Genomic DNA, 72,089 nt, shown 5'->3' with positions numbered 1-72,089 from the left:
ATAATAATGTCTAATCTTGAGGATTAAAAAAAGATAAAACTAAAACCATGGGGAAAACCACATGTAAATGGGGAGAGGGGTTTGTGATTAGCATTACAGTGTTCTAAGCTCTGTATTCAGGAGGATGGAAGGAATACTGCTTAACTTTAGACTTTTTAAAAGCTATACTGTGCATGTTGAAATTTCTAGGGTAACCAACAAAAGAATAAAAATTGTAATGATTTCAAATTAGATGAATAAAAATATTTTATTATTTACAATAAATATCAATGGACTAAATTTTCCAGTGAAAAGTCAAAGGTTAGGTTTCAGGAAATAAAAACAAAAGCAAAATCCAGTTATATACTGTTTACAATAGATACATCAAAATTTAAGGACACAGCAAAGTTAAAAACAAGACAGTAAAGAAAGATACAACAGGTAAATACCAAAAAAGGAAAGAGGGGATAAGTAAAATAATATAGATTTAAAGGATAAAACATTGCTCAAGGTAAAGATATTGTCATAATTTATAAATGGTTCAGTTTACCAGGGAGGTAAAACAATACTAGATTAGTATACATATAATAACTATACATAACTATATAACTGTCTCTCTGTCATCTATCTTTGTCATCTGTCTATCATCTGTCTAATTACTATCATAATGGGGGATTTTAATACATATTTTTTCAGTAATTGATAGTCAAACCAACAAAAATTAGTAAGGATATGAAATATTTGCATAACAATTAACAGTATACCTAAGAACTGCCGAGTGTTTATTTTAAACACACATGAAACATTTGAAAGTTTGATCACATAAAGCAAGTCTTAAAAATGTTAAAAGGATCAGCATCCTAGAGAATACAATCTGAGTACAAAATTAGAAATCAGTAACAAATATTATTTGTTTGGGGAAAAAAGACCCATGGATCAAAGATAAAGAGGAAATTAAAAGTTACTTAGAACTGAATAATATTGAAATAATACACATTAAAATGTGTGGATGGAGGGGATTTGTGGGAAGTAATGGCTGCATAGTTTTAGTATCTTTCTTAATACCTACATAAAAGAGCAGAGAGAGAAACTGGACAGTAAAACCAAGAGCCCAGGGATAACATTTGCAACCAAACTAAACAATATTTCCTCTAATCCTGAAGTACAGTTACAAGTACCACCACTCCAGCCACAAGATAAGCATGGTATCAGTGGCTGTCTGAAAAGAAGAAATGAGCTCAAGAAGTCCCTGCTAAGGTCTGAAGGAGCTGGAGCAGAACTTTCAAAACAGACCTGCCAAGACTTCCTTCTAAGGCAGGCCCCACACTCAGGAGGAACTGCTGGGAGTAGAATCAAAATTGAGCAGGAGAAAGGCAATGGAGACAAAGGAAGGAGAAGGCTCAGATAAGGGTAGAGGAGACAAGTGGATCCAGGAAATCTCTTAGAGCAATTAACCATATTTTTTTTTTAACACAACATGGAAAATAGTAGAAGACGAAGCTCTGTGAAATTAGAAAATCTACCCTGAACCACATCTTCTTCTGAAACTGAACAACAGAAATGCATTGAGGTTTAATTCCATACCATAAAAGTGAGCAACAAGAAAGTAACAAGGTCAAAACTCACAGGACGTTATTGTATGAAAAAATAGAATATAGAACAGAATAACAAACCTGTAGGCACTGAATGCACACTAGAGTGTGAAATAAAACCAAAACTACAATCTACTATTTCAAAATGAGCTAATGTATAAATGTTAATTTTCTGATTTTGATGGTTGTACTGTGGTTATATAGAAGAATGTTATTTTTAAAAGGAAATACAGATTAATGAATTTAGGCATGCTGGGAGCATCAGGCTGGCAACTTATTTCCAAATTGCTCAGGAAAAAAAAAATCTTTGCATAGTACACACAACTTTTTATAAGTTTGAAATTGTCTAAAAATTAAAATCTTCAAAAATAGAAAGAGGAAAAGAATTTCAGATGAAGTGACAAATATTGAAACTAGACAAAGAAGATAAAACATATGAATAATAGCAGTCCCTTAAGAAGAAACCCAAAGCAAGGACACAAACAAATACTATTATAAAAACTGTAAATCAAGAAAACTTTTCTGAAAAAAATTGTAGATATGAGAAGAGTAAACTGTGTAATTGAGAATATTGACCCAGAATAACCAACACTGAGACATGTACAAATACAATTATTGGACTTTAAAGAAAAATATTTTAGGCATCTGGACAAAAAAGGCTATGATTTATAAAGAAAATTAGAGGTATCATCAGACTTTTTGACAGCAAAGCTTTATGCTGAAAGAATAACATTTTAGATACCATTTAATTTTATATTAAAGAAAATATGAAGGAAGCGTTTTATATCCAGGAAAACTGTCTTTCTAGTAAAAATATCAAAAACTGTTATAAACACATACAAGAACTCAGAGAATATTGTCCTCCTGAATGCTTCCTGAAGAGTCTTTTAGAGAAAAATCTAAATGATTAGAGAGACATTATCAGAAGTGCTGCCACCTGGCCTCTATTACATCAGGGTCCTATCATCTCCATTGCCATCAGCAAGCTAAGTTGTATAACAACTTCTTTTGCTGTCAGCCCTGGCCTACAGAGGAGAACCTCCAATGAACTTTATGGCTATGCTGGTGCCTATTTCACCAGTGTGTCCCCTATGGCCTTTGTCAATAGTGTGTAAATTATGTTCCAATGGAACATAATCATCTAGCAGGTCTTCTCATTGTACACAGTATACCCATGCCACCATGCCTGATTTCTTGAGATTTTTAATTTCTTCATCCGCCATCTGTCATGGCAAGTCTAGCATTTCAACTCTGCTTCATGTGAGCTATTGCTTTTTCAATGCTTCTAGAAGCCCTTCTAGTAAGGAGTGTGGACCATTTCCTTAGGTCCTTGTCAGTATATTAAGTCCTGTGTCTCAGTAGAATGCTTGCAAGTCAATGAATCTTTTCCTATACAATTTTATATTCTAGACTTATTCTAGACTATATTCTAGACTTATTCTAGACTATATTCAGTCACACTTAGAAGCCAGTCCCAAGCAAGCTTCTTCTGGAATACGCTGGCTAGGTCTTGAAGCTCCACTTCTTCCCTTACTAGGCCTAGCACACACCCTGCTGGGTTTTGCTGCAGCTTGACCCTAGTTCTAGGAATAGTGAATGGCTAGAAGAGGAGATGGGGTGGCTACTGAGAGAGACACATGTTACTTTGCACAGATAAGAGCTCTGTACCCTCTTCCAACAAGAGGGGGCGGAGGAAGGTAAGGGGACCATGCTGACTCTTAATAAGAAGGAGTGGGCTACATCTGCAAGCTCAGAAGCTTCAGAGGAGTCTTAATAGTCAAAATCTTTAGGCCCAGTGACTCAGATGTCCCTATCCCATGTTTCAAGTCCCAGATTTTCCTAAACAAGGCCCTAATTTTGTAATAACAGGCCTACCTGGCTGTGCATTTAACTATCTTTGAAATTCAGCAGCTCTGACTATTAAGTGATAAGAAGAGATGAGAGCTTCTATGTAAGCATCCAAAGAGGCCCTCTGGCTTTTACAACTGACTCTCAAGTGTTTGTTACCCTGTTCCTTATCTTCTATAGATAAATTCATGCTGCTTAGCAACAGCTATCTAATCCTGTAATCTTATAGCTACTATTTTCTCCATACATCTCAAACAACTGATACATTATTAGCCTGCTAGCACATTCCCTTTCCTCAGTACATTTTCCCAATTCATCACAACTGAAAATTTTAACAAATGGATTATCAGCTGTGCCAGGGACTGTTGGTATAAAACCTACCATCAGTGATGGGATCTTCATTGCCAGACAAGCAGTGAGTGATTCAGCTTCAAGATACCATCTTATTGTCTGTTTTCTCTGATCATTTCTGATACTAACTGTTGTAGGTTGGGTTCTTCAGAAGCATAAGTAGACATTGAGATAGAGATCGGGGTACAAGGTGTTTGTTAGGAATCAACACCTGTGAAAGGAAGGGGGAGAAAGCAGAATTGGGCAGAGGAAGAAGTCTATCATGCAAGCCCAACAGAGCCTTGCTCAACTTGGTAGGAAACTCTAGAGCTAGTATTGACCTTCAGAGTGTCTGCCATTAGGCTAAAGAGACCAGGCCTTTGTACCCTACCTCACTTAATCACGTGGTCAAGCCTGCATTAGGAAGGGCATAATTTCAGGAAGGCAGCTCTCTGCAGCTGAGGTAGATCCAGCTGTAGGCTGTCTACAATCCAACTCCCTGCAGCTGGGCAGCAAGTCCTTCCTTGAAGGGGGATCTGGGTGGTACATCATACATAATGGCTATAGCCTTTGACAGTCGATACTTAGGATGACCATAAAAAATTCAGTTTGAATGATGATAGCATATGCAAATATATTTTAAAATCATAATTGGTGGTAGTAGTAGTATTATCCTGAGGCAAGTATGTATAAAGTATGTATATAAGTATGTATGTATAAAGCAAATGAGTAGTAATGGGATGTTGTAATTCTATTACCCTTTGTATCCTTGAGGGGAAAAACAATTTATATATATTTGTGTATATATATATATATATATATATATATATATAGTATATATATATATGTATAGATATACATATATTTATATATATATACACAATTTTATATTTGTGTATATATATATATATATATACACACACACACACACATATATAGTGAAGATTGGAACTGAAATTAATGCAGTTGGAAACTAAGATAGTAAACCAATAAAGCCTAAGCTTAGTCACTGGAAAGAATTATAAAATTTAAAAATCTCTGACAAGATTGATCAAGAGAAAAGGAGAGATGATGTATGTAAATAATAACATAAAAGGTAAGAGAATATAATGAAAGACTTTATGCTAATAAAATTTTTTTTAACATCCTTATTGGAGTATAATTGCTTTACAATGGTGTGTTAGTTTCTGCTTTATAACAAAGTGCATCAGCTATACATATACATATATCCCCATATCTCCTCCCTCTTGGGTCTCCCTCCCACCCTCCCTATCCCACCCCTTTAGGTGGTCACAAAGCACCGAGCTGCTCTTCCTGTGCTATGCAGCTGCTTCCCACTAGCTATCTATTTTACATTTGGTAGTATATATATGTCCATGTCACTCTCTCACTTGGTCTCAGCTTACCCTTCCCCCTCCCTGTGTCCTTAAGTCCATTCTCTGCATCTGCGTATTTGTTCCTGACCTGCCTCTAGGTTCTTCAGAACTTTTGTTTTTTTACATTCCATATATATGCGTCAGCATACGGTATTTGTTTTTCTCTTTCTGACTTACTTCACTCTGTATGACAGACTCTAGGTCCATCCACCTCACTACAAATAACTCAATTTTGTTTCTTTTGATGGCTGAGTAATATTCCATTGTATATATGTGCCACATCTTCTTTATCCATTCATCTGTTGATGGACACTTAGGTTGCTTCCATGTCCTGGCTATTGTAAATAGAGCTGCAATGAACATTGCGGTACTTGACTCTTTTTGAATTATGTTTTTTTCAGGGTATATGCCAAGTAGTGGGATTGCTGGGTTGTGTGGTAGTTCTATTTTTAGTTTGTTAAGGAACCTCCTTACTGTTCTCCATAGTGGCTGTATCAATTTACATTCCCACCAACAGTGCAAGAGGGTTCCCTTTTCTCCACACCCTCTCCAGCATTTACTGTTTGTAGATCTTTTGATTATGGCCATTCTGACTGGTGTGAGGTAAAACCTCACTGTAGTTTTGATTTGCATTTTTCTAATGATTAGTGATGTTGAGCACTCTTTCATGTGTTTGTTGGCAATCTGTATATCTTCTTTGGAGAAATGTCTCGGTCTTCTGCCCATTTTTGGATTGGGTTGGTTTTTTGTTTGTTTGTTTGTTTGTTTTTTTGTGGTACGCGGGCCTCTCACTGCTGTGGCCTCTCCTGTTGTGGAGCACAGGCTCTGGACGCACAGGCTCAGCGGCCATGGCTCATGGGCCAAGCCACTCCGCAGAATGTGGGATCTTCCCGGACCGGGGCATGAACCCGTGTCCCCTGCATCGGCAGGCGGACTCGCAACCACTGCGCCACCAGAGAAGCCCCAGGTTGTTTGTTTTTGATATTGAGCTGCATGAGCTGTTTGTAAATTTTGGAGATTCATCCTTTGTCAGTTGCTTCATTTGCAAATATTTTCTCCCATTCTGAAGGTTGTCTTTTCGTCTTGTTTATGGTTTCCTTTGCTGTGCAAAAGCTTTGAAGTTTCATTAGGTCCCATTTGTTTATTTTTGGTTTTATGTCCACTCCTCTAGGAGGTGGGTCAAAAAGGATCTTGCTGTGATTTAAAAGGATTTAAAAGGATTTGCTGTCATAGAGTGTTCTGCCTCTGTTTTCCTCTAAGAGTTTTATAGTGTCTGGCCTTATATTTAGGTCTTTAATCAATTTTGAGTTTATTTTTGTGTATGGTGTTAGGGAGTGTTCTAATTTCATTCTTTTACATGTAGCTGTCCAGTTTTCCTAGCACCACTAATTGAAGAGGCTGTCTTTTCTCCATTTTATATTCTTGACTCCTTTATCCAAAATAAGGTGACCATATGTGCATGGATTTACCTCTGGGCTTTCTATCCTGTTCCATTGATCTATATTTCTGTTTTTGTGCCGGTACCATATTGTCTTGATTACTATAGCTTTGTAGTAGAGTCTATGCTAAAAAAATTTGAAAACTTATGTGAGTGGGAAAAAGTCCTGGATTCAACGTTGTGAAAATTTACCAAAACTGATCCTAGAAAATATGAATGTTCATAGAAATGATCTAAGGAATTAAGTTTTAATGGATTTTCCTAAAAAGAAAACACTACATTCAGACAATTTTATAGGTAGGTCCTCTAAAGTTTCCTGTGTCATCACTTCTATTCAATATTTTACCAGAGGGCCTAGCCAGTAAATAAGACAAGAATTATAAAGAAACTTATGGAAAGGAATATGTGAAACTATTTTCAGGTGATAATGTTTCAATATAGAAAAGTAAAATATATAATCTGAAGGAAAATTAATAAAAATTTATGAAGTTTGCCAAATATGTAAATGTCTGTTGTGTCTATACAATGGCAATGTCCAGTTAGAAAATGCATTCATATTGAAGTTTAAGGGAGACCAATTAATAGCACCTTTCTTTGCAACCTGAGTTCTGAACCAGGCAAAAAGTGTAGGCACATAAATTCTGAAACACTATTGTCAAAAACGTTGATTGTGGAAAATATGGCTTATATCTGTGTATATGGAGAGATTCATAATCCTGAATTCCAGAATTAGACAGCCTTATCCAATGAGTCACTTATAGCATAGGAACTCCAAAGGCCTCTTCTCTAGGGGACAAGTTATTTCTGTTAAGCTTTATGCATGCCTTAGGTTAATCAAGACCACATGTTCTCATAGGTAGAGCAGCTCACAAGAGGAAGAGAAGAAGAGGCTGGGCAAAAAAAGCTAAGTTTATCCTTCCAAACCATTAATCAGATTATGTTGCTTCTCTCTCAGGGCCAGCATGAGTGAGGGGTGGAGACAGGCTAGGATTATTTCACAGGTGAAGTTCCCTCCTCATGGAAGGAAATCCTCAGAACAGGAAAGGAGTTTCTCCTTCTTCCCCACAAAAAAGAATTTGTAATATTACCCTTCCCACATACACCAAAAAATGTTCAGCCCCTAGGAAGAGATTTAATAAAAGATATACAAGATCTTTATGTAGAGATGTATAAAAATTTATTGGAATACATTGAGAAAGACCTAAATAAATGTCCATATTTATTTGACATGAGACATATCATGGTCACAGACAAGAAGACTCAACGTTATAAAGTTGTTAATTTTCCTAAAAATCAGTCCACAGATTCAATGTAGTTGTAATAAAATTATAAACAGGGGTTTCGAGGAATTTGAATAACTATTTCTAAAATTAATGCAGATGAACTAAAGGTCATAAATAGCAAATACATTCCTGAAGAAAAATGGCAAGGTAGGAGGACTTGTTCTACCAGACCAAGTCTTATTTCAAGCTATGAGACAAGCTATTAAGACAGAGCAGTTTGGGTAAAGGGATAGGAAAATAGCCTGAATGGAACAGAATAGAGAGACCAGAGGCAAACTCATATGTTTCTGATTAAAAAACAAAAAATTATATGAAAAGCTGGCATTGAAGATCAATTGGGAAAAGATGAACCATTTAAGAGATATCACTGAGACAACTGTTATCTATGTGGAAAAATAATTGGATCTTATATACACAAATGCAGGACTTCAGGGAGAAACTGTACAATTTTTAGGGAAAATATAGAAAAATGTCTTTTGACTTTGGGAGTAACAAAGGATTTCTTAAAAGAGATTCAAAGGGGCAAACCTTATAAAAATTAGATTGATCAATTTGACTGCATTATAACTAAGAACTTTTTCTTTCAAAAGAAAGTAAAAAAATAAGCCATAAATTGTTAGAAAATAGTTGCAACTTATCAACCAATAAAGAATTAGTATCTAGTTTATATCACAAATACCTATGAATTAATAAAAAAGGTAAACAAAATATTAGAAAAAATGGACAAAGGACACAAACAAGCATTTCACATTAAAGAAACAACACTAGTTAACGGATGTGCAAAGATGCTCAACTTCATAAGGAATATCACAATTAGGCAGTAATTCATATTGCCCAGATTTATAAAATTAACAAATCTTACAATACTAAGTGTTGTTGAGGATGTGGAACAATGATAACACTCAGACACTGCTAGTAGGAGTATAAATTGATGCAACTTTCTTGGAAAACTCTTTGGCATTCCTTGGTATAAAGATGTGAATATCCTGTGATGTAGGAATTTCACACCAATATATAATATTTCCTAGAGAACTTGCACAGGTGCCCCAGGGACCATGAATGAGATTATGATTGTAACCTTATTTGCCACAGCAAAAACTGGAAACAATGCAAAGTTCATCAACACTAGAATGGATGAATACATTGTAGTACATTCATGTAATGAAATACTATACCAAAGTAAAAATGAATGAACCACAACTATATGCACTAAATAAATTTCATGTTGAGTTAAAAAGTCATGAAAGAGTACAAATGTTATGATTCAGTTTGCATAAAGATAAAAAGGCCCAAGGCTCAGGGCTTCACTGGCAGTCCAGTGGTTAAGACTCCACACCTACCACTGCACGGGGCGCAGGTTTGATTCCTGGTCCGGGGACTAAGATCCCACATGCCACGTGGTGTAGCCAAAAAAAGAAAGAAAAAAAAAAAAGGCCCAAGGTTCCAGGTTGCCTTTAGCCCTGGCAAAAGAATCACATGGTCCAACCTGATGCCCTGGGGTTCTACACTGGGGTTTGAGGTCAAAGCCTCGGAGAAGAAATGAGCATTCATTCATTCATTCATTATTAAGTTCCTACTCTGGGCCAGGCACTGGCAGGAAAAGTGACAAAGTAGACTAGGTATTTGTCCTTATGGATTAATAGGGAAGACAAAATTAAATAATTATACAAATACATATATAATTACAAAATGTGGTAAGTGCTGTGAAAGGAAAAGCAAAGAAAGCAGTGAGAGTGTAATGAGAGTCCTTCACTGAGGTTTCATGTAAAGTACTTAAGTTGAATGTCACTAACACAGTGCCTGCCACATGGAAAGCACCTAATATATGTTTTTTGAGCGATTGCTACTTCTGCCTATTCTATTCATTCAACAAATATGTATCGGGAATATTCTCTGTGCTAGGTATTATTACGGGTGCTGGAGATACAACAGTATCTCTTTGTAGAGACCTGGCCATAAAACCAAGCAAGTAAGTAAATTATATACTACATTTGAAGGCATTGAGATCTACTGAGAAAGGTAATGCAGGAAAGGGGGAGTAGAGAGTATTGGGAGGGTGTTGGAATTTAAAATAAGGTGGTCAGCAAAGGCTTTGTTTCCTTAAGAATGTGGCATTTGAGTAAGGCTCGAAGGTGGGATAGGAGCAAGAAAAAATGATCAATCTACAAAGGTAAGTATAGATACAGTTAACGGGAAATTGAGACCCAATTTAGGTAAGAAGAAGTAGTTACTTTCAGTTCAAATTTCCAAGCCCCGAGAACATTCATCCTAGAATGCATATAGAATCACACTAAAACAGAGACATATAAATATCTTTTAAAAAATAGAAAAAGATAGATTCTGGCACTGACCAACTGGTTAGATTTCTCCGTGTCCTTGGCAGAATTCTAGAATGCATTAACAAACAGGTGATGTATGAGCATTTAGACAAGGAAACAGTTATTGGTGCCCAAATATACCCTATTATATAATATGCCCCAATATCCTTTTTTGTTCTTTGTGTGTGCAGCACAGATTCCATGGGCAACCAATCTGAAATTCTACATAGAATATCACTCTAACTAGAGTTTCACAATGTGCATTAGCGTATTAAGAGCTCCACAGTAAATGAATTAGTTTAATTTTTTTTAAACTCAAGAACCACTCAAAAACAAAAACCAAAAAACTATTATCTGGCAGAAGGAGTATTCCATTCAACACACCTGAAGATACACTAAGTTAGAAGAAAGGATGAAAGATGGGATTAGACTAGACAGTGGAGGGGTTTTGGAGCAAGACTGGACTGGACTAGACTAGAAGAGCCTTCTGTGAGAACCAGGAATAGCTGGGGGTAAGTGGTGTTGGGGGAGCCAGACTGGCTTAAAGGTCCAGAGGGAGAGCAGGCAAGCACAAGAGCAGACATAAATTCTTTAAGAACAAGTCATCCCAAACTAAATCATTTTTGATGGGTTTATAGAACTTGCAGATCAAGAGAATTCTGTAGACGCAGTGCATTTTGATTTCAGAAAGCATTTGACAAAGTTCCTTATAATATTTGTATGAAAAGAAAGGGTGGGAAGAGGTTAAATGAGAGCACAAATGTCTGAGTATGAGTTGTTAACCCAGTTATTTCCAAAGCACATTGATTGTTGGACTAATGATGCCAAAGTGGAGGGAAGTCTCTTAATGTCTTCTAGCCAGGGCAATACAGAGCAGTGGATAAGACGACAGGCTCTGAAGCCACAGTACCTGGCCTCAAACCCTGCCTCTGGCATTTATTAGCTGAGTGACCTTGGGCAAGTTACTTAACCTCTCTGTGCCTCAGTTTGTCATCAGTAAAGTGGGGATACTAATCATACTTATTAGATTGATATGAAGATGATATGTGTTAACTCATGAGAAGTGTTTAGAACAGAGCCTGGCACATGGTAAACACTCAATAAATGTGGATAACTTTTGTATATTCTGTCCTGGGCTCTACATACTTTTTTTTTTTTTTTTTTAAATCTGGGCTCTGATTAACATACAAAAGTCAGTTTCCTCCTATAGCTGGGAGAAACAGATGATATGTTAGATGACAAAGTCAAGATTCAAGAAGATTTCAAGAGGCTAAATGAAGTCTTTAAACCGTGAAGATAAAAACTTCAGAGGTAAAGGTCAAGATTAGGTCTATACTTCAAAAAAATCAATGATGAGGTGAAAGTGATGAGGTGAAAGTGACTTAAAAGCCAGTTAATGCAAACACACACACACACACACACACACACACACACACACACACACACACATAGATTAAACCATAGAATGCTACGATTGTCTCATTTTTTTTAAAGAACAAAGGATAAGAGAGGTAATGGTTCCAGTGCCATCCATACTCCACAGACCACAGCCAGAGGATTTTATTCCTATCTGAGAGCTCCCTGCCTGACTGCAAGACATCTTCAAGCAGGAACATGTCCAGTGGGGCTGCTTGAATGGGGAAGAGCTCCCCAATCCCATCGGGCACAGGCCAGTTTCAGGAAATCGGGACTATTTAGCCCAAAGAAAGGAAGACTAAGAGGAGGCCTGACAACCGTCTTAACATATTTGAATGTCTGCCATGGAAAAGAGGGATTTGATGTATCCTTTAAGCCTTCACAGGTCTGATGGTTTGAGTTACAGGGAAGCAGTTTGGGGTGGGATATGGTGGAGAATTCATAAATAAGAGGCCTGGACTGCCCCTTGAGTTGGCAAGCGCCTGTCATTGGAAGACTCCCCCCGCCACAGAGGGGAGACGGCTCCCTCACCCCGACCCCCTGACCTAGAGGGCCTAGTGAGGGAGGAAATTCCCGCACAGGGAGGAATGTCCTGCTAGGTGGCCTCTAAGGTCCCTGCCGACTCTGAGGTTGGCCATTCTGAGAACAGGGTCTGGTGGGTTGGGGAGAATTTTCTATGAAGGAAAACATTTTATGAGTTTCTGTCTGGAGGGAAATGCATGGGGACACGTGGGAGCTGGCCTGTGGGTTCCTGCAAAGACGGCCATGAGAGAGGCCACTGCCCACCTTCACATCCCCAGCCCGCTTGCTGGGAGCCCGTCTCTTTTCACAGCAGGGAGTATGCCTTGGAGATAAAACCATTTTTGAGAAAAATAAAATAGAAGTGAGGCAAGTGTGCATTTTGTAGAAAGGGAGTACTTGTTTGGAGAGTGTTTTATTCTTCTCCTTCGGTTGTTTTCTGAGTAGCCTGTCAGCAGACCTCTTGGAGAGGCTTCTATGCTCTGGAGTGTGTTTCCAAGTGTTATAGGCACACATGTTTTGGAAATCTAAACAGGCTGTCTGAAGCTGCTTTTTAAATTGAAGAACCGTTTTTTAAGCAATCCATCTGAATTGAATATTTTAAAACAGTCCATGTTTGTATAAAGAACAGTTGTATCTCCATGTCCTGAACATAACTTCTTCTTGAAGATGATCAGAACTTCTGTGATATTAAAATTTGGGGCCACAGAGGACCGATTCTACAGCAAAGAAGGAATGGCCCCCAGAAACCCTTTGTATCCACCATGGAGGATTTTCTCCTGCCTTCTCTCATTTCTGGGTGGATTTACTAAGGCTTCTGTGTCCCTGGTCCTGAGTGATAATGTAGCTAAACCGAAAAACGGGGCCCAGGTCTTCAGGAAGCTTAAAATCCAAATTGGGAAATAGTTTTACCCACCTCTTGGTGGTAAATTGTAATGGTTGGTGGTAATTGTAAAGCAGTTAACATGAGCAGTTCTGGCCATGGCCAGGATGGAGGTAAGACATGCTCACTAGCGCACACGCCAGTGCAATGCAATTTTTTTTTTTTTTTTGGTAGAACGACTCACATTATGGTATCTTCTTAGGAAACACAGTTACAGAGGGTTGGTTCCAAAGTCTGTTACATAAATCTCAAAGTGCCATAGCTAACGCAACTGCTCTACTTGGCCTCTGTTCTTCAGGAGGCAAATTAGAAGGGAGTATCATGGAGGAACTGGTATGAACTTGTGGGCAGCAGAACGTGTGTATCTTCCACTTGGCGTTGAGCAGGAATGGAAAGTAAGAATAGTTAAGACAACTGCATTTGGTAACCCTGGTTAATTTATACTCGTCAGATGGGTGGTTATATATTGTCATTCGAGATTCGTTTTTGTTTTTTTTTTTGCGGTACACGGGCCTCTCACTGTTGTGGCCTCTCCCGTTGCGGAGCACAGGCTCCGGACACGCAGGCTCAGTGGCCATGGCTCACGGGCCCAGCCGCTCTGCGGCATGTGGGATCTTCCCGGACTGGGGCACGAACCCGTGTCCCCTGCATCGGCAGGCGGACTCTCAACCACTGCGCCACCAGGGAAGCCCCAAGATTCATTTCTGAATCTCTATCTTCTTTGACCTAACATCTGCTAAGTGTGTACTACCTGATTACAAGAGCGCTCTTATTACTGTTGAGGAGACAGATTTGTGAACACAAATTCCAATATGCTAGATGTAAAGAATTAACCAAGGCACCCCGTTTTCCAGCCACAGGACAAAAGGAATTCTCCAGGACTGCTTTGCTTGTCAGGTGTTCCAAAGGGAACCTAAAAAGTGTCTTTACTTTTTCAACTTCTGGTACAAGGACCAAAAAGAGGGGGAAAAATGATAGGAAGTGATAAACAGTGTTTATGAAGAATGTGTCTCTTCTTTTTCCAGTAATAATTACCCATGTGAAGGGATTATGCCATTATTTGCCCAATTCTCATGAACCTCACTAATGACAATGCTTTCGACATAGGGAAAATTATGTAAAGGGGGGCAAATTGGACATAAGGCTCACCCTTTTATCCCTGAAGTCTTCCCTGCTGTGTCCCTTGCTTAAAGGACGGGGGTTGCAGAAAGGAGGTTGGGTTTGGATGGATAACCATTACATTTTGTTAAAGATTGCAACATTATGCAGCCATTGTCCCTCCTCTGTCAGGATTTTTCCCCTCATGACTTTCATTTCTTCAGAAAGTGTTGGGACCATAGTCCCTGGTTTCAGGCTGGACACACGTCGTTCTCTTAGAGCCTGCTGATCTGTATTCTGGAGGACACTGTCCCCCTGACTGCTGAGTATGCACAAGCATCTCATCTAGTCTTTAACAGGGAGCCCAAATTATCTGCTTCCTTCCCCCATGACTTTTTCCTTTAAGTTAATGAACTATATACCTGCTACCTTAATTTATTTGCTCCCAGCCATCTGTCTGCACAATGAGAATTGATTATCAAAGTGAAAAGAGGACTTTGGGGTGAATAATCCTTATCTGAGACCCTTTGAGTCTTAGTTGTCTCATTTATAAAGTAGATTGAAGGAATTTAATGGATGCAATTTAGAAATGGTAAAGGCTGTAAAAATACCAGATGCTGCTTACTACTTACTGATCCCAGCAATCCCACCTCTTCTTTCTGGCCTCCACTGCCTACTGTCAACATTTCTTAGAGCCCTTCTCACTACCTCCCTTCTCCTGATTCATTAACATGCATTCCTTGTTCTTAAAAAGAAAATATATTTGCCACTACAGGAATCTGACTTCAACTGTCTGATTTTGTATTCCTTTAACCCTTTCAGTAAACACTGATTTCTGTGCCAGGCATTGTGCTGATGAGGTCTATAAAGGTGTATAAGAGGTAGTCCTTAGTCTCAAGGCAATACTATAGAGTATGAAAGATCTGGATTTGAATCTTGGCTCTGACATTTACCCAGCCGGGTGATCTTGGAGAAGATGCATAATATTTGAACCTCAGGTTTCTCATCTGGTGTTATAAGGAGTAAAGGCAATAACGGGCCTGACTGATCCATTTTGTTAGTCTTCTGTAAATGTTGGATGTTGTTGTTGTTGTTATTATTACTATTATTATGCCAGGTCAGCCAACCCCTGGAATTCATTCACTGTAAACAGCTAATGCAGGAAAGGAGCTGTGGCCCTGCCTGAGGTAGACTGTGTTTGAGAGAACAGGTAAACTCCCCTTTGGTGATGTCATGAAATAACTGAGAAGAATTTGGTGGGAAATACCAGTTCATTCTTGCACTGGGCCTGGTGTGGCTGGGGAAGCACAGATGCACTGCAGGGTGTGGCCATTCTCCTAATCACCTGAGGACATCAGGCCACCTGTCTCCCTTTCTTCCCTTGCCACCTCCACCTACATTTACAGTGTGTTTCCCATCTTTACACTTTGTCTTTCTGTTTCTGCTATGAAACCACAGATTCTGCCTGTATTACAGGGTAACTTTTATTTCCTAAGGTTTTGTCAGCTCCTAGAAGACAGGAAATATTTTACTAGTATTTATGCCTCCTGCAATATTACAGTAGTAGGTGCTCCAAAAGTATGCCATGTATAATTAAACTGAAATTCAGTGATTCCCCGTTGATTATCTTATCAAAATTAGTTCCAAACTCAGCCCACAGTCAAAATCCTCCATGAACTCCATCTTCCACTATTCTCTAGGGCTGCTTTAGACAATTTTTCTTCCCTTCCCAATTTTCTCTGCTGTTCTCACCTCTTCTGGAGGTGCTGTTTTCCTCTCTTTACCTCATACTTACTTACTTCTTCGCTTTTAACGCTGTGTTCATGTCCTACTTCTGCCACAGAATCTTCCCTTATTATCCAACTGACATGGCTTTCTCATTCATTCATTCATTAATCTTTCATCTAGCACTATCTTCATTTAGTCTTGATTACATACTGTTTTATATTGTTGTCCAGTTGTTGCATGCTTTTGTGATATGATAGACATTAGTCCCGCTCGTCAGTATTTCTGGTTCTCCTCCTCGTGGGCCCAGTAGGATTGTACCTAACCTACCTCTTGTTAGTCACACCATGTGATGTGCTTTAGCCAATCCAAAGCAGAATTGACAAGTGTCACAAGCAGGCAGAAGCTGAAGAGTCAGTGCATGACTCTCTTCTTCTCCTACTGTTACAGTGACCTGTGACAGTCCACAGAGTCAACCCTCTGTCAGCCTGGATCCCTGAAGATGATGTGGAGCAGAGTCCCACCTCCATGACTTATGAAAGACATGTACCATATATGAGAATTTAAGCACTGATTGATTTAAGTTTCTAGAATTAATGTAACTAGGTGATCCTAACTGACACAGGTGTCTTGTTTCCTGAGTAAGGCCAAGCACAAGGACTGAGTCTTCACTGGTTCCTACATGTCTCTTGGGACCTCAAGGAGCATAGCACACATACCAGGCTCTTACTGTTTGTTAAATGAACACGTTTTAATCCAATCACAGCACCTTTGGATTGAAAGGGATGACTAAGGTCACCTAATGTTAACATTCATTTGTTTGAATCTCTTCTATGACTTTTCTGCCTGGTGTTTAGTCTGTTTAAACAATTCCAGTGACAGTAGACTCACACCATTCAAGGCAGTTTTTCTTTTGTTGTTTTTTTAAATTATGCTAGAAAGTTCAGCCTTATATTGATCCAAAATTGATCTCAGTGTAGCATCCTGTCCTTGGTCTGAACCACCTCTCAAGCTGTAAGGGAAACATTGGCCTATCAGTCCTGCCCCTCACTGTGCTGGTGCAGAGGAGAGAGGGACGGCTCTTACTTGGGAGAATTTACGTCAATGAATTCCATGACCCAGGCTGAATTTTCCTCCTTGTTCAAGAAAAGCCTCAAAAGCCTCCAGGTCACTCGCAGAACAGCTTTAAACATGTTACTAGGGCAGAGCCACCACATGAAGGAAGATCTTTTCTTTGGCCACTCTCAAGTTGCACAACACATTAGAGGGGTTGGAGGAAAGTTAGGAGTGCTCTGTGATCATGAATTGTGAGGACAGATAGTCACTATGTGGGATTCCACTGATGTTTCCCTCAGATGAGATAAAGCAACCCCAACTGTTGGCCACAAAACCATCCAGAGACACTCCCCTCACCAGCCCTGATGACCTCAGCTGCGCTGTGTCTGGCCACAGACCCTACGCTTTCTCCAGGGAAAGTTCCATGATCAAAAAGCCATGGAAGGGTCCACTTTCAAGGATGCTGTTGAATGGATCTGAATGGAAACCTGGAGGATAGTGATTTATTTCTCTGAGCTGCATCTCCAGGCTCTGCAGCCAGTGGTGGGCTCTGCAAAGGAGGGATTCGTTCCCCATCCTCCGTTCCCCCACCCCCGCCTCAAGAGCACTCACAGCCCTGGAGCTGTTCCAGCCTCAGAGGGATTTAGAAAGTTGAAAGCTCAGCAGAGGAAATAATATCACAAATGAAATGGTTTTGAACCATAACAAAATGAGTTTTCCTTGGAAACTGTTTTGTTTCTTTAAATAAAAAACAAAACCTCTCAGACTGCAGAAAAACATGACCCAGAGACTGAGGCAATTTGGTGAGCTTACACACGCCTTCCCACCCGGCCCCAAGCCCTTCTCTCCATTTGTCAGGTCAGATTGAACATTTGTGAGAAGCGGCTTCTTTGACAACTAGACACTCCCCAGAAAAGCCTGTGACTTTCTAAGGCCAAGAGATTGAGTTTTCTTCAGGAAGATAGAAGATAATAGAAAAATGTGATAAATTCATTCAGTTCATCCCGCAAACAGTTATTCAACCAGTCTGCTCTCCAGGCACTGGAGATGTGAAGAGGAAAAAGACCCAGTCCCTATCTTCAAGGTGGGAGAAATAGCCATTCAATCAATAATTGTAAAATTTGAGAGTATATATCGCACACACATAAAAACATATAAACAGCCTGGTATGTGTAAAGTGTCTTTCTTTGGAGTAATGAACATTTGTTGAGTGCTACCATGTGTCAAGAATTCAATAGTTCTCACTAAAACCCAATGGAGGCAGAGGTACCATTACTATCCTCTCTTTCTAGATGGAGGAGTTGAGGCATAAAATGTCTAAGTAACATGCTCAAGGTCACACAGCAAGTAAGAGGTGACACCATGACTAGTACCAGATATGTTTCTATCACCAGTGGATTCATCCTTGGAGTTATATACACACACTTTATTTGCCCCTCCCCACAGACCTGGTAGGTAGGAATAAATGTTCTTGCTTTACTAAATGATGACATGGAGACAGAGAGATTGAGTAATGACTCACCCACAGTCTCACTCTGTGTAATCACGGGCACTCTAGTAAATGGCAGAGCCAGGGCTTGACCCCAGGTTTGCTCCCAGCAGTGAGCTCTGGACGATGGTCCTAGACAGTGGGTCAGGACAGACCCAGACCCAGATGTAGAAAAGGCTTTCCATATCAACTAGCACCCAGCACGGTGCCTGGCACTTGCTCTCTGTAAGGGTTTGTTGAGTAAAATTTAACTTAAGCTCTACTTCAACACTCATAAATTAAGAAACTGAGACTCAGAGAGGTAGGTGAGTTGTTTGAGTTTGCATAGCTAGTAAATACAGTGAACAAAACTGGAATATAAGAAGGCTTTTGCAAGAAGACCAGAGCCTGGTTATTGTAACTGAGGCATGGCAGTATATTCGTATTTATCAAGACAAGCTAAATTGTGTGTGTGTGTGTGTGTGAGTGTGAGTGTATGTGTGTGTGTTGAGTGTATGTGTGTGTTTCTATAGTATTACCAAATCTTAGCGGCTGAAAGGTTCATAAAACAAAGGTTTATTTCTTGTTCATGCTTCAACCCTGTAGGTTGATGGGGGACTCAGCTCAACCTGGGCACTCAGGACCTAGGCTGACAAGGGCTCTGCCATCGTATGATTTCACCATCTCGACAGAAAGCTTTGGAGTTTTCACTGCAGCACGGGAGAAGAGTACGGATAATTGCATACTGGTGCTTAAATGCTTCCACCAGAACAAGACCCCCATCAGTTCCCTTCACTTCTCACTGACTAAAACAGGTAAGGTGACCACTCTTAACTTTTAAGGGGGTGAGCAGTGTAATCCTCCCTTGTGCCTGGAGGGAGCAGAGAACTGGGAACGCTCGTGAGTGCTAACGATGTCTTCTTCAGTGGCCAAGGGTTAGGTGCTTAGGGTCTGGAGTTGGACAGTTAGATCTTTGAATTCCATCTAAGACACTTCTTGACTGTGTGATCTTGATTTAGTCTCTCTCAACTGTGGATGCCTCTTCTGTTAAATGGGGACAATAATAGTAACATGTAAAGCACATAGCCCAGGGTCTGGCACCATGAAAGCCCTCAATAAGTGTTACTTACATCTATGAGGTCACAACCACTTGGGAAGTATTACAGTAACATTTGTGTTTTAAATAGTATAGGCCTGGGGGGCAGGTATGAGGGCAACAAGACCAGACACAGATACATCAGTGAGGAAGCTACTGCAATATTTCAGGCAAGAGATGTTGAGGGTCTACAGCGGGGCAGTGGTTACAGGGAGAGAGAGAACAGATCTGAGGAAATCAAAAGGTAAAACTGGCAGGATGAACAGCGATTCTGAGCTGTATCTTAAGGTTGCTTGTATTCTTTCCATAGTTGGTGGTCATGAGGAGGAGTGAGCACTGTGGCAAAGCCCTAAATGGGGAGAGACTGTTACAGGAGATGGAAGCAGCGATGGGAGCCCGATGCTACTCCCTCTGCACTCCCACTTAACCTAGGTTACACGGGGAGTGGCAGAATGAGAAGCCCTGGAGAGGGTGGTAGGGAGGATGGTGCCTCAGGAAGTGTCAGACTTTAGCTTAGACCACAAGGAAAGAGTACAAGGAATGAGGTTTCCAAGGATGCAAAGGGATGAGAGGAGGATACCTGTGCTGGTAGGAACCCAAGATGAATAAGACAGTGGCATGAATATGTGTTGATGGATTGGTTTGGAGCCAGTACCCATTGGGCTCTAGACCCCTCCTAGGAGAGCCAGAGCCTGAGGTCTAAGGTCTGAGTGCTGGCAGTGCCATGGCCACAGGATCTTGTATAATTTCTCCCAGTGGTCCCAGAATCTTACATAATTGCTGTCTGATTAGTGTTTGTTAAGTTGGAAGGGAGACTACCGTTAGGGAAGAGAGAGAGCCTGAAAAGCCCTCTTCCCAGCCAGACCTGAGATTGTCCTATCACCAGTGTTAGACTGAGGACATCAGGCAATAAGTGTCACCAACATCTGATGCTGGACTATTTTGCAAGTCTATTCTTGTGAATTCCTCTTCAGACATTAAGTGCTGTCACTTTTGTCACTGCCTTTGAGCAGGACAGGGAGTGTCCCTGAGCTGAGGGTTCCTTGGACAGCCTCCATGATATGGAACTAATAGAATTTCTGTGGATAAAACCTTGGGTGTGAGCATATGGAAGGCTCTGCCTGTCACCGTGTTCCAGAACAGCTCTGACCAGACCCTGCCCACACATGTAGGTCAGGGGAGGAGAATGAATGGGTCAGCTCAGCTGAGCATCAGTTAGCCTCGTGGGCAGCGTGGAGATAGCCCAGCCTTTCCACTCAGTGGTGGCCCAGTTCCTGTCCATTAGCTCTGCAGATTGCATGTGGCCAGTTGTGGCCCGTGGTCCTCTTTTCAGAGTACTCAGTGCCCTGCAGCACTCTCTTCTCTTGTGTTGGATGGTGTTGATGGATAAGGTGAACATACCTAGCAACGTTATCAGTCACACACGGGCTCCTAAATTGCAATCCAAAACCAAGTAAAAATGTTTCTGGATCAACTGTGCCACTGCTCCCCTCCCTCTGTGCAGGTTATAAAGAATCAACTTGCTTTCATCCTTCCTCCCCCAACCTTTATTCTATTTGCTCATTAAAAAAAAGCTATTATGGTAAAATATAACATAAAAATTACCATTTAACCATTTTAAGTGTACAGTTAAATGGCATTAAGCACATTCACATTGTTGTGCAACCGAATCAACTTGGTTTTAACTTGACTGCCAAGGACCCTGGTTTCTATCTTTTTCACATTCCTGCAAATACAAAACTGCATGTAGCAGCTCCGTTGGTCCTCCCTGTGTATGCAAACCATGGGAAGGATGGCACCATGGAAAGTACTCTGAAATGCCATCCTCTGCTTGGTAGGAGTTGGGTACTGTTAGATTTCCTAGGCTCTGGCATTTTGCCTGTTAATTAAATGCCTCTTCTTGAAATGGATCCCCCACCATGTGGACCCATATGCCATTCAAGGCGTTAAGACCCCTCCCCTCCCTTCATGTGAGAGGATAATCATGCCAAAACTCTTTCATGGTTATAGAAACTGGGAAAACAAAAATAACTCAAAATAACACAACATAACGTGTCTATAGTTTAAATTTGTCTAACAAAATTGCAGATTGATAAGCCTTAGTTAATACTATCATTAAAAATTTAAGTTCTCTTGTTGGGAAGCCATCCTATGGGCCTGTGTTTCCTTCTCACTCAGCTTCCTCGTGTTGATAGTTCAGCCCAGTGTTGGGATGAAGTAGGAAAAGGGAGAGGAGAGGGTAACGTGTCAGTTTTGATGTTCCACTAGGGTGGCTTTGCCACCTGGTATTATTTCCCTGTTGAGATTGGAAGTTGACATCTCAACGAGCATAAGGTCTTCACACCTTTCCATTGGGCTGTAACAAGGAGAATCACTCTACAAAGACATTCCGTATCCAGGTAGAACTTCCTTTGGGACCTAGAGGTCAGGAAGGTTGGCAATGTGAGGGAAGCTTAATTTAGAGAATCTATTCAGCCATTTGTTCAGAAAATCTTAACTGAGCGCCTACCGTTGTGCCAAGTTGTGTGTGGGATGCTGGAGTAACTAAGAAGGATCAGATGATTCCTACCCAGTAACTTCTAGTCCAGGGGGAGGACCCAGTTTATCTGTGTATGGATGACCTTGCCTACCCAGATGCTGTGCTTCAGTGCAGGGTGACTCCCATGCTCTGGCGCTGCACAGCCAGGTCTCATAAGAAGATGCTCTGAGCTACCCATCTCTGTACATGGAGAAAGGCCCAGAGCTTTCTGTTTCATTCGCATCTTGATTCCAACTTCCTACTCCATCTCTGCATTTACTTGGGACCTGATCTCCTACTTGATCTTCTTTTCAGGCCCAGGCTTGATGTCAAACTCGGGTTCTTTATCTTGATACTCAAGCATTCTCCTGTGGTCATTATTGTTGTATACTCATGTCCTGGATCTCTGCTCTTCTCTGCCCCTGGCCACTTCTTTTTATGACTTAGCCTGGCTCCTTGAACCTCCTCCTTACCTTGATCAGCCTGGTACCACCTACCTCACCTGGCCCCTTTTCCAGGGGTTAGAAAGCTGTACAGCCAATTCTTGAATTACAAATTAGTTTCTCCCTGCTGCCTGGCTGAAGCTGAAACTGCTTTCTTCCTACTCTTAGTAGCTGTGTGCTCAGAGAGTACCATTTTCAGCCCATTTTAGCACAAGTCCAAGGAAAGCATCACAAAAAGAAAAGCAAGTGGTTACATCTGTGTCTGTAGTTACCTATACCTATATATCTTCTTTGATGTCTTCTTGAAGAAACACAGAAGCACTTTCTTTGCTTTATCTCATTTGGTTTACCTTTAAGGCTACTCTACTCCCTATGGGTAATAACCTAGATATAATTGGCAGACATTTTCCCCACTACTTAACACCTGCTAACACCCCATAGGACTAGTGTCCTGTGAAACACACTTTGGGAAAAACGGAGGCAACTCCAGCTGTCTTTCCAGAGATCCTGTGATTGTCATTAAGGTTTAGATTTTCTGTCAAACAAATCAAGGTAGCACCATATGTAAATCACCAAATGTATATGGACCAACCAGTCATTGGTGTCAGATGCGTTAAAATTCTCTTTGACTCTTCATGATTACAAATTATCCTCCACGTGACTATCCGAGTGATCTTTCTAAAGTAAAAATCGGAGCTTTACAGGCTTACCATTGCCTATGGGACAACATCTAAATTCTGGAGAACAAGGTTCAAAACTCATCATGAGTGATTCCTACCTACTTTTCCAGCTTCATCTCTCTCCTGACTCCTATGGACAACTTGGACTCTGTCCAAACCACTTTCCTATGGTTACCCACTATTCCACTCTTTCCTTTGCCTCCCTGCCTTTGCAAATGCCATTTTCTCTGCCTGGGACTTCCTTTTGTCCTTGTGTGCTCCAAGCCTCAGCTCAAATGTCTTTCCTGTAAAAGTCCCCCTTTGCCTTGGTAGGCAGAGCTAAGAGCTTTCTCTCACCTCACATTACCATTTATCATATTCATATCTATTCCATTACTAACTAATTGGATCATGCCTGGTTTTCCCACTTGACTGTGAGCTCTCAGAGGGCAAATACTCTTGTCTTATTCATATTTTTATCCTCAGTGTCTAGCACATAGTAAAAACTTAATATGTGTTTGTTGAAAGAATGATGATTAAATGAAAGAACAATAAAAGTAGAGGATGTTACCGCTTGGTTACAGATTTGTAGCCAGTGTTAAATAGTCCTGGAATGAAAGGAAAATGGGCTTAAAATTGCATGGTCACCAGCTGATTTCTTACCAACAAGGAAAAACATTGAACGAATGAAAAACATAGCTGAATGATGTTATCCTTAGGGAATGGTGAAACTATTCAGAGAAAGATATCAGAGAGGCACCTAGTGTTTTCTCATGAAGGACTTTGATTTTCACCCACATCAAATATTCTCTAGCACTCGTAGTTTCTCCTTCTTCTTGCTTCCTTATGCTTTTCAGTAGGTTCAAAAACTCCATGTTAAATAAGAAAATCAAACAAAAACCCTCTACTCATGCTTGAAGTTCTATCTCTAAGATCCATGATAGACCCAATCAGGGTCATCATACGCACATAATTTATTTTGATTTCCTCAAGGCATTGACAATGTAGCTCATGAAAGCCTTGAAGACAGGATGGAAAAGGTGAACTAAGGGTTATTTGACAATCAAGTTTAAATAAACCTGGTTGTAGATCGGACTTAATCTGGAATCAGGTGTTGGTGACAAGCCAAGCAGCTCTCTTCCATAGCCTCGTCTTCCTGCCAGCTCCCTCTTCTGTGTTCTGTCCTAGCCATGCTGGCCTCTTTTCAACTTCTAGGACCTTCTGGGCTTTCCTCCACCAGACCTTTTGCATAAGGCTATTGTCTCCGCCTGGAAACTTCTTCACTTTCATCCTTACCGGATTGATCCCACTCATCCCTTACCTCACACATGATTTTCTCCTCCCCAACTAGGTCAAACCCCTCTGTTGTGCTCATGGCCCCATGTACTTGTACTTGTAACACTCATCATGGTTGCAGTTTCTTTTATTTGTGGGATATCTTGCTCCTTCACTAGACCATAAGGTGATTTTTCTTTTCCCATGTCTGATTTTTCTCACCAGCTTATCCCAGTTCTTATACAGCCCTTGACTTGGATGAACAAATTTATGAATAAGAAAGCTCAGGTCCAAGTTAAGCAAGTACAAGACTCGCAAGTCTGTGGAAGTCTGCCTGGGGTCCAAAGCTGATAGGAGCAAGCAAATAAACCAAGTGAAGGAGTTAGTGCTCAGACAGAGAGTTTGCAATGAGTTCCCTGGACTAAGGTCACATTTGTTGATGTTTCTTTAAAAGCTCCAGGTTGGCCTTATCCTTCCTAATAGATGAGAGGATCTGTCAGTATGTTGGATTATGAGATTAAGATTCATATAGAACCCAACATCAGTGATCATTCAAGTTATTGAGCATCTCTTATTAGTCTCATGCTCTAGCCTCTAGGGGGAGCTCAAGGCTTCCCCCTCCTCACAGTGTGCTCAAAATAGAAGGGGTGGGGCTCTTAGTGGAAGGAATAATGCAATTATAAATGGAGCTGGACTGAGCAAATGCTCTTATATTCACCCCTTTCCAGTTTGCTCTTGTGTTCTTTTCTCTTTCCTTTTCTTTTTCTTCCCTGCTGTGTTTGCCATCAGATGGGCTTGTTTGAGTTCACAGAAGTCCTGCTAAGGTCAAAGGTGCTCCTGTTCAGGTTGCCAGGGTGGGAGACATTATAGGGATTTGGAGGCCAAACCTATAATTAGGAGTAAAGATGAAGCTTTTGCCTGGTGCATTCTTGGTGTCTTTATTCCTTAGGCTCTCATCATGGTGGCGAGCAGCAGGTAGAAGGTATAGCTAACACATCAGTGAGCCAGGCACTGTGCTAGGCTCTGAAATAACACGATGAGTTAGACATAGTTCCTGCCCACAAAGACTTTAAGTCTCACTATTCAGTAAGCCACATGCCTGTGTTTAAGCTAAATAATCATTGGTAAAATGGGAGATGGAGGAGTCCTGGTCTAATAATAGTGAGAAAACAACAAGACAAAACAAAAAAACTAAGCAGTTGTAATTTACCATAAACTTGAAAGGAAAATCTAGAGTGATGTGGGAGCTGAAAAAGTTTTTGTAATTTTAGGCTCCATTGATAGATATATACTATGTGGATCAAAGGAGTTAATAGTCCCATTGTAATTAGTGCTGGCCAGACCACATCTGGAGTATTGTATTTCCTTCTGGACACCACATTTGAAGAGGAACATGGACAAATTAGAGTGTGTCCAGAGAGGGTTGACCAGGATAGTAAGGGGGCTGGAAACCCTTTCATACAGGGATGATTGAAGGACCTGGGAATGTTTAGCCTGGGAAATAAAAGACTTAGGTGGGGGACATAATAGCTATTTTCAAAAATTTGTCATATGGAAACGGGCATGGGCCAGTTCCATGTGTTATTCCAGAGAACACTTCCTAGGGACAATTCTTGGGCGAATGGGTAGAAATGTTGGGGAAAGATTTTTAGTTTAATATGAGGAGAAACTTTCTAGCATCTAGGCCATCCAGCAGTGGACTGCACATCCTCTTTTCTTAGCACTTCGCTTTCCTGTGTCCTTTTCTGCCTCTCCTTATCAGGGTCAGAACTGGTTTGCATGTTCCCCATTCTTCCCTAACAATCTCAAATCTCTGATCCTTCTTGGTCACCCTAATGGAATGAAGTCCTAGAATTTGCTTCTATGTGAGTGAAACTAGCTCTTGACAACTGACACTCTGCTAAGCACTTTATAGAGGTGATATTGAATGCTTACTGCAAAGGTATGGGGTAGATAAAATTATCAATTTTATATAATTGTCTGTTTTACAGACAGAGAAACAGCTTAGGCAACTTGCTCAAAGCCACAAACCTGATGCTATGGACTGAATGGTGTGCCCTAAAATTTATATGTTCAAGCCCTAACCCTCCATGTGACTGTATTCCAAAATGGGGCCTTCAAGGAAGCAATTAAAGTTCAATGAGGTCATAAGGGTGGGGCCCTGACCCAACAGGATTAGTGTCCTTATGAGAGCTCTTCTTCACCCCACTCTCTTTCTGTCTTTCCCACCATGTGAGGACACAGTAAGAAGGCAGTCATCTACAAGCCAGTAAGGGAGCCCTTGGCTGGTACATTGATCTTGGACTTCCCAGCCTCCAGAACTGTGAGAAAATACATTTCTGTTGTTAAAGCCAGTGTATGGTATTTTGTTATGGCAGCCTGAACTGGCTAATACAGCCAGTCAGTGGGAAAGCCAGGATTTGAACTCAGGAATTCTGCTTCCATAGACTAGTCCCCTACACACCCTACTATGCTTGCCTCTCCCCTACCAAAATATAAATTCATAAAAAAATAAACAAAAGAAACCAGGTGGATTAGGAGTCTGGACCAATGTGGACTAATGGAACAGGGTGCTTGTTTTTTTTCCAGTGAATAAGGGGCAGAAGTGTAGGGCAGAGATAAACATGTAGCTTTTGTGGGTGTGTCAAGGACAGTGATGTTCAGTGCGTTCTCCAGGATCTATCACTATTTGCTACCTGAGCTGTGCACAGTGTCTTTGTTCAAAGAAAACAGTACTCAGACCCACCCTGTAGTCCAGATGGTCTGCACATGTCACCAGACTGAGAGCCCTCTTTATTTAGTGGCACAGTTAGGATTCTGATTTAAACATTGCCCTTCTTTTTCTGACACTCTCCCCTCATTCCACTGGGATCTGGGTATTCCATTTTCATCACATTTTTATTGTTTTACATAGGACAAAGGCTTTTATAATGAATAACAAAATTGAAAAGCTTTTTCCTCCTAAAAGCCTCTATAACTCACCAAATACACACAAACCACAACCCAATAAAGCCATGATTAAAGTCTATGTAGAATAAATCTCTCAATGAGTAGCATTTTGAGTTATGTTACCACAAGTCATCCAAACCCTTTGATGTATGTTGGGCCCTCTTGCTCATAGACCTCTGTCCTATCATCACTTTCCCCAGCCATGAATATTATGCCTGTGTGATTTCTCAGTGGAGAAGGAGTCTTGTCTAATAGGAGGCACAGGGGGGAAGGCTTCCTGGAACATGTGGAGAAAAATAAGGAAAATGACCCAAGTGAAAGGTAAATCCAGAAACAGAAAATCAACACCAAACGGATAGTTTTCCCAGCTGGACTCCTTGCTTGTACTGAATCCAGAGGCTGCTGGAATAAGACTGATTTAGAGGGAATTTTGCCCACATTTTTGTCTTCTGGCTCTTGTTCTGTGTAGAATCATGTTGTTTAAAAACAAACAAACAAAAAACCAACAACAGTAACCAAACAAACTTCAATCTCTGAAACAAAATATTTTCCAGATAAATTTATATTTACGACCTAAAACTGCAAATCTCTGACACCGAATGATGCCAACCAATGAACTTCACTGAGTTATCTAAATATACAATTTCTGGTATATGCATACAACATTCATTTGATTCTATTGCTTCCAGCAACTATTAATTCAGGGAGAACTAAGTGGCCATCTGTTCTGATAAACTTTAAGTAGCTTGAATTCTTCACAATTGCTTCTAGCAAAGCTTCTCTTAGGGCAATTGAAAGCCTCACTTTTTTGTGTGTGTCCATGATATTTTACTCAAAATCGTGATATTTTTGCTTAATGGATAAAAGAGATTGTAATGGCAGCAGCAACTGTTGTAGATCCATAAAGGAGCCGACTAAAGAGAGAAGGAATCGAACTGGTTGTTATTTTTAAATGACATTCTTCAAATATAATAAACTGTGAATAAACTGTATATTGCCCTTTAACGGTGAGAGCCAGAGGTGGAAACTCCACATATGGCCACCAAGGGATCTGGTTTGAGGTCTTCAAATGCTTGAAGTGACTCCTGACATGGTTTGGCTATGAAATTCATCTGCTTAAAGCTGAAGGGAGACAAACTCTGAGACAGGTGAGAGCTACTTGTTTTATACATTTAACTGTGACATTTTTCATTTTTACAGCCATTGCTGAGAGTTATATCAAGTGTTATGTAAATTGTCCCGGGTACAGTAAAAACAGCCCCTCTGGGAAGTTTGAGGACAGTCCACAATGTCTGACGCTGATGAGAATGACTTTCATCTCTCTGTTATGAAAACAAAGAAACTGGGGGTCAGAGAGGAGAGGAAGCTTGCTGAGATTTATTTTGCGAGGGAAAGACTCTGCATCAGGCCTCCATTGTGGTGCTTTGCTTGTCACTAACTTTTTCACAAGTAGGATGAGCCTTGTGCCGTGTGGCTGGTGCCTTTCTCTCTTTCTGTCTCAACGCCAAATACAGCTTCGAGGCCTGACTCTTGCGACCCTACCTCTGCCCCGGGCTTCTCTTTGGGATGAGTTTCCACCTCCTTGAGACTTGGTTGTAGCCCCCATCGCATTCTTCCCAACATGATATTAGTTGGGTCTGCCCCTTTCTGACTTCTCCCTGCCAAAGAAGGACAGCAGCACTGACCTTGTGGGACAGCAGCTCAGGAGTGTAAGACAGAGGTTAGATTCCCAGTGGCTGGAGCAGAGCCAGGACTGTTGTACCCAAGGCCAATTTGGACTCTAAGAACCAAAGAGATGAGTCTGGTTAAAGTTCCCAATGGAGAACTGAGGCCTAGATAGACCAAGGGGAGGCCATATGTGGTCTATGACCCTGATACTCAAGAGTGTGGTCCCCAGAGCAGCTCATGGGCATCACCTGGGGGCTAGTTAGAAATTCAGGATCTCAGCCTCCTATCCTTTATATATTGAATTAGATCCCCAGGTGACTCAGGTGAACATTAAAATTTGAGAAGCACTTCCCTGGAGAACCCAGGGCAGGATCAGGGTCAGGGGCCCGGGGCCAAGGGTTTAGAACTCAGTAAGGATGAGACGGGAGTGAGAGGAGGTCAGGAATAAGCAAGTAGAGGCCAAGGTGAGGGGGCAGGGTGATTGCTGCCAATACCAGGGGGTATTTGAGCCTGCTATCATGGGCTGTGGTGTGTGGCTATAGATGTATCTAGACTAAAAGCTGAAAGAAAGACCAAAATCCTCTATCCAGCCTCCAACTCAGACATAGAGTCCTGGAGGACAGGGGGCCCCACTTACCCTCTGTCTACTCAGGGCCTAGCAAGACACCTGTATGTCATTGATGTGCAGTTGGTCTCTGCTCAACTGAATAAGTCCCCTCAGTCTCTCCTGTCAGTCACACAGCTTGGGTGATTATAGTGGAGAGGTGCCACTGATTCTGCATTTCCCTCCGGAGTTTCCTGGTGAGATAAAGATATTTTGGTATCTTCTGTAGCAACAATCACCCTGCTGGATCAGAGAGGAACCAGCGTTGGATTCCTTGAGAGTCTAGGCAGTGCCCCAGAAGGCCCAGGTTCCCACCTGGGTGGTGACCCATCAATGTGCCAATTCTGCAAAAAGGAAAATAAGCCTGCTGATTCTTGCTATTATTGCTGAAAAGTTCCCGCCTAGATGCCAAGTCCAGAGCCTTGCTGTATACCTGGGAATCATCTGCCAGCCTCTGCAGAACCTCAGGAATGAGCTCTGCTTGCAGCAGTCTTCTACTGGCAAGAGTTAACGCTAGGTGCAGCTGAAAGAATGTGAAGGCTGGAGAGCCAGCTCGGGGGATTGCTGTTGCAATCAGAAGACGGCCCAAGTCCGATTTCCAGAGTCCTTTGAAGGGATGCCAGCTCGGACACATGTTTCTAATTATCATATGCAACCTCTAGACAGTGTGCAGGTTGCACTTTCATTATGTCAAAGTGAAAGGAATGGTGAGGGCGAGATGAAGGGGAAAGAGGCTGCCAGGCCGGATGGAGACTGCACTTAGCTATGGCACCAAATGTCAGCCAGGGCATCGAGCTGGCCTCCAAGCCAAGTCCGTACCTGGAGCCAGCAGTGCATGGTGCCCACTCTGGGGACCTCTCTTTTTCTTACTTATTTTGAGTCATGGAAACCCAGCTGATAAGGCTGGAGGAAGCCCCATATTCACAAGCTGTTTGACCAGCTCTTCGGCATCTGGTTGAATACAAAGACTGTGTGGACAGCATACGGGGACCTTACGTCCACCCGCGGGATTTCACACTGTTATTCTCTGAGTTTTCCCAAGGTCTGCGTTTGTAGGAGAAGCTGGTTCCATGGCCAGTTTGTAGTTCAGAATGAGGTGAGAGAATAGGGGCGGCTCTTCTTTCTCTCCCATCCAGAGCTGGGCAACCTCGTGTTCGGGTTTCACCTTGTTTGTAGATCTGGAAGAAGTCCCAGCACAAACAATAATTTCGCTCAACTTCTTTTTCCAAACAGTTCAGAAGCTGTTTCCTTTGGAAAGTCTTCCCCGGTTTACTCTTTCCACCTGATTGCTTCTTATCACTGTGGCCATCGTCCAGAAGGTTTATTTGCACTGATTCGTCTGTTGCTCTGTGTTTTTAAGTCAGTGTGTGGGTGCGTGTGAGTGAGGAATGTACACGTCCTGGCTGCTTCAGAGCTCTCAGGGGCTCTCTTTGTGTGTGTATCTGTATATTGTGGCTATATGTGGGCATCGATGTATATATAGCTGTAAGTGTATTTACCTAAGTTTTAAACACAGTAATTTACCATGTGCCACACACTGGACTAAGTGCCTTTCAACTCAACAAAGTGGGTGCTATCATCATCATCCGCATTTTCCACGTAAGAAAACTGAAGTGCAGGGAGTGAAGGTAACTTGTCCGATATCACCCAGCCCAGCTAGTGGTGAGGCCAGGGTTGGACTGTGGCGGTCTGTGCTCTTCATCATGACACCAACCTTGGAAAGCTGCTTGGATGACTCCCAGGCAGTGGCTTCAGGAAAGACCTTGCCTTCAACTCAGACCATTAACCCATTTACTGTTGACACAGGGCGGGCACAGATGGGATGGGGTGGTGGTGGAGAAACAGATGGGAGCTAACTTCCATCTTAATTACCCTGGTTGAATGCCTGCCACAGGCAAGGTTGGGCCAGGTGCTGAGGGAGCACAGATGGAGCACTTCCTTGATTTTAAGGAACAGGCCTGGGTTGGAGGGATTCTCCTCAGGCTGCTGCTGCGAGAGGGCCCACCCATCTTTATCTTGGCCCTGGGGCCCCTGAGCCATCTCCGCAAATCCAGGTGAACTTTGAGAAGGTCAGAGCTTTCCAGTTGCAGACGCAAGTGAATTGGAGCAAAACAGAGCCCACGTGCTTGACACGTGGAAACTCTCAAAGACAATGGCATGGACATATATACAATACCAAATGTAAAATAGATAGCTAGCGGGAAGCAGCGCATAGCACAGGGAGATCAGCTCAGGTGCTTTGTGACCACCTAGAGGGGTGGGATAGGGAGGGTGGGAGGGAGGGAGACGCAAGAGGGAAGAGATATGGGGACATATGTATATGTATAACTGATTCACTTTGTTATAAAGCAGAAACTAACACTCCATTGTAAAGCAATTATACTCCAATAAAGCTGTTAAAAAAAAAGACAGTGGTTTATAAACTTGCCAAGGTCTGGGGAAGTAAACACATCCCAGAGAGCCAGGGAGCAGTTCTGTGGCAGTGATGCGCGCAAACAGAAAGCACAGCCTTCCGGTGCTCTCCTTAAGGTGGTCTTGGTTTTAGAACCCAGAGGCTTGCTCAGAGCTAATCCACATGAACTGCTTAGCGCCGTGCTTGTGGAGAGCAAGCTCTTAGTAAATGCTGATGGTCGCTATCAGCATTGCTTGTCACAAAAGGAACCTGTGATACATCTGTAAAGCTGTCTGTTCACGAACCTCCTTGCCTTGTTGAAAGATGTCCACCCCATTCTAACAAACTTTCAGGGTTTCTCAGCCACCTCTACTTTTCAACACTAAAATTTATTATATACTTCTTAGGTGTGTAAATATATATATATCTACACACATGTATATTGCTAGTATTATCCCCATTTGACAGATGAAAAATTGAAACTCAGAGAAGCAAAGCAACTTGCCTAAGGTCACACAGCCTAAGCAGAAGTACTTTGCTTGTCTGATTCCAAATCCCATGCTCTTAACCATTACACTAGAACCTCTAGAATCTAGGTGGCCTTCCCGAGCCCAGATTCAAGCAGAATCTGGGCTGAAGAGCTGCTGTTCTTGATCTTACCCTTTGGGGTCTGGCTGTGCCACACCTGTATTCCATGATGTCCACTAGTCAGAAGATTTCCTTTACCCGATCTATATATATCTGCCAACAAACATATATTTAGTGAGTACTAGCATAATTGTCACTCTCCTACAATTAACAGAGAAATTATTAAGTGCAGAGTAAATTACTTTGCCTTACCTTTGTATAGAACATGACTGTTTACTTTCAAATAGTTGGTTTTGCTTCATGCTCTCAACTCTGGGATCTAGGAATGATTATTTTCATTTCACAGCTGCAGGAACTGAGGTCAAAGAGGAGCTTGCCAAAGTTGCGCAGATAGGAATGGGGGAGCTGAGCCTAAAAGCTAGCTGACGCCAAGCCCAGTGTTCTGACCATCACACTGGGAGGCTTCCTCAGCACCAGGGCCCTGGGGGCTCCCACTGCTCCAGTCAGGCCTGTGAAAGGAAGACCGGGGTCACTGCTGCGTGGGCCCCTGTGCTCTCGATAGACGCGCTTCCACTCAGGTCTGCTCCCCAGCCTCACTGTCCCCTTTCTCCAAGGGGACGAGAACACCCGGCCCTTCCCTGTCCTCTGCGCTCCAGGGCTGGACGGACCCTCTGCCCCTAATGCAGATTACGCTGAGGGGAAAGTGGTGAGACTTAGGAGGAGCACTCCTGTGTTTCATGGGAATGAAAATAGCCCTTTGGTTGTTGCTGAACAGCTGTATCCCCGTGGTAGGTTTCCCGTTAGGATGGAATGCAGATCTAGGGCAGGCGGGTGCTGTGGTTGAGGGAGGGGGAAGTCACCGAGCCAGACTTCAAATATACACTAGAATCAGACACCATATTGCTCTTGTCTCCCAGAACAAGGAGTCTTGCCTCAAGCTGAGGCTAGCATGGGCCTTGCTAGGAGGGCTGGGCTGTGTCAGGCTATGTACAAGCCAGGGTCTGCACTCCTCTCTTGGGCGGGCGTGCTGGAGGGGAGAGGGAGCTGGGTGTTTGGGGACCCCGGGTAAGAAGACCTCAGTGAGGCAAGTGAAGGAAAAGTTTGTGGGATTTGCAGCTGCTGCTCTTCAGCAGAATATAGCGGGCAGTTTTGAGCTGTTTTTTCAATGTGTGCGAGCGTCTGGGGTCGTGGTGACCTGGCCGGCCTCTGGGGGGCAGCCTGGGTGGGTCTGGAAGCCAGAGCTCCCCACTGTGTTGGGGGCAGGGTACAAGCTAGAGAAGCCCCCAGCTCCGGATGGCTTCTTGGATCCTTCCGACTCTTTTCAGCCAAACTGATATTCCCTTGCATTGTGTGAAAACCTTGGCTCCCACGCTGGGACTCCGGAGCTTGGCCTGGAGCAAATGTTGCCTTTGGGGCAGGCTATGGTGTTGGTGGGGAGTGGGGGGACGCGGCGGGTGGGGAGGACCTCCTCTTACCCCACCCTCAGCCTCGGTGTTTCCTCAGCAGCTAGAGGCTGCCTTCCCTCTAGGCAGGTGGTGGGGTCCAGGTCACCCCAGTGTCCTGCAGGGCTGGCGGTGGTTCTCCAGACTCTTCACGACGTTGTAGAGGTTCACAAACATAGCCTCCCTTCCCCGCAGAAGCTTCCTGAATGCCTCCCTCAGCAGCCCTCTCTCCCCACATCTAGGACCCAGCAGGCCTGTCCAGCCCTCGGAGGAAGGGCCCCCAGGAACTGTCTGTCAGAGGGGCCTGGAAGGGCAAGGCCACTGGCACTGGAGTCCAGGAAAAAGCCACAGACACAGGTCAGCGGGACGACTCCCTCCCTGCAGCCTTTATATGAGCAAGTATCTTAGCACAGAATGTTCTGGTTGGTGTTTTTTGTACGTAAATCTTTATTCCAATTGCAGTAGCTTTGATAGGAAAAACAGGGCCCATTTCGTCACGCTTTTACCTTAATCAAATGTCTCTCGTGCCAAAGCTGTCTATGTTTCTAATTTGCCCTATTTGGATTGGATTTTGGGGCGGCCGTGGGACAGGGAGAGTTACAGATGAATGAATACCGCCATTTGCTTTTTTTGTCAGAGGGACAATTTGGGCCTGTTGTTACACAAACTAGATAGGCATTTTACCCTGGGGGAAAGGGGAAGGGTAGGAAAGCAAAATTTCCATTTCAGCTAAGTGCCCTAAAGGGGGAAAGTTTTTTGCCTTTGTGGAAAATACAAAAAACAAAACAAAATACAGACAAATAAAAGTTGCCGGGGAAGGTAGCAGCTGGAGAATGGGTAGAGCCCTGCTCCAGGCTGTACCCTGGAGTCCCTGTCATCTCCAGCTATCTCTAAGACACTCCTGATACAGTCAGTGATAATAAGCACATCCCCCGGCTTCAAAAAAGAACAAAACTAAACAAAAAAAGGAAACTACCCAGGGTGTTGGATCTCTTAGAAGCCTGGGGATCCTGATGCTGGTGAAGATGACACATCTTCCTCCTCTTTCTGCTCGTGCTCCCTGCCTTCACACCCCTCTGCTCCCCTGTCTCTCCCTCTTGTTTAGTGTCCTCTGTCAGGGAGGAGCAGAGAGGCGTGTTCCCTTCTGGCTTGGCCCACCTCTCCTCCACCCCTTTCCCGGTTATTTGTGTTGGTTCTCACTCATCTTTGTCTTTTCTCCCCACACCATCTTCTCTGCAGTTCCCATGACCCCATCCACCTTTGGTCACTTGTGGAAGTCACCCAATTAGGAATTAAAAAGTTAGTTTCAGGCCGGCCTCTGGTTCCTCTGATTCTAGGCCGACGTTGGGGCCATTGGAAGTGGCTGTGGGGCCGTGAACGGGTGACAAGAGTGTTGGAGGCCTTCATGTTTTTTGGGGTAATGGAGTCTTTCTGCAGGAAGCCACTGGGGGATAAATTGAGGGCCAGCCATTAGAACTAAGGCAATCTTAACATGAAATCAGATCTACCGTGACAGGCCTCCTGAGATTATTTCGTTACAACTCTTCCAGGGAGCTTTTCAGCAAACAGCAGATCTACCCCTAAAAAAATGAGCCAGGCTTACGGGTCTTTGGTGCAAGTCTCCTGCTATCTATCTGGTGAGTCCCTGAAGGACCCAGCCTGGGCCCCTCTGAGGTCAGAGGCAGCCCTGTGCCCGGCGGCGGGGATCTGCCTTCTGACGAGGCTCCACACATTTCCCCGAATGAGGCAATCAGGGCTCGGGAATCCGGGCTGTGGGGTGGATGATCCAAGGATTAGGTAGCTTTGGCTCTGGAATGCAGAACAAAGTTGCGATCCGGCAGACTTCCCTTCCTAATTACACCGGCTTAGGCTAATTTAACCTGAACCCGGTTAGCCTTCCCTGAAGTGTGGCAAGGCTGGTTGGGGGGCGATGGGAGAGTGAGGGTTACAGGTGGGTCTGAGGGAAAGCCAGGGGGTGCTGTGTACCTTTCTCCCTGCAGCCTCCATCCCAAGGCTTGCAGATGGTCACCCTGGGCAAAATGACTGGAGGGCCGGCACACAGGCTGCTTCCAAAAATTTAATAAATAATGGTTCTTTAAAACTGTATAAACTATAAATTACCATGCAGTCCTTATAATTTAAAATAATTTACAGGTTGAGGTAGGGAGGGGCGCCGGAGAGTGTGGAGGGGGGAGCTGGGAGAGGTTGAAGGCTGCCGGGCCGGTCAGGCTCTCCTCCCAGCTTTCCTGCTGAGCACACACACGCAGGCCGTGTCGATCCGGATGAACCGCCAGGCGGCCTGCTTGCCATCCATGGTCAGCGCCTTGACGAAGGTGTGGGTCGTGGTACAATATGAGTTCCAGTGCTTCGAGTCGATGCCCCGGCATCCGCTGTCGACGGGATTGGGGTCCCGGCACTTGGTCTCAAAAAAGTACTGTTTGAATACACTGTTGTTGATGTTCACCTCTCCCAACACCATCACCTCCTTGCCCTTGATGTCCGTGGCGGTGGCCTTGTCCCCCACCCACACGCTGACGCTGTCGCACACGGAGAACTCCCCCCGGTGGAAGACAGGGTGGGACGACGACCGTTTGCTCCTGTGAGTCCTGTTGAAGGGGGCGGCCCCGCCGGCCTCCAAGTCCAGACCCTGAGCGTCCGCGGCCGCAGGTGGGGGCTGGGTGCTAAACAGCACGCGGGGTGAACGCAGGCGCCGCTTTTTAAACAGTTCCGGGTCCACGGTGATCTTGCGGGTCTGCCCTGCCACCCTGGCGGCTATCGCGGCTGCCGGGCCGCTGTGGGCTCTGCGGAGGGCTGTGTCAAGGGAGTGCTGAAGGTTAGTCCAGTGGGCTTGGGGGATGGCGTGTCCTGCTGGGACATTGCTCTGGGTGTGCGCTTCTGCCTGGACGCCGATCCAAAGAGCTGTGATCAGAGTGTAGAACAACATGGACATTACGCTGTGCACCTGGAATGAAACAGAAGTGAGGATTATTCCACCGAGCACTGGGTGTGGGGCAAGGGCAGTTTCTGGGTCCCTCGGAGTTGACCTCCCAAGAGGATGACGAGGAGGTTTCTCCTGGTGGCTAAAAGCAAGGAGACCCTGGAATTGACCGTTCAAACTGAGACGCTTCTGAGAGTGAAGGGCGGTGCTACAACAGTTACACTGGGATGACAGGCTTAAACAGGGCTGGCTCCGACAACCTGGGTGTCTGGGCACCCCATCTACAGGGTGCACTTTCCCAGGAAGGGACGGAACCCCTGAAATTCTGCCCAGTGGTGTGGTATGAACTCGGCAGTGCTAGTTGCAGAATTCTTCGAGTTCTCTGCCTGCCAGCAAGGCAGCCATGGGCAGGCGGTGTGTGTGCACCTGTGTGAAACAGAATGGCTGGGGAGTGATTCTGACACCTCTCCCAGTGCTGTCTCCTGCCCAACGGCTTGACTCCCCTGGGAAGGCAGTGGGCAGGGCTGCTGGGGACTTGTCTTGAAGCCTCAGCACTGGACACACCCTCTTCAGACAGTAGCACCGGGTCAGCTCTGAGATCTGGTGACTGAAAACCCATGAAGCACCATGTTCGGCAAAAAAAAGTGAACATAGCTCTGGAACCACCTTAGCCAGTCCGTCTATTCAGCCACCAGCCATCTATTCGCGTCTATAAATGTGATACTGATAATGGTTTCTCTTGGCGTGAGTGATGCCTTTCAAATGCATTCGCTTCTAGTTTCTTATTAGTCTGTGAGTTAGGTTAGGATTTATCATCTCTCTTTCATATGCAAGGAAAGTGATCCACAGAAATTAACTAGCAGGCCTACAGCTGCAAACAAAAACTGGACCAGAAATAGAATCCAAACATGACCCCTTACTAAGCCAGTCTACCCTTCCATCCTTCCTTCCTCCCCCACTTTCTCCTTCATTCTTAAGTGCGTCTTTTTAAAAATTATTTGATCTTAAGTGAGAGTAGACCAAATGGCATAAGTCATCTGTCCCCACAAGGCACTGCCAGCCCCTCTTAAGCATGTGCCAGATGGGGCTCTGCACTGCACAGTACTGCTTCCCCACCAGCAGCCACCCCCAGGCCAACTAGCTGTGAGACCAGCTCTGTTCTTGAGCTCACTTTCGGTGAGCTCCTGTGCACACCTGTACGTGTGTACCAGCCATCACCTCTGGAAAGCTTCCCCAGATCTTCCTGGTAGGGTTAGAGGCATCCCCTAGAGAGGGTGTTAAACTTCCAATTTGATCCCTCTCCCTCTCTCTCCCCACAGGTCATTCTGCTCCCTGCCTGCTCTTCCAGCCTGGCATGGGTACCACTTCCTCCTTGAGGTCTGCTCAGATCACCCCAGCGAAAAGCCGTCTCTTCTTGTTCTCAACGTCAGAAGTGTGTGTGTGTGTGTGTGTGTGTGTGTGTGTGTGTGTCTGTGTGTCTGTGTGTCTGTGTGTGTTCTCTCTTACTAAATCAGTGTAGTGGAAAGAACTCTGCACTGCATCTGGGGTTAGGAAAACTTGTTTGGATTCCTAGCCCTGATACTTGTTAGCAGAGGAAAGTCACTTAATCCTCCTGAGCCCTCGTTTCCTCATTGATAAAAAGCAGGCAATAAACACTATTTCACAGGGTTGTTGTTAGGATTAAATAGGTGCTCACACACCTATTTAATTCTGAGTCATTCCAATGTCCTGCGGTCAAGGACTTTTTTTTCTTCCGTTATATTGCTGCTAATTCACTCTCAAAGCACACTCCATACACATCTTTTCCTAGCACATAGGTTTACCTCTGTCAGGCTTCTTCTCAAGACTAATATTTGAGCCTGTCTCCCCACTGGCCGCCAGGTCCCGGAGGGCAGAGCCTGTCTCATCCACCTGCGCACTAGTCACTCCACCCCTTGTCTCCGGTGGTGGTTTGTGCATAACCCTGCGGCCTCTCTGCATACTGTGGATAATCGTTTACTTGTCTGTCTCCCTGAGAGCACTTTGGAAGCGGTGCAATATGAATTTACGGGGGCCATGTGCAGTGCCTGGCATGTAGTAGGTCCTGAAACTCTATAAGGAAAATGAATGAGAGAGTGAATGGGTATGGCCAGAGCAGCTCACCATCTGCCTTCTTTCCACCATGATGCCTGGTTTCTTTTGGATTTTGTGCCTGTGACCACATGCTGCATTCCTAATCTGTTTTAAAGTGATGCATTCTTCTCTGTAATGTACTTCTATTCAGCTGGAAATAGACAGCTCTTTGGTGAGATACCAAGAATAAAACCACCAAATTCTTCTCTCTCTGGTTACTTGGGAAAATGTTTGTGTTTGCTCCAGTTCTCCAGCCAGCCATGCAGAGGAAGCAGTGACACATCTGACTTTTCGACCATCACTGGTTGTGCTGGCTAATGGTCTTGCAGATAAGTGTCCAGCTGATTAGTCAGTTGGCAGCTAATTCAAGCCCTTTGCTTTTGCCTTTTCTTGTTTCATTTCTTTCTGCCTCTCAGTACACATTATCTCTCATCAGGTAGATGAAGGGAGAAGAAATGAAATGGAAATTCATCCCTTTATATCCATGTTAGTAACACTTAGAATTTGGATAGGGAAATGACTAAAAGATTAAAATGTAGGGTTTTGATGGTAATAAGGGACATACTGCTCCCTATTTCCAATTACCAGAGGTTCCCACCTCATTCTGGAGTCCCCTCTTTGGTGAGCTCATCCTCTTCTAAGGAGTCAACTGAAGTTTCTGTGCAGATGATGCCCATGCCAGGATCTCTGGTCCAACTCCTCTTTTGAAAGCCCATTCTGAATCCCCAGCTTCCTGATGGGCAACTCCCCATGGATGCTGACATTTTAAATGCAAGACATCCAAAACAAAAATCGTTGTTCTCATAATCCTCACTAGGATCATCATTCTCCCCTTCCTCCTCTTTACTCAACAGAAACTGCCCCATTTGGGGCCACTTGATGATTTATGAATTAGTTCCACAGCTACTCTATCTTGTGAGCATCTCTCCCCATCCTCCTAAACATGTTTCTCTGCATTTCCTTTTTCTGTTACTGGAGCCACCATTCCTTCATTCACCAGCTCCAAGCCTCAACTCATGACTGGACTCTTCTCTTTCCTCTTTGACCTCCATCCAGCCCTTTTTGTCTGCTTCAGTAGCATCTTTTTTTTATTATTTGTATTTAAAAAAAATCTTATTAGAGTATAGTTGGTTTACAATGTTGTGTTAGTTTCAGGTGTACAGCAAAGTGAATCAGTTATACATATAGATATAGCCACTCTTTTCTTTTTTTTAGTAGTATCTCTTGAAACTATACTTTCTATTCTCACCTCTATGTTTCTATTCTCACCTCTGTGTTCCCGGTTCAGGTCATGGAACAGTCTCCCAGCTGATGTCCTGTACCCTCATCTGTCTTCTCCCAATGCCTACCATCCCTGGCTGCCCCATTTAACTTCTTAAAGAAATGCTCTGATCATATCACCCTGCTCAAAGGATCCAGTGGTGAGTGGTTGTCTAGTATGCCACTAGGTTGCTCAGCCTGGCAGACAGACCCTGCTCTCCTTCTACTCCCTTCACATATTTTGCATTCCAGGCAAACAGAATTCCTCAGAGGCAGTGCTTCCCCCCTGTTGCCCTCGGTTCAAACTCTTTTGTGCCAGGCATTCTTCCCTCTGTCCCTCCCTGTGTCTTTTCTGCTCTCCACCTCCGCTGGTTAGAGTCCTTCCTGTTGGCTTTAACACCCACCATAATAGCCGCCTCCACTGGGGAGCTTTTCCTATTTCCAAAGAGACCAGTTCTCTCCCTTCTCCATCTCTAAAAGCATTTCCTTAATGCTCTTTTTTTTTTTTAAGATTGAGATATAGTAATATATATGTTTATTTATTAATGTATAAAATAATAAGGTCGGGGAGCATAACTAATAATTACCTTGATTTCGATATAGTGATGAGCATGGATTTTTTGCTATGAAGTGATAAAAAATACCTCTTTTTTGTTTTACATCTTTATTGGAGTATAATTGCTTTACAATGGTGTGTTACTTTCTGCTTTATAACAAAGTGAATCAGTTATACATATACATATGTTCCCTCTTGCGTCTCCCTCCCTCCCACCCTCTCTATCCCACCCCTCTAGGTGGTCACAAAGCACCCAGCTGATCTCCCTGTGCTATGCGGCTGCTTCCCACTAGCTATCTATTTTACATTTGGTAGTGTATATATGTCCATTGCCACTCTCTCACTTTGTCACAGCTTACCCTTCCCCCTCCCCATATCCTCAAGTCCATTCTCTAGTAGGTCTGTGTCTTTATTCCCGTCTTACCCCTAGGTTCTTCATGACATTTTTTTTTCTTAGATTCCATATATATGTGTTAGCATACGGTATTTGTCTTTCTCTTTCTGACTTACTTCACTCTGTATGACAGACTCTAGGTCCATCCACCTCTTAATGCTCTTTTACGGCAACGTATTCCCCTCTTATCCTCCCACCTAGAGGGTAAAGTCCCTGGAGGCAGAAACACATCCTCTCCATCTTTGTCGTGTGCACGTGACCTAGCCCTCGCAGGGAGCTCCACCTCTTAAGAGTCAGTGAGTGTGTGAACAAGTCTCCTCCTTCTGTGTCCCTTAATTTCTCCATCTGAGTGGTGATGTTTAAGGTGTCTTCCAACTCTGACACTCTTTGGGTTTAAGCAAGTATAAAATTTTCTGCTCTGCTAGAACTCTGCTGGTTCTACTCAACTGACTACACAGAATTCTTAAAGCCTAATGCGCTACTCCTCATTGCACTGTCCAGATAACCTGTCGTACCTGGTGGCATTTGATCACAGTGGAGGTTTGCATCGTGGAGAGATTGTTTTATTGTTTCATTGAGATTTTAAAATGTTGCAAATATATCTCTCATTTGGGTCTTAGAGTAAAAGGTTTTTGTTTTTTTTAATCGACTTACTCATAACAGAATGCCCCTATAATCTTAAAAAAAAAAAGTCTTTCGTTTAAAAATCATGAGTGGATAAGAAAGAAAAGAAAAATTAGTGTGTTTTCTATTCTAGTAATTGAAAGCACAAAGCACTGTCTACAAAAGAACATTCTCTCCTTGACGTGAACCAGGGGAGGAGTTTTACTTATTTATTTTTTAAAACAACCTTTGAAGCCTTTCTTCTGAAGAGATGACAGTCCTCGCTGGGGCTTCACTAAGCAGAGACCTGTGAGCAGAATGATTAGCTGGGGAAGATGCAGTTAGGAGCTCACATGATGGAACATGTTCTGTTTAACGTGTGAATGTTCTGTGTTTGTTCTGCTCCCACCAGAATGGAAGATAAATGACTAAAAGTTGAGGGACCTGTCAGGGGCCTTTTATCCATCTACTCAAGGTCCGCCCAGCTTTCTTCACCCTCTCCCAGGCCAAAGGTACATTCTGTGGCTTTCCAGTGGTTCACACACTCCAATAATAAGAGGAGTTTCCTGCACCAGGTGAATGATTTCACACAGGTTCTGGCCTCACCTGAATAGGTGATGAAGCTGCTGGGCAGAGCTAAACAACTGGTCCACCTCTGTGGCCAGGACAGCTGATGGCGCTGGGGGGCCCGGCGACCGTGCCTTTGGAGGTGCATTGTAGAGGGAGAGAGAGAATTCCTGCCTTTGCGGGAGGAGTGTCGAGAGTGAGCTGTTAGTGATTCTCAGGCTAGAGATTAGATCAGCGAACCAGGGTCACTAAGCGTTAGTAGAAGAGGAAATCCTCGTGGCTGAGGAAATCCAACCTCCTCCTCCATCTCACTCGCCACATTACGAGTGCGGGTCAGGAATCGTTTCTTGTTTTACACTTGGCCTCCACCTGCAACGTAAACTGGCTGCTGTCTTCAGCCTGGGACTCAGTTGGGTGTTGGGGCCTGCATGGAGTGAGCTTCCCAGGGAGAAATCCCTGAGGCAGCAGCGCAGAAAGGCACGGACAGAATAAACTCCAGCTCCTCTGCAAGCATCTCCCAGGCTGAATTTATTATGGGGAAGCGTGAACTGGAAGGGACGTCAGAGTTGATCAAGGCCAGAGGTTCAGTGCATTAGAGTCACCTGGAGGACTTGTTAAACCACAGACTGCCGAGCCCACCCCCAGAGTTTCTGATTCAGTAGGTCTGGGGTGGGGCCCGAAAATCTGCATTTCCCACAAGTTCCCAGGTGATACTGATGCTGCTGGTTTGGACACCACATTTTGAGAACCACTCATCGAGTCCAATCCTTGAACCTTAGAGAGGAGAGAAATGGGCCTTGGAGAGGCTCAGCGACCTGGGGTTATGCAGCTAGTGAGTGGCAGGCTCTGCACGTGGGCGTTTGGCATTGCTCAGCCTCAGCTGCTCTAGAGGCAAGAGGCCTGAGGCCACACACGGACTGTAATTGATGGGCCCTGGGCTGCGTTTACTCAACCTCCAACATCAAAATGAAAATTCTGTTCAACAGGGTGTGAGTTTTACCGTCCTGAAGCCATAAATCCAGATTCCAGGGAATAGTTGGACATTTAATTGTTTTATATCTTATTTATCGGGTTTCTAGACATCATGCAGACTTGATCCAAAAGCACTTAAAATGCCCACGATAGAAATATGCAGCCAGAAAGCACTAGCAGGTGCAGGCACCTGTGGATTTATTCTCTACTCCAGGATGGAATGGAAACAGAATCTACTGGTCTGAATTCTTAGAGACACATCTTAAAATGAATGAGGAGAGATCATAATTACATCACGATCAATTTAATTGTCTCATTACCCATCACAACAAACCTAGTAGGTGGGTCTTATTCTTCCCATTTTAAGGAGGAGGAAACAGAGACAGTAATAGTAAATAACTTGACCACAGGCAGAAGCCTGGTGGAAGTGGAACTCACCCCTGTCTTCAGACCTGGAGCTCTCCCCACCCTCCACTCCACGGCCAAGGGCATGAAGAGTGATCAGGGACCTTCAGTCTCATAAGATCACCTGCTCGGACAGACCGGGAGCTGTGTGGAGGGTCTGACTGGCACTGTCTATTTGAGACTCTGTGTTCTGTGCCTTCAGAGGTGTGTGGCTCAGACTCTTATCATGTCCTTGGAAGCCATGGGGCCAGCCTGAGAGCATGGGCGATGTCCTCTCCAGATGAGCTAGGAGGGCCACATGTGCTGGGTCACTAGGAGCCACCCGGGTCCCTGCTGATTAACAGCTGGCACTGATGCCCCATCCTCAGCCTGGGGCTCATTTCCAGTTGTCCTGGCAGCTCTAGAGCTAGGAACCTCGGTGAGACAGATGCCTCTCGGGTGCTTACCTCAGTGTGGCCAGGACAGAAAGCTGCTCCTTCAGAAAAGCTGTTATTGGGCCCAGACGCTGAGCTGAGCTTGGGTCCAGCATGCCATCCAGCCCCTTGGACTGCACGACCCCGGGCCAGGACTCTGTGGGAGGAGAGAGCTGGCATTAGATCGGCTCTTCACTACGTTCTCTAGTGGACGGGTAGCTGTGTCCCAAGCAGGAGGGGAGGGAGGGGCCAACACAACAAACCCTGTTTTCTTTCTTTCTTTCTTTTTTAAATTAATTAATTAATTTACTTATTTTGGTTGCATTGGGTCTTTGTTGCTGCGCGCGGGCTTTCTCTAGTTGTGGCAAGCGGGGCCTACTCTTTGTTGTGGTGCATGGGCTTCTTACTGCGGTGGCTTCTCTTGTTGCGGAGCACGGGCTCTAGGCACGCGAGCTCAGTAGTTGTGGCACGTGGGCTCAGTAGTTGTGGCTCGTGCGCTCTAGAGCACAGGCTTAGTAGTTGTGGCGCATGGGCTTAGTTGCTCCGTGGCATGTGGGATCTTCCCGGGCCAGGGCTCGAATCCATGTCCCCTGCACTGGCAGGTGGATTCTTAACCACTGCGCCACCAGGGATGTCCCAAACCCTGTTTTCTTGAGTGTTGGGACTTTACCAGCATCAGGACCAAAGGAGAAGACAGAGCTCAGCTACCAAAATTGCCAGGGGCCTGAACTTGCACAGACCTGCGGCAGCACCTGCCTCTCACTCTTGTGCCAGAGCTCTTGGTTTCTGCCTGGACACAGTCTATGGCTGATCTTACACACAGTGTTTGTGCTTCTAGTCCCACATCAGAGTCCTGCTCTAGCAGGCCCCTAATCCAGGATTGAAATGGAATTATTCTGTACATTATACCCGCAGATACAGTAGACCCAACTCTGGACCAGCTTAACTAAGGTAAATTACTCAGAAGAAAAAGTCCTGACAATTGAGAACACGTTGGTGTTTTGATGAGAATCTAGAACAAGTCATGGTGGCAAAGAAGGCAACCTGACCACTTGATAGATAACAGAGAGCTGTTACAGAACTAGGACGCCAATCTCAGATTTTAGGAAAGTCACATTTTACGAATCAGGAGCTAGGGAGCTGATGCAATGAGCTGATGCAAAAGTTCTATTCAATTTTAGGTTGTAGTTCCTAGAAGCAATGGTAGGTGTCTGTTCTTTTACTTCTATAAACCTCGTATATGTAGGTGTTTCATTCATTCATTCAACAACATTTCCTGAGCACGTATTTCTACTATGTGCCAAGTACTATCCTAGGTGCTAGGGACCCAGCAGTGAATAAGATCAACAAGGTCTCTGCTTTTGTGGAGTTTATAGTCTTGTGTGAATAAACATCTTCAGATTCTTTACGTGCCCTGCAGGTAAGCAGGGTATGAGGATAGAGGGTGATAGCAGGGTGTAGTGAGGGGCCATTGTAGACAGGGTGCTCAGTGGAGAGTTCTCCGAGGAAGTGGCCTTCAAGTTGGTATCTGAAGGATGAGAAGGAATGGGGGAGAGAGCATTCCAGGCAGAAGGAACAGCAAGTGCAAAGGCTCTGGGGTAGAAACAAGTCAAAGATGCTGAGCATGTAGGGAAGAGACCAAAGAAATGAGTTGGAGAGGTAGGGAGGAACTATGGTTTTACCCTATGGGCAGTGGGAAGGGAGTGGAAGGCTTTAAGCTAGAGGGTTACGTGACATTTTTTGTGAATGAATGAATGAATGGTTATGTCTATTGCAGAACTTGTCATAGGGTCGGGTAGCTCTCCCACCAAAAAGGTTGTAGAATGACATCTTTATCCTTCCTGTCTAGATTGTCTTTTCAACTCCCAAACCCCTTTTCCCATCATGCCTCTTCCCAGTGGGGGGCTACCCCCACCCCCCATCTTCCTGCAACACCCCCTCTCATCTTGTGCTATGGAAGCAAATGTCAGTGAAGCCACCATGGCCCCCAAGTCCCTGATCACACAGAGGAGCTGGAGGACAAGGAAGTAGAAAGGGCCTTGGGTGGTTTTCCTGCTGTTAGAAGTTATGAAATTAAGGACTGAGATGTTACTATTCCTCTTTCTGACCCACTTTACTCGGAATATCATTTTTCCTCTAGAAGTACCAGAAAAACCTACACGTACTCAACTGTGGTTCAGGCCTAGAGATGAACACTTACTCAAACACCCTAAAAAAAGTTAGATTCCGTAGCAAAGACCATTTTCAGGCTCCCTCAGGGTTGGATTGAGCACAGGAGAGGGAGGATAGCAGGTTCCCCACAGCAGGAGGTGAGTATTCTAGGGTCTTGTTGCATCACTCATGGGAAGAGGATCTGGTCCACAAACCCTTCAGCTGGGTGTTTGGACAAACCCGACTGATCACCAGATTGGAATCTACAGAGCTGTGTCCTGGCCCATTTTGCTCTCATTTGTGGGTAAGTTGCCAAGTATCTTTAAACATCTCTGAGGCTTCTCCGTAGAATGAGGAACCAGCAGGGATGATAGCTAAGGTCTCCTCCAGCTCTGATCGCCTGTGATTCTATGGGCATTAGTGTTTCCAGCCTGCATCCTTACTGAGTGCTTAAGGAATGCTTTCCTGCCTGTCCAAACACTGGAATTTATTTATTTCATTAATTAAACACTAAACTTGGAGGCGCTGCACCAGCCACTGTGCTAAGTGCTAGGGAAGCAAAGAAGAATGAGACACAGCTCAACTTCCAAGAGCAAGTAAGCTAGAGGTAAGGAAAGCAAACACATGAACAGCATTTAAAGCACAATATGTTAAGTATGATAGATATCTGACATGATATGGAAAACATAGTGGAGGGGGGAGTTTGTTTTATTTGGCCAGATTAGCCAGAGACATATGTTCATAGAGGAAGGAACATTTGAGCAGGGTTCTTAAGGATGAATAGGAGAGCATCAGGGAAAAAGGGAAAGGCGTCACAGAGCCCCAGAAGTCCAACATGGCTTAAGAGGGAGTCTTGGGGGAGGGTGAGAAAGGTATGTGATGGGCCTTATACAGTAGCAGGTACTTAGGATCTTGCAGAGCTCACTGCTGTGACCTATCTGCTGACTGTACCTTCCTATGTGACACAAAAGGCCTACACTTTAATCTTTGGGACAATCAGGGAAGTAGGAGTGACTCTCTTTGAAAACATTCTATATATTCCACTGTAAGGCAGGATGGCCTCCAATCCAGCTGATTAGAAGGAGAGAGAATGTCGATCTAAATCAAACATTCCACAACTCCTAGGCAGACCTGCCTTCTTGGAGGATCAGCTCTAGACCGACCACAAAGGGTTCCCTGGCCATATATCTGCAACCTCTGGGCCAAGCCACTTTTGCATGCCAGGGTCTCCTGCCAACCACATCTAGATGCCTGATTGCTATACTTGAGATCCTGTGTCTTTGGCCTTCTCTTGTTCAGTGTAGGTACAGGTAGTTTACTACTGGAGAGAGCAATTTCCGGCCCAGAATCCTGAAACACTAAGTGATTTTCATAGATATTGTTGTCATTGATTTTAGTCTTATGCTAGTGGAGGTTGGGGGCTCTGAAATTAAATCCGATTTAAATATTACCAATTTCTAATGCAAAGATATTAGGAACAAACAACCCAAATGCGTATCTATTCTTAAACTCAGGTGGTAATCACTTAGACAGTTTTCACACTTTTATAAAAGCATGGAAATAAATCTCAGGACAGTGTTCTGTTCCTTCTTACAGGGCACGAAAGAATGCTATTGAAATCTGGTGTACCCCTTCTAGACCAGGACAATGCTGGCCTGTCCTGGGTCTCAGGCTTTAAAGCAGTATTTCTCAAAGTGAGGTCTACCATAGTACTGGCAATATCTTGGAACTTGTTAGAAATGCAAATTCTTAGGCTCTACCATAGGCCTAGCAATGCTGAGTGAAACCCAGCAATCTGAGTTTTAATCTCTGCAGGTGATTCTTACGCACATCCAAATTTGAGAATCACTGTTTTGGAGGGTCCCATTCTGGTCCCCTTCCAATTGCAACCTCTCCCTTGGGTGAGGGATCCAGGGCAGAGAGAGAGTGATAACCCAGAGTCAGCCTACTGCTGTGGGGTGCCTGCTTGACTATAACTTTCCATTTCACGATCAACATTATGTCTAGACCACGCCCCAGAACCCCTGAGCAACCAGACTTGAGTCAGCTAGAGCTAAAGCATCTTCTGAAGACCCCCTGAGGTTAAGCGTGTTTGTATGGCCCTCTCTGTTGACACTTGTCTCAGGCTCCCCTTCACTTTCATACGGTCTCAAAGATCTTTTGGTCAATTTCAGAATACAAACTGTTTTGTAAAGCTCCCAAGGTGACCCCAGGCAAAAGCCAGGGCTGAGAATCACAGCTGTACAGGAGGAATGGGAAACTTGACACTGGCTTTGATGAGCTAGCAATTAAGAAGAATTATCAAGAAATTAATATATCTCAGAAAATATAAAGTGCAGGTATGGTCACATCACGGGCAACAAGAAGGTGTGAGAATATAGCTTGCAGACTCTCAGGGGGATATTGCCCCTGTCTCCCCTTCCCACCTCCCCACCCCTGGCAATTGTCTAGATATAATTGACATTTGTGAGTTGGAAAGTTTTCTTTTTACTCCTGGCATGCCACTTAAAATGTTCTTTGGTGTTGGAGCTATGGTTAGCTTATTATTAAGTCCAATGATTATTTGCTGACAGTTTTAGTACCAAAAACTGGGGGATGCTTGACCAAAAAGACTTCTTGGACCTCTCATTCCTCGCAGGTGCTGGGACACAACGGCTAGTCCCAAGAGCAGTTTACACCACATCAAAAACGCTAGAGCAGCTGGAGTGAACTGCAGCCTCTTTCCTCCTAGATTCCACCTGCTGGAGTTCTGTGGGCTGGGAAAACTCACTAGAAAGGCTGGGCATTAAGAACATGTTGCTGAGGGCATAATAATAACTTCTGGTGCTGTCGCTGTGGTTTTCACTGCTGTAACTGTTCCCTTTAATTCTCCCCTCTGCTAGTTCTTTCTCTGAGCCTATACACAAAGAAAATTTGAAATCTTTTACATTGAAAGTGTGTTTTCCTAATTTTTAGCCTGACCAGACGTTTTCTCGTATGGAATATGACTGTGGGGTCTGCTGACTAGGAGCTTTTTTTGGGGGGAAAAAATTCAGTTTGGGCCATTTTGAGATCATTTGATGTGTTTTAACTGTTCAGTTGTTTTGGCGCATCTAATAGGAAAATAGCATCTGGCAATAAGGATTTAGGAAGACATTAAGGTTCAGCAAAACCACTATTCTTTTTGAAAGTTTCAATGCTGACAATTCTAAAGTGCCTTGCCACTTTTCTCTAAAAGAGAAATGGGCCTGTGGCTCTTTTGGAGATGCCCAGATAAATTACAAACTCTTCCTAGCATTTCCCAGAGAGGCAGCTCAAGGAAGAAGTCATCATGGTGTTGACCCTGAGCTTCAGAATCAAAGAGCATTTGCTACAAACGTGCGTGGCCTTCTGGGGTGTGTGGCAGGCCACAATTTGCATGGTATTTACCCGACTGGATTCATGAGCTGTGGATGCATGAGCTGTGCAATGCCAATACCACGGAGAGGTTTTTGTAACGTGGGTAATTACAATGACACGAATGTGGTAGAAGATAAGGCATCTAAACACACAGCAGCCTTCCATTGTAGAGTTGTGGGCAGTACATTTTTGCAAGAATATGCTAGTAAATAACAGTCCTTGTAGTGTAGCCCATCAGCTTAGTAATACTAATGATATATCTATAATCTACGTTTGAGTGCCAAAAACAATCCAATAGTTTCAAACTCTTCTGCAACCCGAAGAAAACATCTCCTCATTTCCAACTGGCTGATCCTTAAACCACAAGAAAAAGATCCATTTCAGTTCTGCATTGGGCCTTTCCTGACTGTTGTTCTAATTCTTGGGACTAAGAGGTATTGAGGGAAAGGGGGACTCTCAGGTTGGTTGGAATCAAGGTTTACATCCAACGATACCAGCGCCTACTGAGGCCCCCAGAGATGCCCACCTGGGACAGAATACATGAATGGAAACAAAACATTGCCAGTGAATGCTAACTCAGATCCAAGCTCTTTATTCCATTTGCTTTATAGCATCCAATGTCCTCAGCTCTTCTTGAGCTCGCCTTTTCCTCTCAGTGTATGGTACGTTTCCCAAGCAACAGGTCAGGCAATATTACAACACATAAGTCTGTAATGCAATTCAGATGTAACTTCAGAAATTAAGACAAGCTAAAGATCCATAGCCCTGAAAAAGACCCGGGGAAAATCCTGGCTAAACAGATACACAGTGTTCTAGGGCTTTTAAAATGCAGGCAGTTCATCCTTCCATTAAAGAGGGATAAGGGACAAGCTGTGGGGCTTGAATGTAAAGATCCCAGCAAAAGGTCACCCTTACTCAAAGTGTCCATGAGATGAGGCCATTTCTGTTTGAGCAGCTGGACTTCAATCTTACTGCAAAAACTGCTGCAACCCAACCACCCTGCATCAAAGGAAACATGGCTCACAGGTAGCCAGCACCAAACACATCCTGGGGACACCGAGTCCCAAGGGCACGTCAGATGCCATCCTACTCCACACCCCCCCTGGAGTGACAACTCCCTCACTCTTCCGTGCTGACATTTCCTGGCTTGTCTGCTGACTTCACACCCAGAAAATGACTCAAAGTATGAAAGAGATAACTTGGCCCAGCTTTGCCCAGGCATGCAGCACATGTGAATTCTAGGTAACCGGAGGATTACCTAGATAAGAGCTGGAAATGAAGAATTTATTTCCCTGTGTGTGTTTGTCAGGGGTCTTTGGGCTGTTTTAGCTACTTCCTGTGTATGCCTTTAACTATCCCAGCCCCAAGTGGGCGCCTACTACACAGGTCATATACGCCTGATGGGGAATGTCGGAATGTCAGCGGGCTGGTTAACTGTAATGAGGGGCTATTTGATGGGCATTTTAAAGCTCACTTTAAAGAGTTTCATCTAGCTCCTTCATTACCCCAGGAGGAAAGGTCAGAGGAGATGAAAACCTGCTGTCCTCCTAAAGTCACTTGATTCTCATACAATTATATTTCAGAACATTCTCAAACTTCTTGTGTTTCTTCTTTTAGGCTTTATTTGACCGTGACATCATGAACAAAAGCAAAACCCTGCACTGGGGAAATTTACTCCAGAGCTAACAAGGAACCCACAGAGTGCATCGTCTCCAGGGACCCAGAACATTGTGGGTAGTTAGAAATTCCAAAGATGAAGACAGACAGTTTTCCCCGCTCCATCACCCCCCGCCCACCCCGCACACACAGAGAAAGAAACCAGACACTCAGCCACTCAAGAGGTAAGTTTAGATGTTTAAGATTCAAAGAAATAAAAACTATTTATTTTAGAATCTCAGTTGTTATTTTACAGAATTATAGGCTGTTAGAGCTGTAAAGAAAGGGTCACTAGTGGCTCTGCACTTCCCTTGATGGCCACGTCAAACAAGGCCCTGAGGCCTGGGGCTGGTTGCATTTTAGCCCCACCACTTATCAGCTGTGTGACCTTTAGCAAGTGCCTTAACCTCTCTGTGCCTCAGTGTCTCCTCTCAAAGGTCAGAATAATTATACCTTCTACCTTGAGTTGTTGAGAGGCTTAAACAGAATAAGCATTTAGCCCAGTGGCTGGCACCTAGCTGGTGATACATAAATGTTAGCTATTCTTATCAATACCGTTAAAGACATTCAGCTATAATCAGGCAGTGGGTTACTGGCAGGCTTGGTGCAGAACAGAAGGCAATGCCTCCTGTCCATCCCATGCCCTGGTCTGGCTGTCTCTGGCAGGAAGAAATCCTGTTTGTGTTACAGTTGTTGTCTGTATTCCAGTCATTTTGGAATGGCTGGCCAGGCACATGCTCAGTGGCCCGTCTGAGCAAGTGTGGAACACAGTCAGCCGGCAGCTGCAGGATGATCATCTGCAGTCATTTGCTGACAAAGATGCTGAGTAACGAACTAAGACATTTGTTTTTGAAATGATCCATTTTCTTCAGCCTTGTCGTAGTCAGGGGCAGGAAGCTACTCCAGCTGTGACTAAAACTTGCCAGGCCCTGTACAGTTAATAGCATCTTTGCTTAGGGTGATTGCTGCCTAACAGGGAAAGTGGATCACAAGGAGAATAAAACACGGAGGTATCTTCATGGTCAAATTTATGCTCAGTTATCCAGGGATTTGGGACAGATTTAGGTATCTGCTGGATCGTTAACTTTTGGAGGTCTTGGGTGTTTTTCTCTCCATGGGGCAGTCTCAGAGGTTAGGCCCTTAATGAATGTTTATTGAACAGAATTGAAAACTCTTCCCACAGCTGCACCAGTTTATTCAAAGTAAATCATTATTTCGTACGATATTGGTAAATAACAAGTGGTCCCAATTTATATTCCTGGATAACTGGGTAAGCCCCCCTTTCATGTTGGCGCTGTGGTGTTTTATTTAAGAAGGAGAATGCCCCGTTGCTGGGCCGACAGGTGCACTGCTGAGGAACCAAGTGTCTTAGCTCTCAGCAGCCCCTCATTCCGACTTCATGACAAGCACTAAAAAGCACACAGGTGTTGGGCAGAACAAACTCCTTATTTCCAGCTTGCTTATTTTTCTAGTTCAGAATTTCTTCGGAGAAAGCTATGCTCGAGTCCAGCCACTGGTTACGTTGTGCAATCCACTGGGATGGCAATCACCTCATTGTTTAGTTACAACCCATGAAAAGATGAAGCAAAGAAAGAAAAAAGCAGAGCACACACATAGGGAATGAGGGTGGAGGCTGCACGATGATAATGAAAACCATTTGTTAGCATTTCACTCCTTTCTTTGTGAATCAGCCGAGTTCCTGGCTCCAGGCCTCTGTCTGTGAAACACAGCTGCCCTTCCAAGGCCTTCCAGGGGCTCATCCCGCCATATCTGGTCTAGAGTGTCACCCTTTGTCCCCAGGAAGGCGGGTGCTTGAATGGCTGCCCCAGCTCCCTCTGGGCCCAGCTCTGGCCCTCACCTTCTGTCCCAGGGCACCTACCCCTCCTGTGTGAACGTGCCCGGCCTCGGTGACCTTTAAGCCCTGCCTGAACCGGAGTTGGTGCACTTTGTGTATGCAGGGGTCTCCTCTTTGCCTGCATTGTGTCCACCCGTCTGTGTCCAGGACTTGCAGCCCCAGCTTTTTTTTTTTAATTACTTCTACTTTTCTTTCTTTCAGCAGACCTGATTTCTCTATTCCCAAAATACAGACTGAAACATTTTTAAGGATAAAAACCAAAAATAAATAAAAATTTAAAAACAAAGCATAAAACAAGCAAAAACCTTTCAACAACCGCCCCCCCCCCAAATTTACAGCCAGTAGAACAGTATATGTCTGCCTAAGCATCTCTGTTTTGCTTGCATTGTCCCCAAGAGAGGAAGTACCTCGAAATGCACATGTTGTAGTTACAGGCAGAGACCAGCACCAGATGCTCTGTGCACTTGTGCTCATGAAGTCCTAGTACCTAAGTGCCCCACCGCCCTCTGCCTACTTCTCGAATCTATCACAGCATTTATACAAGTCTCTTATTCAGAGCCATAGAGCATGGCAGCATTATGTTCAACCGTCACCACCACCACCACTGTCTCCACCACCATGACTGTCATTTCCACCACCTTGGCTGCCTGCATCGCCATGACCACCACAACCTCCTCTATCCTATCATCACCCATCACCACCACCAGCATCACCACTTCCACCATTTTACCATCACCATTGCCACACCCCCACTATCAGTACCACCATCACCATTACTACCATCACCAGCATCACCACCACCACCACTACTAAAGGATTAAGGAACTTTTTGGAGTCAGGCAGGGAAGTCTGACCAGTGTTCCTCAAGGCCTCCTCTTAGGCTGAGCCAGGAGAGGGTCAAGACTGGGGGTCATTTAGTCTCTTCCAAGTAGTTAAGTGAATTGTTTATGTTCCATATAACTCAACTGAGTGGTGAATAGAGCTGGGTCTAGAAATCAATATTCCTGCTTTCCGTCTGTGTATTCCATCATACTATTTTCCAGCACCCATTCTGGAAGTTGTATTTTTTTCTTTCTTTTTCCTGAGTTTTGTTATTGTTGTTAACTTTGTTTTTCCAGTAATATAGATGACATTATCTAGTTTAGATTTGATAAAATTATCTCAAAAGAGTAGTATCTATGACTATTCAAGGACGTTATATATAAACACACATATACTCCAAAAGGTAAAGAAGGAATTAGGTACCTCGTCTTCCAAAATGAGGCCGGTTCTTCCATTTGCCTGTGCAATGTTTGAGGATCACTGCACCATTGTTGCCGACCACCTTTGAGCTTTTCTATTTGTTCATAATCTGAAGACAATCTGACTTTGTGTTTAGGCCCCTGCGGGAGGGAAAGCTCTCCCAGAGCCCTCCCCTCAGCCTCCAGGAGGTACTCCTCAGACTAGTGGGACTCCGTGCAGTGATTGGCTCCCACTTGAAAGAGGGGAGTTCCCTGGGAGTTAAAGGCCAGCCCGAGTGTGGCTCCCTACTGGCCCCTCTGTGCCAGCCAGAGAAGGGCCACCAGTGTCCCAGGAGAAGGTTAGCTCCCTGGGGTGCTTCTTCCTTATCCACTTGTTCAGACACTGGAAGTTTGAGTTTAGGCTTGTGGGGCAAAAGGGTGGGGGTGGGATAGAAGTCCCCCGAAGAGCCCCCTTAAGCCTCTCCCTTAGGCTGCCTGAGAGGCATCAATAAGGATGGAATTACCTGTATTTTAGGTGTAAAATTAAATGTGGTGTAATACGATGCATTAAAATATGATAAGTACTTCACTAGCATAAACCATGGGTTAGAAGTAAATACAATTACGACCACTAATAATAAATAACAATTATTGGGTATTATGTGCCAGATACTCTACTAAGGGCTTTCTAGAGATTATCTTTTTAAATACTTATTAAAAATCTTCTGAGATCAGTATTATCCCCAGTTTGCAGTTAAGGAAACTTGCACTCGGCGTGAAGTGGGGAAGTACAAGTGCTTAGTGGATGTGTGAAGGACAAGAGCACAGGGCTGCTCTGTGGCCACTCCTCGCCACTGTTCTCCAGACTGCTCACAAATCTGACTGTTCAAAGGAGCGACAGCTTTGTCCTCTGGGCTTTGTACTGATGGCCGATTTCTGCTTCTGTGATATGGATAACGTATAGGTGGGATCCTGCATATTTTCTATTCTTGAATTTACCTAATTGCTTTTAAAAATCGAATGGTGGAGTCCGCCTGCCGATGCAGGGGACACGGGTTCGTGCCCCGGTCCGGGAAGATCCCACATGCCGCGGAGCGGCTGGGCCCGTGAGTCATGGCCACTGGGCCTGCGCGTCCGGAGCCTGTGCTCCGCAACGGGAGAGGCCACAACTGTGAGAGGCCTGCGTACCGCAAAAAAAAAAAAAAAAAAAAAATCGAATGGTGATCTCCTATCTATAGAATACCTTGACTTCTCCACTTCTCTGTCATGAGGCTCTCCTTGTTTACAACCTGAGGGAGCCCACAGTCACTGAAATGCCCTCCTCGCTGAAATACTCTAACCACCAAGGAACAGATTCTGGATGGACCCACTATTCTGACAGTAATGTAGGTACAGAAGATAGATGCTTAGAATGTGCAGTTGTTTCTTACTGAGCAATTTATAGACATGGGAATGTGTCTATTCCGTGTACTCTCATACATTTTCTGGATAAGATTTACTCTTAATTGTGAGACTGTGAAAAAACCGAAAAACCAAAAAACACAGCAAGACAGGCACTACTCACTCTGGGCTGGGTTGTGATTCTCTGTTGGTTGGCTTTTTGGGTGTGAAGACCAAGCCAGAGACTGATGGGGCCAAGTGGAGTCTGTTAAATATTTCCATTCATGGACATGCCATAGAAAACCATCTCATACGTTTACAGGAAAACATCACATATAATATCTCTGTTGTGCTTAATCAGAACCAGGGTAAAATTCCAGTCACCAGGAATAGAAACTTACCCTAATGATTTCATTTTTTAGTCCAAAATATACAGTGTTTTCTCTGCCTGCTCTGTTTGTCACTTTCTAAAACAAGAAATTACCAAGTTATAACTTTGGTTTGAGGGATGGGGGAAAACAGTCAACTCTGAACAGAAATAAAGAGAGACTGAATGTCAAGGGTCCTTGGTGGAGGAGCATCCAGAAGTGGATTCAGTCTGTGGATTGTTGACTTTATTTCCCAGAACTGTGTGAATTACCCAATCAGTGTTCAACTGTCCATCCAGGCTCCAGGCTCTCAGCAGTGAGTACTTCATATATATATAATAGGAGTAAATCAAAGGCAGAGAAGAGGTTGAGTGAGCTACCACCAGTGGTTTGTGTGTGTGAGTGTGTGTGTGTGTGTGTGTGTGTGTTGGTTTGTTTTGTTTTTTTTAAGGAAGACGTGGTTGTTTTCACTGTTAGTAAATGAAATGGTCTTTTCCAAGAAGACTGAGAATCTCATGCTATGAAAAACAGATAGGACGCTAGGCAGAAGAGAAGCACTTCCTTCTGATTTGCCACATTGAATTACATTGAACTGAGTAAATGGTTTAATATTAGGAATCATGCTTCTCTGTGTGCAGCAGATTAATGGTTTTTATTTTAAGCTCTGAGGTGAAAAGCTGGCAGCTTCTTTAGCCCACCAGCCTACAGCCTTCAGAAACTCTCTTTGAAAGAGACAAGATTGCTGTCTTCTAACTTCTCAAGAATAAGCGTGAGCAGGAAGAGTGCAAATCATAAGAAGGCTCTTCACCAGTGAGCAATAGCTGTCACCTACAGGCTGACAGCGACACTTCGGCAGACACACCAGAAGGGCGGGCATTGGCCATGAATTATGCAGCTTGGCCCCGTCCCCACTGGGCACCATGGGGGATCTGAGTAATGCTGGCACTGAGGATGGCCCTGGCTCTGGTGCAGGATCTGCAGCTTTCAGTTAGGGGCCAGCCTGGGGCTGGGTCCAGGTCAGGGACAGGGAGAAACGCCTTTCTCGTTTCCCATCAGCTTGGAGCTTGAAGAGTGTTTGTGGCATGAATGAATGAGCTCTGAACAGATGGAATCAGACCAGCCCAATGCCTGCAGGCACTGGGACAAACTCAGTGAGCTGGGGTTCGCCCTGCCCTTAGGAAGTCTGATGTCATCATAGAGGGAAACTGAAGACAGGGAATGAGAAAGATGGAACTATAGTAAGAAGCACTTGAGAGAGGAGGAGAGTGGGGGGAAGTACAAGGGCAGTAAAAGAGAGGAGAGGGAGGGCAAGAAAATGACGGAGGGCAGTGGGCAAAGTGAAAGAAGGTGAAGAGGGGACCCAAAGGGCAAAGCAAGGAGAGGGGAACCAGAGGAAGAAGGAAATGGAAGAAAGACACACAGATTGAGAGAAGACTTTGAAGATGGCCTTGGCCTCAGCTCCAGTGAGAGGGAAGAAATCCCCGCACAAGTCACAAACAGACACACGCTTCAGCCTGTGCCAGTGAGACGTGATTCCTAGATTTCCCTGGAGAAATAGCCCAAGCAAAAGGTAATCAGAGCCATTTATAATTAGCAACTCCCCCCAAAGAACCCAGATTTCACCGAACTGTCTTCTGGTGACCGTACAAGATAATTCTGATGATGTTTCAACTAACAGTCTATCAGAATATGATTTTTGCTGGAAAAATTCCAAATTTGAGCCCAAACCCAATGGTAGCATTGTCTTGGCAGAACGACACAGAGATCTTGCTCCATAGGTTAGGGTAAGGCCGTATCCTAGGGTACACAGCGACTTCAACACAGAAGTCCTTCATCACAGAGCCGCCATGCTGGGTGTGCCAGACCAGCCCTTAAAATAAATGTGATTGAGTGACCTCACAACTATCAGAGTCAGAGAAAATGCCTTGGAAGAGAAACTGTGAGTGAAAAGGACGAAAGGACAACATCAGGGGAATTGGGGCTTCCCACTGATGCACAGATCCAGCTGGACTTGGTTATAGTGTAAGCTTTGTTTAATCAAATCCTCTGTCATTGGGCTTCCCTGGTGGCGCAGTGGCTGAGAGTCCGCCTGCCGATGCAGGGGACACGGGTTCGTGCCCCCGTCTGGAAAGATCCCACGTGCCGCGGAGCGGCTGGGCCCGTGAGCCATGGCCGCTGAGCCTGCGCGTCCGGAGCCTGTGCTCCGCAACGGGAGAGGCCACAACGGTGACAGGCCCGCGTACCGCAAAAAAAAAAAAAAAAAAAAAAAAAAAAAAATCCTCTGTCATTAATAAAACCCCTAACCAAATACAAACACAGATAAATGATGATGTACTTGGATTTCACATTGGGCTCGCATCGCTGCTCCACCAGGTGTCATCCACAAATCTGAGATGCAAGCTGCTGGGGCTGGAGCTGCAGAGAGGCTGTCTTGGAGGTGTGCTTCCGCCACTCCGTTTGTGGCACTGCCATTCCCCTGTTACTGCTGCTCAGCCAGTCAGTGAAGGAACTGAGGGAAACCACGGGCTCTGCCCAAGACCCACGATCCTTCTCTTCTCAGTGAGGCAAACGTTAAAGGCAAACCAGGAGGGTGGGGCATCTGGAAACCACCCCATAATAAAAATGGTTGAAGTACGATGTCACAGATTCAGGAAAGCTTCCACAGGGAGGGGAGAAGAGATGCCCCCCATCGTTCCAGGAGACACAACCGGGACGAAAGCACAGAAATGGAAGAGAAGCGGGTCCTACCTCAACACTAGGTTGCCAACGATATCCAGCAAAGGGAAACGGCTGCCAGCTGAGGTAGAATTCCCTGTCACGAGCCATGTTCAATTCAGGCTGAATAAATGTCATAGCCTCTCATTATAAGAGTATTAAGCTTGTGTAAATTATCAGCAATTAGAACAAATAAAAGGAGGGAGGGAGAAAAGGAGGGAAGAAGGAAGGAAGGAAAGGACAGAAAGAGAGAAAATGAGTAACAATGTGAATAGTGAGAGTGAGTCTTTCCGTAATCCCACCAAACCAGCACAGGAGGTGGAGATACAATTCTTCCATCAGTGTCAGTTCCCATCCACCTCTCCTTCTGTGAGCCTGGGCAGATTTGGTCTGAAAGATTCGTCTGTTTTAAACAATATGGCCTCTTTGCAAGCCAGCTACATCCGGTGCTCCGCTGAAGAAAGAGCAGTCTGTTCCCATACTGGAGGAAAAACCAGCTGGTTAAACTTATTGAGAGCCATTGTTATACTTCAGCATGGAGACTTCCTAAGGGGTTTTTGAAGGTAAATTTGGCTACACTTCACTGCTCTCTTATACATTGACTTTAGAACACAGCCCTGCTGGAGGACAGGTAGATAGTCTTTAACAGCAGGTGGATAGTATTAAAATAAAACAAATTTTAGATAGATGCAGATATTAAAGATGAACACAGGGAAAAAAGACTGAAGGGAAATACAGCAAATGTTAGCAGTAGTCAAGTTAAAGGATTATGGGTGAGTGTGTTTTATTCTTTTTTGTGGCATGGGGGATCTTAGTTCCCGGACCAGGGATCGAACCCGTGCCCCCCTGCAATGGAAGCACGGTGTTTTAACCACTGGACCACCAGGGAAGTCCCATGTTTTATTCTTTATACTTTTCTGTATTTTCTAAATATTTTGCAATGAGCCACAAAGAGCTTTTACAATCAGAATAACATATTTTAAAAGTTTGACAATTGTATATTTAAAACTGTAGAAATGTCCATAGATTTCACCTATTAATCCCACTTTTGAGATTTTATCCCACAAAAATAATCCTAAGAAGGAAAGAGCTATACTCATGACTTTTTTCCCCTAAATTATTTATAATTGCAAAATCAGAAGCCAAGGTTCTTCAATAGTGGGATAGTTCATTAGTTACTCGGCAGAAAATCTTTTTCTAGAACTTCTGTGTAGTCATTAAATATGAAAACTGTGAAGGCAGTAAGAACAAGGATAAATGCTTATAATCTAGTGTGGAATGGCAGTGGGGGGACGGGTTAGGGAAGACCATGTATGAGATCATTGCAGCCAAGGGAAATCACACACGCACAGGAACCAGGCCTGGAAGTAAATATCTAAAATGAAAACAGTTGTACTGAGTGTTAGAATTTTGGGTATCTCCTTCCCTTCTCCCCCATTTTCCAAATGGTTCATAATGTCATTATGATGCCTTTATAATGAAAATAAGGTCCATAAACCTTTCCATATGTTCTTTCTGTAAACCCTTCAGGTTTCAGGTGATACCAGATTTGTTTCTGCGTTCGTGTTCCCCTCAAGGTGCCGAGCCTGGGCTTCTGCATTCTGCAGAGGAGCAGTCGGTGTTGCTGACTAAGCCACCAGGTTTATTTTTTGACTTTGGGTGGCTGCAGGTGGGAGACATGCTCAGTCTGTGAGCAGCCTCTTTGTTTACTCAAGCTACAGTTGTATTGCATTGAACACAGAATAAGAAACTGATGGATGGTTTCTATGTCTGTGGACACGCTGTCTATGCTTGGAAGTTCTTGGATACACATGCAAATAGTTGGGAACTCGGATTCTCCTTCATCTATTGTGGACTTAGGCGGTTCTGTTCCCCCAAGGCTCACATAATGGCAGCTCCTGATTACCTGTTCTGTGGAAGGAAAAAATTGTAAAGAAACCACCAAGCTATTTGTAGGGCATATTATTTGGTTGTGTTCACCCCAGGCTTGGGGGAAGGGGGCTGGGGGGAACAGGGGTAGGAAGGTTGGGAGGAGGGTAGCACTAACATGTAACACATGCCTGCCCCTCTCCAGGAATAACACTAGAGGCTTATTAGCGTGTGACTCACTTGCACGTCCCAGACAGACAAGGGAACTGAGACTCTGAGAGGTTAGGTAATTAGTCCCAGGCCACACAGCCTAGAAAAAAAGAATTATCTAGTTCTAAAGCACAGTAAGCATCGATTTCCATGCTCTGGGCACATACTAACAGATAATCCACAAAATGAAAAAAAAAAAAAAAAAGTCTGGAACTGACTTTAATCACCAGGGGTTCTTTTGTAGTCAGTGGTTCTCAAGCAAGGGTGATTGTGACCCCCAACCCCACCCCAGGAGATATTTGGCAACATCTGGAGACATTTCTGGTGTCACAGCGGAGTGGGGAATTGCTACTGGCATCTCACAGGTAAAGGCCATAGAGGTTGCTAAACATCCCATAGTGTTTGGGACCACCTGCCACAATAAAGAATCATCTGGGCTGAAACGTTAATAGTGTTGAGGTTGAGAAACCTTGCCCTGTCATGATAGAACCCAATGTAACTTATCCCCACTACATTCACTTCCTTATTCACTTATGACATTAAGTTTCCGTGCTTCTGAACAATTCTCAAATATATAAAGTATCTGAGGTGCTGTCTGCTTACTGATCGTGTGATGAGGAACCACTCAGCATACGTAAATCAAATAAATGTGCATCTAGATGACAATGCCAAGTTCAAATCTGAAATTTATGAAGGGAGTTTACAGTGAAATTGCCAGCAAGAAATTAACAACTCCCCTAGTGTTACCAATTGTGGCTAACCCTAATCTGTATTAAATTCTACAGTGAATAGCTGAACATTCTTCTGAGCCTTAGGATTCCCACATGTAAAATCAGAAACTTGGCTGTTCTCTGATAACAAGGTCAATCACTAAGATTTAACACTTAAGCTATGTCTATAAGCACAGTAAATTGCTTTGGTTTGCTGTTCCTTGCCTATTTGGAGGGCCAGCTCCAGGAGGGCCATTAATTTTGTTACTTCTATGGCATCAAGACAGCCCCTGGATAACTAAAGCTAATGAATTATTCGATACTTTTGTGGTTCACCATAATTTTGCAGGCATAGGATTGTACCGATATTTGAGAAAGACTCTTAGAAACTCTGCAAAACTAAAAAGGACTCAGGGGTCATCTAGTTTAGTCTTTAATCAATCAAGTAGTATTCCCTGGATGACCTACTATGTGTCCAATTCCATGCTCGGTATCAGAGAGAATACTAGACAAGCATAAAGCACAAGCTTAACCCTCAAGTAATAAACAGTATAGGGGAGGAGATGAGACAAGAGCACAGGAAATATTCAGTGAATAACTTGGGTTCTAAATTGTGTTGTACAGACTGTTAGCAAAGACGGGGTTCAGAGAAGCCTCAATCACATGGAATTGTTGATGTTTTTTCACGTGTTTACCTCTCCCATTACACTGACAGCTACCAAGCGTGCAGGGACCTTGACACTTTCTTCTTAGTGTCTAGACAGAGCCTGGTTTGTAGAAGCCAACAAATTAATGTCCATTTAATAAGTGAATGAATGATCTCAACAGGAGGTGGACCTTGATCTTGGCCTTGAAATCACAGGAATGTCTAAAATCAGTGTTTCCCACCCCTGGGATGTCAAAAGAGATTTGATAAAACAGGGGTTCCATGGTCAAATGCATTTGGGAATTGTTGGGTTAGAGACAGCTTTCTTTAATCAGAGCTTTCCATATGCTAGTATGCATTGGGAATCTCTAGAAGGATTCACTTATCTGAGGTCAAACTTATTTGATCATGGAAACATTTTTTACTGAAGATTTGGTGACATAAATTTGAATCAATACACCAAGAAATTCACTTTGAGACTAGTTAATTTAAATTATCCAAAGAAAATCATTTCTTGGATTGATCAGTGCTTCGAACACAGTATAATGGAGCCCATAAAACTGTGATTTGGGGATTTTCAAGAGAGAGGAAAAAAGAAGTCCTGTTCCTCTAAACCAAGCTGTGTGAAGGAAAGACCGGAATACATTTTATGCTGTCCTTGAGCAGTTCTCATAAGTGGCCTCTTTGCCTCTCTGGTTTAGAGTGTCCCGCTTGGCCTGATGTAATGGCTTAAGCCTTGGCTGGACATTTTTTAAAATTTTGGGTGAGTCTTCTCTTAATATTCCCAGCGGGCTTGTACTTTTATTTTTTTTAATGTCTTTTGCCCTGAACTGCTCAACTGGGCTTGATAACTTCTCAGCAGACTGCTGGCCCCAGAGCCCTAGATGATCTGGGACAGCTGCTGTTTGTTTTTTGTAAATTTGCACTTGCTTTGATTTTGGTGGGTTTCCTTACATACTTTCCAATTATAAGGATCACGTATGGGCACCAATCCACTAAAACGGTAAAAGCAAAAATGCCTATTATGTAGTTTCTTTACCTTATTAAAAGTTTCTTTTTTTAACTTTAATATATCTTTCAAATGTACAGTTGTTTTTCCTTTCCTAATCAACTTTTGAAACAAGTCTTCCAGATCCCAAAGGGTTTTTATTAAAAGACAAAGCAGTTTAAAAATAATTGATGGTGAATTGGGGAGTTGAGTAATATTCTATTGCCATTGGGAGAAAATACAAGCAGACAGTGACACATTTTGTGAATTATTTCTGTTTAAACATCTGAGCCTGAGGTTACAGTTGAAGGCAGAGTTAAATCCCTTTCTGCAAGTAGCTTTGCTTTTAAGATAAATTTGTAAAATGATTCCTAGTACATTGTGTCATGTTCTAGCCCAGTGTATAGCCTTGAATTTTGTACCTGGATTCCTTCCAAAGGAGCGGGTTGTTGGGAATGGGCCTCATTATAGTACATCCTCATCTGTATCAGGGCTTGGGGGCATGGGTCCAGAGGATGACACTGCAGAAAGACCCTGGGTCATACCACAAACAAATGGATGCAATTCCCAAGTTGAGGGACAAAGTTGTCAAGTCCTGTAGAAGTGTAGCAGAATCAGACAGGAGCCAAAATCCTGGTGTGTCTGACTCACCAAGGTTTGTCTACGTGGTTCTGTGGAGGATGTATGGTATACCCTTCCCCTCTAAGACAGACCCTTGACCTTGGTGGCTCTGGGCCAGTCAGCCCTCTGGTCACATTTGCTTCTGTTGCTTTTCCCAGAGCTTGGCTTGGGACGCTCACTCTGCTGTGACTGCACCTCTGTTTTCTCCAGCACACAAAGCTCCATTTGTGCTGCTCTGTCTCCCCAGAGTTGCTGCCTAAGTTATAAAGAAACACTGGGACCATCTCTCAGAAAACTTAACAAACCCTCTGGGCACAGCGCCCCTTGTAGATGACGTGAACTGGATTTAAGTCACATAATCTGTGGCTTCTGCTTAGCAGTTGTTCAGTTTAATTCAACACACATGTGATGAGCACCTGTTCCGTGCAGGTACCCCATGCTAGGGATTGCAGGAATTACAGAGGGGAATAGGACTGGTCTAGCTGGAGAAATGAGATAAGTACACAAACGGCTAAACTGAAACACAGAATGACAGCATATTGTTAATTCACTTGTTTAGCAAATACGTAGAGAACCTACTACCTGCCAAGGCCCTATTTTAGATATGGGGGTGCAGTAGTGGACAAGGTGAAAAAGTTCCGTGCTTTAAAGGACCTTAAATTCTAGTGGATATGGACAGAAAATAAAGGACAAATAACCAACAAAATGTCAGTTGGTGATAACTGCTAGAAAAAAACAAAGCATGATAAGGGTTTGGGAATTAAAAATTGGGGATGTGCTAGTTTGTGACAGGAAGGTCTTTCCGATGAGGTGATGTTTACAGAGATCTGAATAAAGTGTGGCAGAGAGCTATGCAGGAATGTGGGAGAAACCTTCTAGGCAGAGAGGATGGCCGGTGTAAAGGTCCTGAGGCAGGAACGTGTTCGGCTGAAGAGAGCAAACATTCCCCTGCGGCTGGGGCAGAGTGATCCCTGGGGAGAGTGGCAGAAGATGGGATCTGAGAGGCAACTGGGACAGCTCTTTTAGGGCATTATGGACCTTGGTGAGGGCTTCGGACTTTATTCTGAAGGAGAGAAGAAGCCATTAAAAGGCTTTGGGAAGGAAAGTGACCTGATTTGATATATTCTAAAAGGAGCACTCCGGCTGAGCTTGCACAGTGGGGACCAAGAGTAGAAGCAGGAGGATCAGTGAGGCGGCCCCTGTAATAATCCAGCAGGAGGTGGTAATGGTCAGGGCTGTCATGGCAGTGGGAAGACACCGTGAGTGGGATCTACTGAAGGAATAGAGTGAACAGGATTCCCGAATGGACTGTGGTATGGAGGAGTGAGGAAGAGGAGAATCAAGAATGACTCCAAGGTTTTAGCATCCAGCAGGATGGAGCTGTGATTTCCTGCGATAGAGAACACCAGGGAAGGAACAGATTTCAAGGGCAAAATCAAGAGTTTGGTATGGACATGGTAAATCTGAGATCCCTATTGGACAAGAGTGCAAGTAAGCGTTAATATGGAAGTCTGGAGGTAAGGGAGAGAGGTCAAGAGCCGTAAATGTAAATTTTGGAAATACTGAGGTTTGGAGTTTGTCTGGGATAAGGAACCCGGAGAACTAACTCACTGAGGTTTATTACGTGATTCAATTTTTGACCTTCATTTTTCTGTAGATGAAATTAAACAAGTCTTCCTGCTCTGAGACCCCCCTCCCCCTCGTCCCCTTCTGTGCCTTCCCTGGTCAGTCTCAGGAAGCTTCTCAAAGCAGTCACTCTGTCTTATTTAGCTTCCTATCCTTTATACTGTCCAGCATACACCTGGCATATCAGAGGCTGCAAACTTGCTGTTGAGTTGCATTGAGCAAACCATTTATCAAATACCTGCTATACATCCAGGGCTATGCTACGTGCCGGGTGATATTATGAGTAGTATAGGGCACCAGTGGGGAGTCAGTATCCTTACACATCAACCACTAGAGAAACCAAGAAGCCATCTGTCAGAGTGAAAAGAGATGCACAAACAGTCAGGAAACAGGGGCCTAGGGTCTGGTCTGGTCTTTGTTAGTGACATCCGGTAAGTCGTCACACATCTGGGCTCATTTTACATCTGTAAAATGGTCTGGACCAATTATCTCTAAGACTCCTTTCAGTCCTAAATTTCTGCCTCACCAAATTATGCATTATTTATAGGAGTAACTGGGATGAGATCTAAGACCTGATGGAGGCTGGAAGACTTGAGTTGGGCCCTAGATATTTGTTTCACACTCATGTATCTCAGATAAATTCAAAAAAGAAAACAGTTGATTATCTGCTCATTGCCTACTTATTTCTTTCTTTTTTTTTTTTTTTTTTGCAAATCTTGGTGTCATCTTTAAAAGTATATATATATATATATATATATGGCTAATGATAGCTAAAATTTATCAGATATCTTACATGTGCCAGCTATTGTGGTAAATACTTTAAATGGATTATCTCACTTAATGCTCGTAATAGCTCTATGAGTAGAGTTGTTTGGTTTTTGTACAGAGGAGGAAACCAGAGTATATATATTTGCTTAGGTAAATCTCAAAAATCAAACAACCAACAAACAAACTCACTCTAACAATGTTTTACTCAGATTACGTAATTTTAACCTAGAAAATCTCAAAGAGAGTCAATACAATTTTGATTAAACTTTTAAATCTCAGAGCAACTGAAATAGTTTATTAACTAACTAGCATTTTAAGATGTATTTTTCTCAAATGACATTGCATATTAAGAGAAGAGATTTCCCCATAACCTCAGGATCTGTTTGTAACAAGTGGAATATTATTTGGGGATTGAGTGTAATTTTCTCAAACAAGTATGCACAATTCCCGATATGCCATCATGCTTTTTATTCCAATCCCACTACTCAGAGATAACCAATGTTAACATTTTGGTCACATCCTGCAGCATTGTCTTTGGTACTCAAATTTTCATACCACTTTAGCTATCCAGAAGTACTTTATTTTGACATGGGCCTGGCCCCTCGGAGTGTGTAATGGAGAAGGGAAGGCCTTTCTCTTGCCCAGTTGGTAAAAATGGAGTCTTGCACGGGGGTGAGTAGGTGGAGTCATGGCTCTTGTAATTTTCCAATGTGATGACGCTTGCGTGGAGCCACCATGTGTTTGCAGGGCAGCTCTGAGGGCTGGGCATCTGATTTCAATAAGCCCAGAGAGCAACTCCATCCCACAGTGCATTAGCAGGCAGACACATCTGCTCTGTCTCCACACTCCACAAGCCAACAGAAAGTTGCTCTTGTGGAGCCTGTGGTCCGGCTTGACAACCAAAGAGAGTAGTTGCTGTTGGAGCCTGTCCAATCCCTGTGGAGGTCAAGTTTTGACCCAGAGCCTTTTGGAGCTTAGAAGCCAGGCTGGTATTGTTCTTTATGGTTAGTCGTGTTGTCTCAATTGGAAACAAAAAAATCTATGAAGTCTGGATGCAGACTTCTCAAGTCTGGAATTCCTCCCACATATGGAAAACAGGACTCACTCAAGGAAACGATGCCGCTGTGTTTGTCACCCACATACTTTGGGATCTGACCACAGAGAATAATTCGCACTTTATCCGAGCTCTCTTCACCTGGGACTGATAAAGAGCTTCCACTGAGTAGAGCCGCAGTCAGGAGACCCCAGTCAAGTGACTGTGTGCGGCAAAGTAAACGCTTGGCTCTCACTGTCGAACTGGAATCCCATCCCTGCCGCTGGCAGGAGTCCCGTGTCACTGAAATGTTTGGGTAATTATTGGCAATAAGATGTTTTATTTAACAATATTTAGACAATGCACATGATAACATAAACTCGTGAGTTATTTCACTGTTAATAAAGAAAACATCCCTTGATCTTCAGACCGTGTGGCTTTCGGTGGAGTAAACAGATAACCCTGTGCTGCTCTAGGAGATGGTAAGCGGGCAGCATCAGTCTTCACCTTTCCCTCCCACAAAGGCTGCCCCTCCCCTGGCCCCACGGTACACAACTTCCCCCTTCTCTGGGCTTCCCATCCTCTCTCGTGGCCTCTGTTCCAGGACCCAGGGGGGCTTCCCAGGGGCAGGCTGCAGCCAGATCCCGTGGAGCCTTTGTGTGAATTAGTGGAAGGTGCCCTTCCATCAGCAGAGCTCCCACTCATCCCCTCGGCCGGATACCCAATACAGGACACAACCTGCACAACTGCCGTGGAGAATGGGGACCGCCCACAGTCCCTCTACGGATGGCTGGACAGGGCTGCCCTCTCGACTGCCTCACTGACTCACGGGATCTGGGTCAGGACCCTGGAATTATGGCGCATTGCCAGAAGGGTCAGTAGGTATCCTTGGACTCCAAGGCAGTGTCAGCAGAGGAACAGCAAGGGGATGTAGCTTCTCTGCACAGCAGCCGGGGGCTGTCTTCACATCCACCCGCCTCTCGTCTGCATTACTGCGGGCAGCTCACCTGTGCCAACCTCCTTTGGCACATCTGTGGCCTCCAGCCACCCTCTCTCTTTCATCATCTCCTCTGTGCTCTAAATACAGAGCACCTACAAACAGCAACTGCTGTGGCATCACCATGTCCTACCACCCTGGCGGCCCACCTGCTGATCTTCCCCCCACATCCCCTTTGGGCAGCCTCTGTCCCTCAGTGCCACCCTGCGTGTGCAGTTTGATAATCTGAGAACCTAATTCAGGATTAGGTGTTAGTAATGCTGCCCTGATCATTTGGGTTTTGCTTTTAAGGGAAGCCATCTGGAGACCCACAGTCCACCTAAGGGGTGGTGCCCAGAGTGTGCTATGGGCAGATAACGTTGGGTGGCTTCACAGGACCCCCTAAATTATTCCCTGCCTACTCATGCCTGGCTCTAACTGAAAATCCTGGCTGGGAGACTCGCTGGTTGGTGTCACCCAGCCTTTAAATCTGATGAGAGGTTAAGCTAGTAAATGGTTGAGTTTCCATAGCACAGCGGGTGCCTTCCCCAGGGTGAGCCAAGTGTGAGCATCACGGGCTCCCATCCGGGAGCTGGGAGCTGATCAGAGGGAATCATCTCGAGTGTCCAGCTTCTTTTCCCACCCAGACCCCATGGCTGGTCTTTTCCTCCAAGATTCTCCATCTCACAGCCCTGCTGACTGCCTCATCTGCACCTGCACCATCATCCAGAGCCCATATTCTGTGTGCACAGCAGACACCACACAGACACACAGAAACACACACACACACACACACACACACACACAGGTGCACACACGCCCTGGAAACAAAGGTGCTTCCACTGTAAAGCACCACCTCTGCCATGTCCACCTGCTTTGCTTCCTGTCAGTCTTTGTAAGAACTCAACACTCACTCTTTCTCTTGGCAGATCCCTTTAGAAAACTGGGAGGACAGCGAAGGCGCAAGGATAGTAGAATCAGTTGTTTTTAAAACTTGACCAAATCATCTATATTGTGAACTCTGACCTGTGCTCACCTGGTGTTTCCTGTGCCTAGAAACAGACTGGGAAAAACAGCAGTGGTGCCACGTCCTGATCTCGTGCCCTCAGCTGAGCGTTCAGCCCCTGGTTCTTGTGCCCCGAGCAGCCCGAGTTATATTAAGGAAGAACAATGTCAGCCTAGCAGCCTCAGCCAGGCCCCGAATTCCTGAGGGGTCAAAGCCTGACCGGAGATCTGCCTGACCAAGTGTCTCATAGAGGTGGTTGATAAATATCGTTAGATGGCAAGGGGCTGACGAAGACCACAAGAACAGGCTCTTTCTTAGAAGCCAGATGGCCCAGGGTGTGACATAAACAGCCCCAAGGCCCCAGTCACTTGTTGACAGTGCCTTTCTGGGAATAGGCTCTTGGAAGAGTCTCTGCAGGAAGGGGACAGGCATTTGGCTCAAAGGGCAGGGTCTGTGCTGTCCACAGCAGGAAGCAGGTAGAACGTAGTTGGAGCCCATGGTGTGTTGGTAAAGGCGGTTCTCCAAAGTGGGAGGGACCTTGATTTGTAGCATCTGCTGCTTTCTGGGGTGTAAATACTCCCACCGTGGCTAATTTCAAGCTACTGGTGTGACCTCACTGAGTGTGGAGTTGGGAAGAGAAGCTCGTGGAGGATCAGGTGAGAGCCTGTCGGAGCCTGCCTCAGCACACCAGTGTCGGAACTATCTTCCTGGGTGAGGAAGGGAGACTTTCCTTCATCTGGGGGGCATCTCTCCTTCTCCTGCCTACCTTTCCGCTCTCAAATGAATCATGCCTTCCTCCAGGAACCATCCCTGCCCCCCTAGGACCCCCTCTCCAATAGCATGTGGATCTCTCACATGGAGCACTTCTCAGAGTGGAAACCGCCCATTCCTTTGTGTGATTCTCGCCACTGTCTTCCCAACTAGTCTGTAAGCCTTGTGAGGGAGGAACTCTGTACAGTTTTTGTCTCCCTTGTATCAAGGATGCCTGGCACGGCTCCTGGCACAAAATCGGTGCTTGTGAAATAGCTGATGAAAGAGTGAAAAAAAGAAATGACCTGAGACCTGAGCTGGGCTTGGTCGATGACCCTGATTTTAGATAAGGCACTTCACCTGCTACCTTTTTGGCTTTTTTTCCTTCTTTTTCAAAATTTGTATCTATATCTCTATATAAAGACTGAATGATTTCGCATGATTCTTTCAATGCTAAGATTCTATGGATACTTGAGTCAGGAAGGTAATGCAATTTTTGAATGTTTGCAGCTGCTTCAGCAATGTCTTCACTTTTTCATGTGGGGTGTGTGGGTGTATGTATGTGTGTATATGTGCGTCTGGTTATAAGTGCCTGTGCGTGTGTGTGCGTGTGTGTGTGTGTGTGCATGTGTATGTGTGGTGTGGAGGGTAGGCGGGGCAGACGGCGGAAACATGCGGAAGGGGGGGAAGAAAATCTCATAATGAAATGTTTTCATTTCCTTTTCATGTCCAAGGCCACCGGGTCATAGAAGAATCCATCTGATAGCCAGCCCTGTGGTATTAGATTCATCCCAGTGATTCTTTTTCCCAAAAGGCTAAAGGCTTCATTGGAATTAAAATGAAGTAAGAACTGCCGGTCAGTTCCTAAGTCCCTTGTGGGCAGGTCCAAGTCTTAAACGTCCTTATATCCTGCGAAAGCCCAGAACAGTGCAGTGAGAAGCCAGTGACACCTGCTGAATAGTTAGCTTTAAGACAGACCTCACCTTGGCAGTAGGAGTCAGTCCTAATCACCAGTTTTGTTGGAACCAAAATATTCCTCCATTTTTATAGGTTTACTTAGGAACACATGGGCAGAAACATCCTCAGAACATTTTATAAATTTCGGTAGCTTTGATCACAAATCAGGCAACCTACAATTTACTTCTCCTTGAGTCCAAGGAAGCTAGAGGACCCTTCTCTCTGGGATTGCTTTTCTGTCCCAGTCCAGCACTTTCTGGCAACACCAATGGCAAAAGCTAAGTTCTGGGCCCCTTTTCCTTTTACCTGTTGCTGCATAAATTCATTTCAAGGGCCATGGTTCCCTCGCTTTTGTGACCGTCCCAGGAATGAGAGGTGAGAGCGAGGTGAGACTACCACCAAACCCCTTGTAAGAAAGGAAAGGAGCTGTGCCCTGTCTGTGCATAGCATGACATTGCCTTTCCACATGACAAAGCCACATGGAGGCAGCAAGGAGTGGATCCCAGAAACCTGTGGGAGTAATTCTTAGCTGGCTGTAAATGCTCTGCGACAGGGACAGGCCCTTGTGGGTCGGGGAGAGGTGCTCCAGCCTAAATCCTGGAATAGTGCTTAGGAAGCTAGGTTGCACTTTCTACATGGAAGCTTGACCTGAGTAAAGAGTTGCAAGAGGACCTGGCATGGGGAAGACAGGTTGTGATAACAACCATGACAACAAGAACCCTAAACTTTTCAAGGCTGACGTGCGTGGTGCTATGTTAACCATCCATAGGCATTATTATATTTAATCATCATAGCAACCTTATTATTACTGCCATTTGACAGACGACTTAACTGAGGCTTACCCCACAATTGAACGGTAATCACAGGGACACCGTGACGTTGAACTTCTGCCTTCCTCTGCTAGGGATTTCCTCCCAGTGTTTTAAACTCCATTCCCTTTCCCTCTCACGTCACAAAGACCTTAAGCTCCAAAATATTTCCATGAGTCATTGACTGATGTCTGAAATTTTACTTTCCAAGATT

At 44.3% G+C, this 72,089-nt stretch overlaps 1 protein-coding gene across 1 annotated transcript; it reads right to left on the bottom strand.

Annotated features, from left to right (window-relative positions):
• Positions 1 to 36,187: 36,187 nt before the first annotated feature.
• Positions 36,188 to 44,333, bottom strand: NGF (nerve growth factor; the record flags this gene model as incomplete). The annotated part of the gene is made up of 2 exons (XM_082832492.1): positions 44,217 to 44,333; positions 36,188 to 36,925 (listed from the first exon to the last, which is right to left on the bottom strand). The coding sequence occupies exon 2, from the start codon at positions 36,911 to 36,913 to the stop codon at positions 36,188 to 36,190; it is 726 nt and encodes a 241-aa protein (XP_082688618.1). The 5' UTR covers positions 36,914 to 36,925; positions 44,217 to 44,333.
• Positions 44,334 to 72,089: the final 27,756 nt, after the last annotated feature.

Source organism: Leucopleurus acutus (assembly GCF_964270905.1).
Source record: "Leucopleurus acutus genome assembly, chromosome: 2".
Classification (NCBI taxonomy): domain Eukaryota; kingdom Metazoa; phylum Chordata; class Mammalia; order Artiodactyla; family Delphinidae; genus Leucopleurus; species Leucopleurus acutus.
This window is presented reverse-complemented; position numbering and strand designations above follow the sequence as displayed.